Here is a 72089-nt window from a genome sequence, read left to right as displayed (position 1 = left end):
CATTAGAGTCTAGGCATTTATAACCCTTGTGATTTAGGCTATAACCCATGAAAGTGCAAGGAGAAGACCTGAATTCTAACTTGTGTTTATTATAAGGTCTTATGTTTGGATAACATTTACACCCAAAGGTTTTGAATGTGTTGTAATCAGGTTTTGTATTAAAGAGAGTCTCCAAAGGTGATTTAAAGTTCAGCAAGGGAGTGGGGAGTCTATTGTGTATATACACAGCAGTTCGAAAAGCTTCATCCCAAAACTTAAGGGGCAAAGAAGCTTGAGCAAGAAGAGCTAGGCCATTTTCAACAATGAGTCTATGCTTTCTTTCAGCAAGACCATTTTGTTGATGTGTTGTAGGACAAGGATGCCTATGGTGAATCCCATTTTCAGCAAGAAAATTAGTGAAGGATCGGAACTCACCTCCCCAATCAGTTTGAAGGGTTTTAATGGATTTACCTAATTGTAATTCAGCTTCAGCCTTAAAATGTTGAAAGGTTTTAAGGGCATCTGACTTATGTTTAAGAAGGTAGATCCATGTGAACCGAGAAAAGACATCCACAAAGTGAATGTAATATTTGTATCCATTGAAAGATTGTGTGTGTGAAGGTCCCCAAAGATCAGAGACAACCAGCTGTAGAGGTTCAGATATGACTGTTTGGGAGGCTTTAGGGAAGGGAAACTTGTGAATTTTCCCAAGACAACAAGCAGCACAAATAGAGAACTGAAAATCTTTATTCATAGCTGGTATATTACAATCTTTAAGTACAGTTTGGACAATTTTCTCCGAGGGATGGCCAAGCCTATTGTGCCACAAAGTAAAGCTATTTTGTACATTTTTATTACACTTGGAACAACTTGACACAGTAATTGAAGAGTTATTCAAAGTGGTAACAAAAGTACATTTTGATTGGGGCTGAGAAGAAATAGAACTGCTGGTTTGGAATTGTGTTTGCTGCTGAAAAACCTGAGAGTTGGGGGTGGGATGAGGGCTGGAATGTAAGGTTCCAAGTTGAGATTGATCAAAAGTATATAGGCCATTCTTGTGTGTCCCCATCAGCAATGTGGTATGACTCACTTTGTCCTTAACAAAACAGAAATCATCATGAAATTCAAAGAAAACATTATTATCTTTGGCAAATTTAGCAACACTAATAAGATTCTTTGTAATTTCAGGGACATGAAGTAAGTTATTTAGAACAAGAGAGTGAGATGCATGCTGAGGAGTAAAAAAGGATTGACCAATATGTTTTATTGACAAACCTGAACCATCTCCAACATACATTTGATCATGTCCTTCATAGTCATAGCAATTTGCAAGATTTTGAGCTTGTGGAGTACAATGGTTTGTAGCTCCCGAATCAGGATACCAACTTGAGTCACAGGAGGCACTGTTTGTGGTGAGATTAGCCTGTGTCTGCTGAGATTTCAAAGATCCAGCTCCCTGTGGGGATTGAGAACTTGAACCTGTCTGTAGGCCTGAGAAGGACTTATCAAAACGATAAAAACAGTCCATTGCAGTGTGGCCAAGACGCAAACACAATTGGCACTGAACTTTATTGTTCATATTCATACCAGATCTAACACCTTGATTGGGAAATTGATTAGCATAGAAATTACCTCTTCCACCAGAGTTATTATCTCCACGAGTAAAGTACCTGCTTCCAGATTGATTATTCTGACTTGGAGTGTTGCTGTATTGTGAGTTTCCTCTTCCAAATTGTTGCCTGAACCTTCTCCATGCCAGGTTTGCCTCCATCAAGGAATCAGGATCATTGGACACCAAATTCGCACTGAGATCAATCTCTTTTCCAGACTTTTCTATTCTGGATTCTGAGGCTAATAACAAAGCCTCGATCTCTCCGACCGTGTATTCCTCAGTTCGAGTATTAGTGGATATGACAAAGGTGTCATATTCACTTGGAAGTCCCTTGAAGATTGCTGCTACATGATCTCTATCGCTCAAGACTTCCCCTACAGATGCAAGAAGGTCCACTGTCTGCTTCACCTTCAAGAGATAGTCATTGAGACTCAAATTTCCCTTCCTTAAGCTCTGCAAACTTTGTGCGAAATTCAAGGATCTTCGAAGACACTTACAGAGTAAAGTGCTTCTCCAACGTAGACCAGATTTGTTGAGCTGAGTTGCAACCAACCATCCGAGTGAGAAGGCTTTCAGTCATAGACGAAAGTAACCAAGAAACCAAGAGCTGATCCTGCACTTCCCAATCGACAAAGGCTTGATTTACTCTGTTCATAGCTCGATCTTCGGCAGTGAGAAATTCAGCAGGGGGAGTCTCTTTGATGAACTTTAACAAGCGATTTCCTTTGATTGCAGCAAGAACCTGCTGCTTCCATAGCAGGAAATTATGATCATTAAGGCGAATGGAAATGCTGTGATTAAAATAGACTGGATCTTGATGAATCTGACCACGCGGCTGAGCAGCTTGAGAAGCATTTTGACCATTGGCGTTGTTCGAGTTTCCAGCACCACCAAGAGTAGCCATGTTAGCATTGAGCGGAGGGAACTGCTCTGATACCATGTTAAACCTTCGAGCCATACCACCATTGAAACACAGAAAGATTTAAGTGAAGAAACAAAGATGAACAAAGGTAAGAACCAGAGAGAAAGAACAGAGAAATGTAGGAGATGAAAGAAAGATCTCATTGATATCAATAATAGCATAGCTATTTATACAACAGATCAATCAAGGAAATATCTAAGACAGTTAGACAAATAACAGATTGCAACAGAAAGTAATAACCGAATTGACAGACTGTAACTAACTGATGCAACCGAATGAGCTGGCAACCAACTGTAATCTAACTGTCATTAGGATCCTCATTAGAGTCCTTAACAGATAGAATCTAGAGAGTAGCTAGAGAGGGAGATATAGGTAGGAGTCTAGAACCTAAGGACAATATAGGCTCTTTAAGAGGCTTTTATTACTTTCTTCTTTAAATTCCATGCCAGTTGAATTAGCTAGCCATGACTTAACTAGTGTCCTTTTATTTAGCTGAGATGCACAACTCTTATTACCTCAATTATTATTTCATTGTATGGTCTTTTAACTAAAAAGAAAAAAACAAAGGTAAAAGTTGACACTACATTTATATATATATAATAGACTTGGATTGGATCTAGTATGGACAGGAATTCAAAAGAAAAAACACCATCTTCTGTGGATTTGTCCTGCAGTGCAGGCAGGCAGTGAGAAAGACTGGGGAAAAAAAAAAAAACTAGCAGTAGAAAACAAAAAATTATTACCTGAAGTCACTGTTGACTGTGGGGTCGGGTCGGGTAATCGGGTCGGGTGAATGAGTAATGCAAGTGTGAAAGTGTCATGTCATGCATGTAAATATTGTAATGTAATGTGTAAGAAAAGGAAAGAGTAAGTGTAAGTGAGTAGTAGTAGTAATAACTAACAAAGTCCAGAATAAGATTGAGATATATGCAATGCAAAGTAAGTCTGGCTTTGGAATCGAATCAGACAAAGGCTGCTGAAGAATCATATTCAGTGAGTGGATGCTATTGGATGATTGGTCTATTATCGTACTATGTACTATCCTTTTGTGTTTCCCCTTCTTGGAAAACCACCTATTCTTTTTGCCCTTAACAAAAAAATAAAAATAAAAGAATCGAAAAAGTTACACTACTGTCATTCTCTCTCTCTCTCTTTCTCTTTTATATAAATAAAAATTACATCCATAGAAATTTTAAAGTATAGAATACAAATAAATCAAGTGAATAAGTCGACAATGTCATTTCCATACAAAGATTATTCCAATACAGTACCCTGAAAAAGGCCACTATAAGATACATCATCATATAAAGTCATGAAAAATATTTTGGAATTAATTAATATTCTACCATCTGTTATCCTCAAATGAGAGAATTACATTCTTCTGGATATTGAGAGCACATTAAACATTTCCACCGCTTTAAAGTATAAAAGGAATTTCAATCTCCAACTTTAAATTATAGAATTATTTTAGGAAGCAATAAGAAATAAACCAAAGTTCATAAAATAAATAAATAAAAAAAAAACAAAAAAAAAACAAAAGCAATTGTTTTTGGTGCCCACTAGTCCAGAGTCTATATATATATAGGCTAAGGCCATCCCTTTCTTTTTTGGATTCATTTCAGGTCAAAGATATTGGTAACCAAGTGAAAGGGACGACTGAAAAGTCAGGCTCTGCCTTGCTAATTGAGTTTAATTAAAAAGGCCCAAACTTTTATAAATACATCCCATTTTTAAAATAAAATTTAATTACTTAATTATCTTTTTGTAGAAACACTAATATGTCCATTTTCAAACTTTTTTTCATTTTACTTACCAGTCCACCAGCAGACCCCCACACCCTGACTTGTCTTATATGCATATATCAACATTTTCACTATCGATAGTTAGCCAAAAAAAACTCTATCGATTATGTTTTTTTTTCTCAAAGAAATTTCCATCATGTTTTGGTTAATGCTATATACGACATATTGTGGTTCTATACTACACATATTACATATTACAGAATGCATAGAAGATCTAATAACAATAACGGTAGGCTATCTAGAGATGGAAGTGTTAGAAGTTTTATTATTAAAAAATTATTTAAATAGATTATAATAATATATACTATCATGGGCGAAGCCACAATTAAAGTGGGGGCAGTCACTTCACGTTACATTTGACTCGGTTGTAAGGATTTAAACTTAAATAATTATTTTTGGGCTAGCCTGTTGTAAAAATTTTAGAAAAATTTATATGGTATACTAACTTTTGCTATTTTCTTACAAAAAGACTATCAGGCGGTATTTTTTACTGTATTTTTTCTTAAGTTTCATATTGCAGTATACTATGTTTAAGTTTTCACTGGTGTTCTACTTGTATTTTTTAGTTGTTCTACTGTTGTTTTTGAGTTGTTCTGCTTTGTGTTTTACTGGTGTTTTATAAAAACAGAGTATTTTTGAAAAGATTTTCGTGTGACAGTATTTTTGTAAAAGTTAACCCAAATTCCAGTATTTTTGTAAGTTTTCCAAAGTTCTATTACGGAATTATACATAGTCGAATCAAGTAATATGATGATAAATAAAGTATCGTTCCCATGAGTTCCATGAAGTTAGGGAGATGCAGATTAGGATCTTCAGAAGGGAGGCCACCAAACTGAACTGAAGACTGCACCATTTGAAGGATGGCAGGCTTAATCTCGAAATTATTTGCATCCACTGCCGGTGGCCTGATACATGACTGCACTCCCGTCAGAGTAGGGAGAATGTAATCTCTCAAGCTACGACCATTAGCTTGATCTTCCACGACACCTCCATTATTACCGTTATTACCCCCATTATTTCCAGCATTATTGTTCACATTGGCAGCCATGATTTCTGATGTTTCAGCAGTTGCTGAAACTCTTTCTTGCCTCTTGTTCTTTCGATTCCTCCTGCAAGTTTTCTCGATTTCAGGATCAACTAGTAATATGACTGTTTGTCCTTGACGGCGCATGCACTTAGGATTCCTGAAATAGATCAAGAAATTATTGCAAGAAAAAGGTTAGAAAAATCAGCAAGAGAAAATATACCAAAGTAGAAGTTAGTATAATTTTATGTAATATTAATCTTTAACAATTCCCCGGCAACGGCGCCAAAAACTTGTTGCTATATTTTATGAATGTTACGCAAGTATACGCAATCAAGTAGTAAATCTCACACAGGTGAGGTCGATCCCACAGGAAATTGGATTAAATACCACTAAATTATACTTATGATTCTATTCGGTAAATCGAAAGCAATTATGATTTAAAAACAGTAAAATATGAAAGAAATTCAGAAAACTTATTAACACAATTGAGAGTTGAGCAAGATGAGATAATAGGGAGGAGAATCCTGTTGTTGTTTACCCAAATCGTTAATGCTTAATTACTATCCTATTCTTGGAGTGAATGACAGATTATGAAATAACCTAGCTCCTTTCAGATCTTCTAGATTCTAAATCACATGTTATCTAATTAATTCCTTAATTAAACTAACATGAAATCAGCATTAAGTAATAATCTACTCGTCACATAAGTCATGCAAATACTTTCGTTTCACATAGAACATCGATTATCTTAATTTTAGCATTCTCAATTCTCACTTTTCAGATTTCGAATTGAGATCATAGAGCATGCACAAGGTGATCAATCTTAAACATGAAATTAAGAACAAATTAAGATAATTTCACACACAAGAATTGAGGAATGGTAATTAAGCATTAACTAGGCAAAACATTAAACAACAATCATCATCCTCCCTAAATGGGAAATTCAGTTCAGAAATAAATCCATAACCATTCCTATAGCAATATTCAACATAAATAAATTAAAGAGGAATAAAGAAAAGAACTGTTGGTGGATGAATTCTGGATCTTCACTTCAATCTCTGCGCTCTTCCTGCCGCTCTCAGCTGTATTTTAGAGTTTCTGATCGCTCTCCCAAACTTCCAATCGCAGTTTTCTATTTATAACTAAAATTTAGGGTTCGATGGACGAAAATGCCCCTGGTCCGTACGGGATCTCGCCGCGGCCATATACACTCTCACCGCGGCCAGATGAGTGGAAAAAATAGGCTGTTCTGTAAGGAGCTTTTAGCCGCGGCCATATAAAACCTCGCCGCGGCTACTGGAGCAGCCTCCAAATTTTGATTATTTTGTGATCTAGCCGCGGCCAGATGTGCAAAATAACCCATAATTCGCGTTTTCTTGGCTCAGCCCATCTTTTGTTGAATTTTTGCCCCCGAGACATCTTTTATTCCAAAGAACCTGAAAACATAGAAAACAAGCGTAATTCCGTCCTAACACAGCTAAAAACGCACATAAATTAGATCCAAAACATAGGCTAAAAATAGCCTAACAACTGTAATTAATTACCAAACAACTAAATTCTTAAATTCTATTTGGTGAAAATCATAATAAAGAAAGAAGGCTTAAATTCTATCGAAAAAGAAAACAAAAACTACTTACAAAAGTTGGTATTCGCGACGCTCCTAAAAGTGATTTTTTTAGGGACCGTCGCTAAAAAATCAAGCAATTGTTTAAAACTGTTGAGAAAATGAGTATTCCCGACGGTTTGGAACTATAACTACAAAAATAAGCGACAGTTATTGTTAAAAAAAATGGAAAATAATAATAAAAAAAAAAAACTAAACCCCTAAAACCGTCGGGTATTAAAAGCCCAACCCATATCAATATACCCTAACCCGCCTGCTCTAGCAGCTGCCTCATTCCACACACACCACCGCCACCATTAATCTCCCTCTCCCACAAACCCTAAACCTTTGAACCCACACCCACAAGAACCCACCTACTCATGCCCACGAACCCAGCAACTCACACCCACGAACCCACACCGGTGTTCGCTACCCACCATTCTCGACTTCCTCCAACCACCACCTTCGCGACTTCCTCCCACCACCACTGTCGCACCACCGTTCATCTCCACCACCATCGTACATACTCCCATTCGTCTTAAGCTGGTATATATATTATATTTATTTATGTATATGTTTAGGTAAAACATATATAAAATGTGTTTAATTCAAAGTTGTGTTATTATATAAATTTAATGTGTAAAAATTTGATATGTTTTAAGAAATATAATTAGTGTGTTTAATTTAAAGTTGGTTGTTATTGTAAAAGACTTAATGAGTAAAAAATATTTTGAAAAAAAAATTAAAAGTGAAGATTTAAGTTTAGGTAAAAAAAGTTTAATTAGCATTGTGAGGGAAAAAAATTAATTATAATAATTTAGGTAAAAAAAAATAAAGTTTAGTTAATATTAATGTAATAAGTTTAATTTTAGGGATATTAGTGGCTAAACCACCTGAACTTTACAGTTTATAACAGTTAACCACAAAAACCGAAATTTTGGTGGCATAACTACCTAAACCCTAGTTTCGTTTTGCTCTGTACACCTCCATCTAAAAATCATAGTTAACTGTCATGGTGGACTGTCCACGTGTACACACTTGTACACGTGACAAATTTTTAGGGGTCCACGTAATATTAGTTTTAAAAAATAATTATAAATATTTAAAAAAATTATTTTTTTTTGATTTTATTATTTTCTTTTATGTTTCTTTTTCTTCTTCTTTCTTCTTCTTTCTTCTTCTTCTTCTTCTTCTTCTTCTTCTTCTTCTTCTTCTTCTTCTTTCTTCTTTCCTCTTCTTTTTCTACAGAACCCTCCCATGCCAGGCCCTCTTTCTCTCTTGTCCCACCACCGAAGCCGAAGCACCAGGCCAGAGGCGATCTCTTTCTCTCTCCTGATCTTCTCCTTTTTCTTTTCTTCTTCTTCTTCTTCTTTTCTCGTCTCTTCTCTCTCTTTGTCTCTGTCTCTCTCTTTCTGTCTCTCTCTTCGTACGTGGTGGTCGCCGGAGGTTGGTCGCGAGATTGGGGAGAGGAGAAGGTCGGGGTTTTAGGTTTTAGGGCTTGGGGGTTTTGGGTTTCGGGGTTTTGGGTCTCGGGTTTTGGGTTAAGAGATTGGGGAGAGGAGGAGGTTCGTTGGTGGCTCCGACGCCGCACAAGGGGATCGGGGTGTCGTTGGCGTTAGGGTTGGCTAGGGTTTGCTAGGGTTTTTTAGTGAAGAAGAAGAAGAAGAAAAGAAAAAAGAAAGGGAAAAAGAAAGAAAAAAAAAAGAAAAAATGAAAATAAAAGATATTTTTTTTTATAATTTTTTTATTTTTATAATTTATAATTTTTTTTTTCTGATTTTTTAATTTTTTTAAATATTTATAATTATTTTTTAAAACTAATATTACGTGGACCATTAAAAATTTGCTACGTGTACAAGTGTGTACACGTGGACAGTCCACCGTGGCACTTAACTGTAGTTTTTGGACAGAGGTGTACAGAGCAAAATGAAACTGGGGTTTGTAGTTATGCCGCCAAAATTTTAATTTTTGTAGTTAACTATTACAAACCGTAAAGTTCAGGTGGTTTAGCTGCCAATATTCCTTAATTTTAATTAGTTTGATTTAATAAATTTTTAATTATGTATTATTTAATTTCTATAGGTGTTTATTTGTGGAGATACCGTTTGAAAAAATTTGAGATGCTATATTAGCATTGGTAATCTATTTAAACTTTTTTATTAAATATTTAAAAATATTAGAAAAATGTTAATTTCAATTATGTGTAGGTATTACACTACAAAAAAAGACTGCTTTTAGTGACAACCTTTTAGTCACAACAAAAAAAATTTATGACAAAATGTGACTTTTAGTCACAACAAAAAAGTTTCTTGTGGCTAAAAACACAACAAGTATTGTGACTAAAAACACATTTAGTCACAACAAAGTAATTTTTGTGACTAATACTTTTAGCCACGGACTTTTTAGTCACAATGTAGCAATAAAAATTTATAATTAGTCACAACTTTTTTACATTTAGTCACAAGTTTTGCTGTGACTAAAAGTAAGATTTTTTGTAGTGTTAGTGTGATGTTGATCGAGTAAGCTTTTAAGTTAATATTTTAAATATTTTATAAGAATCGAGTTTTTTCTGTTGATTAAAGAGTGCATAATTGTAGCTATCTTTATTGGAGAAATTGTTGGAATATATTTTACCAGGATCTTAGATCTACTCACAAGTATGTTGTTTAACCACCCTAAATATGAACTTTCTAAAACGATAAATTAAACACATATAAAGTTAAGAAAACCTTACATTGATGCAGCGGAATTAATGTCTCCTTCCACTCAGATCTCTAACCCTTGTATCCTTTTTGTAGCAGAGTATAATCAAGATCTGAGCCCGAATGTCCTTCTTCTTCAAGTTTGATCATTCACAGTCTTCCAATCTATGATTGAGTTACTGCTTGCTGTGTGTGGGCACTCACTCTTTCACTAGGGTCACGAAATTGATGAAGGGAAAAGAGAGGGATGATTTCGGCCAGGTATAGAAAGTGGGGAAGGCTCAGTTTTTCTGAAGAGAGAAATTTCTGTCAGATTACTAATGAAAGCATGCATTGTGACTGAGCCATCACTTTCTATTTATAGGCAACTACTAGGTTTAGGTTAGGAATTATTTGGCATTAAAATAATGAAAATATTAATTTGAAAAAACCCATTTAAGTGGCCGGCCATGGTGTGTTAGTGGGCCTCACTTTATTTTGCAGTTTTATCAAATTTTATCTCTATTTTCTCAAAAACGCCAATTTTCCAATTCTAACCTTTTAAATGCCAAAACTAATTATTTAATAACTAAAATAGATTATTAAATAATATTGTCATTTAATTTAATTATTAATTAGACATATAAAGTGTTGGAATTTATTTTACCAGGATCTTAGATCTACTCACAAGTATGTTTATTAACATCCTAAATAAGAACTTTCTAAAACGATAAATTAAACACATATAAAGTTTAGGAAACCTTACATTGGGTGCAGCGGAATAATATGACTCATTCCGTTCAGATATCTAGCCCTTGATTCCTTTCTGTAGCAGAGCATTATCAATATCTGAACCTGGATCTCTTTCTCTGAATCTTTGATGCTGAAACTCCTTTGCTGATGATCTTTCTTCACGATCTTCCTCACTATGATTGAGGTATCACTTGCTGTGTGTGGGCACTACTCATACACTAAGAAATTTCGAAATTCAAGAGGGAAGAGAAAGAAGAAGTGGCAGCTAAAGATAGGGAGAGAGAAGGCTCAGTTTTTTCTGATTCAGAAGTCTGAAGAAAAGTGTAATTTTCCTGAAGCCTTCACTATCTATTTATAGCATTCCACTAGGGTTAGGTTTGAATTATATGGCCTTAAAATAATGAAAAAATCAACTTAAAATACCTACATAGGTGGCCGGCCATACACTTAATGATTGGGCCTTGCTTTTTGCAATTTTGCAATTTTAACACCTTTTGTATCTGATTTTCTCAAAAATACCAATTTCCTAATTCAACCATTTAAATGCCAATTCTAACTATTTAATAACTATAAATAATTATTAAATAATATTGTCATTTATCATATTTATTAATTGAACCATACAAAGTATCATAATTAACAAATATGCCCCTATAAACTCTTTCTTTACAATTTCGCCCTTACTTAGTGAAAATTTCACAAATAGACATAGTCTAATTTGAGAATTATAATTGATTAATCAAAACCAATTACATGAGACTTACAAGCAATATTATCTCAACTAGTGGGGGGACCATGGGTCTATATAACCGAGCTTCCAATAAGTAGATCAAGAATTTAGCACTAAAATTCACTAACTTATTAATTCTTCGTTGAATCCACGCATAGAACTTAGAATTGCACTCTCAGTATATAGAATGCTCTATATGTTCCACCATATAGACACATCATTAGTTATCCATTGTTATAATCCTAATTTGATCAATGATCCTCTATATGAATGATCTACACAGTAAAGGGATTAAATTACCGTAACACCCTACTATGTATTTTATCCTTAAAACACTTGACCCTGTATAAATGATATTTCAGCTTATGTGAAATGAGATCTCCACCATTTATTTTTGTCTGGTCAAGCTCGAAGGAAATCATCCTTTGCTTACTATTCGCCAGATAGAAGCTATAGATTCCATGTTTATGCTAGCGCCCCCACTCAATTGCACTACCGTGTTCCCAAAAAGTATGTATCACCCTGACCTAAAAGTAGGCTTAACTAACAATTCAAGGAACACGAATAGCCTTTCAAGATTGAGCCTAATCATAACAGGATTAAGATCATTTGATCTAGGATCAACTAGGCGATATTGACTTGAATAGATTTTACGGTAAGTTTAATTAAATCTAAGTCAAAGTTCAATATCGGTCCCTTCCGATGCATACTCCATGCATCCAACCTGAGCTTTACTTTAACCAATGTTCTGGAAAGAACATAGTATTTCTCCAAATACAAGTAAACTCTTGTTGTAGATTATGATATCAGTAAAACCCTGTGTCTGATAAATCTAGGAAACTTTATTCACATAGTCATGTTTACTTTCCAATGTGTTGACGGCACAATAAACAAGATCAAGTATGTGAAAAGGGTTTCAGATGAATTTATACATTATGTACATATGATCATGAAATAAATCATGTGAACCATGCAACATTAAATGTTATTTCTGATCTATATTAATAAGTCAATCTGATTATATTGAAATGAGTTTTATTTAGGGCATAAAACCCAACAAACTCCCACTTGCACTAATATAAAACAAAAAGTGTGTTTCAAATAATCTCAACACCTTGATATACAAATCAAGAGTAGTAGTAGTAAACTCCTCGTAATAGGATCTGAAAGGTTGAATTAACCACAACCTTTTCTCCACTATTACTCTTCCTTTAATCACAAAATCATTGATAATGTGAAATTCCTCTCTATATGTCTACTCTCTTGGGATACTGGATTCTATACCTTTTGGCAACTACTTTTGGTTAATCAGGAAATTAACATTAGTAGTTTAAGGCAATTTGGAATGATGCCAAAAATGTATAGAACTTTCCTTAGATTGAATAAGTACCTTTCCTGCAACCTTAACATTCAGTCCCTCTCTGGTAGACCTAGAGACTTCAGATAGGTTTTTACACTTCTCCAAAATCACTATTCCACCCCTAGAGTAACCACCATCTTATCAGAAATATTTACTAGCACATAGGCAAATTTTGAAATCTGATGTGGTGTAGTCTAAGAGTTTTAAACACACTCTTATAGACTAATATATAGTTCCTCTTCTTAATCTTAGGATTTACTTGATTGTCTTCCAATGTTCTTCTCCTGGATTAATCTGATACCTACTCATTACTCCCACTCAACAGCAGGTGTCTGGTCTAAGGCATACAAAAGCATATCTAAGACCTCTCACTGTTGATATAAGAAATTCTTTCATGGCTTTATCTTTTCTGGAATAGTTAAGACTTTTCCTTAGATAAATAAAATCTATACCTAAGAAGTTGTGAAGCTTCTATAGATTGCCATTAGAAAGAAAATGCTTCAGCATCTTACTAAAGTAAGTTGCTTGCATTAGAGTAAGTAATTACCAGGTATACCACAAGCCATAGGTTTAGATAAACTCAAACCTATAATACTAGGAACAGGAAGTTTTGTTAAGTCCATTGAATAGACTTATAAACGAAAATTTCCTTTTATGTCCTTGTAATAGAAAACTTTAGGTTACTCCATGTGAATGGATTAAACCATAGTTCTATTGGCTTTCTTCTTATTTTCTTATCTTGAGAATCCATTACTTGTTTAAACTCACAATGGATTTTAATCACTAGTGTCTCCCAAGTCATAAGAAGGTGAGTTCCTAGAAACTCTCCCACTACGACAAGGTACCGTGAATTATGTCGAAGAAAACTAAATGGTATTGACCTCTTCGGTTGTTACAAGACAACAGAGGCAGTGGGATCATCATATGTTAAATAAGATGATAGAACACTTTTGGAATCAAGAATTAAATATCTCCTTTATTTGCTACTTGTTTTCAGACTTAGTCATTTTCTTAGAAAAGTAGTATTTGTTTGAACAAACACTTTCTTATCTATTGAAAATGGGATGGTCCACCCCTAATCACTTAGAATAGCTAACAAACCATGGTTAACAGTTCTAGCTTTTCTTAAGATTTTGATTAGGTCATCCATGAATCTAGTAATGATTTACATTAAGTACCCAACCATTACATCATTCTGAAATTGTATTACCATAGAAGGATTTAGGCAACGACTAGTAACTAATCATCAATATGCAACTCGAAATTTCTGGGGAGGTAAGTTTGGATATAATTCAAAAATCAATTTAATGATCTTTGAACTGCATATCTACTAACTATTTCTCCACCTCTATCAGTTCGCAAGATCTTTAACCACTTACCTTAATGGTTTTAACCATTGCTAGGAATTAATGAAATTTTTTAAATATTTCAAATTTCTTTGCTAAAAGGTATAATCTAGAGTTATCGTTTTAAGAATACAACGAAAAAATCATATCCACCCCTGAATGTACATCCATCTGCGAATGAGATGAACTACTTTCAGTGGATATAAGCATATTAACTCTTTGCAGAGATTGATCTTGTCAAATCCACTATGAAGAAGATACAAATGCCATAGATTAAAAAAGATGTGGTAGTGTCTTTTGATGATATAGGTTTGTAAAAGAATTCTTAGAATAGTGCAAGTGGATCCTGGTCACAGAATACCTAACTCATATTCCATACAGTTTGAATCCATTAATAAAAGATGGATATTAAACACTTGAGAAAGTGTAACTGTATTGTATCTGGAATTAGAAATATAAGAAAATTTCTGTTTGGATTCTAAAATTAAAGTCAAAGACTTAAATTCAACCAAATATAATGAGTAATTCTTTCTTGGACCACCACTACTAATACAAACTCTAAGTCAGATTTGCCCATACAAGTAGGAGATTTCTAAGATTGAGGATTTATATCAATTGGGAATAGAATTTTGGGATAATAATCATATGCGTCATATAAAATGACATGAAATGATTTATAGACCATTCATCCAATGATATATTTTGAAAGCTAATTCGAAATGAATAAGCTAAGAGGAATTAGGATAATTTCGTTTAAAATAAGAATCCGACGATGCTTCGATTAGCGAAAGACAAAGTAATCTTATTTATGTAATCTTCTTGTTTCATATTGTAAAAATACTAGTCTAAGGTGTCATCAATTGATGAACAGCTAGATGTTGCATATACAATATTTATCTTTCGAGATCTTACACTATTATGTATGTCTAATGGTGAAAATCCATTAGGGATTTATCTCATTAGAAAAACAAACATGTTAGACCAACAATGAAGATTCGAAATTAAACTACAACTTAATAACAGAAAATAACATAGTTCAAGATAAATTCATACACAATTCAGAAATTATAAGCATATAGCAAGTAGGAATGACAAGTGAAAATACTAAAACATACAATCCTAAATAATTTCTAAGGTTTTTCAACAAACTGATACAGTGTCCCGTTTAGGCGAGAGTCAAAGCATCATCCATTGAATAGAGTTGTCAGCTCATCTAAAATGATAACCATTCTAGCAACCTTTTATTCGATCAAGATTGGAATTCAGCGTTGTCCCGTTTAGGCGAGAGTCAAGGCAATTCTATCTTATGAGCTTCCACCATTGTTTCATAATTTGCAAGTCAAGTATGGTCGCCACCATTAGGGTGATCTATACCATACAAAACACTTACAAACTACTTATCATGCGAGGTTAAACGGTGCGAAATTGCTAATGAACGTTCCTCCATTAGGGAGGATTACTCACTAAAACAAACGCGGTGTAAAACCCACAATGGAGATCGAATATCTTAATAATAATCAAGCTCATTATTTAAAGTGAGTTGTATTTTCTTTGATTCTCTTTATTTATTCTATTTATTTTAAATATATATTTATTTAATTAAAATTTCCAATTTAGAATGAAAAATTCCAAATATAAATTTTAATTTAATATTTATAAATTTTACTTAGATGGATATGAAAATAACATGAATTATTTCCATCTTAGTAATAATTTCCAATAAATATTTAGAAAAATATTCAATTTAAGTTGTTACAAAATTAATTTAAATTAATTTACAACTCAAATTTAATTTTCTATAAATATATATTGCATTTCGAAAAATTAAAGTATATAGGAATACAATTTTCGAAAAATGCATATTAAAATAAAAAATAAATCCTGGAATTATTATAATTTAATGTTGGCGCAAAATTAATTAATAAAATTAATTTACAACAAAAAATATAATTTTCCTATTTAATTAAATATATAAGAAAAATTTCAAATATTTAAGTATGATGATGAAAATCAACTTAAATATTAATTTTCTATTTAATTAAATACACTAGAAAAATACTTCAAGCAAAAATATCATCTATCTAGATTTTCCTTTGACTAATTAATTCAATTTCTAATAATATACTTTAATTTAATTTATTTTAAATTAATCAATAAATGAAAAAATCATTGATTTAAGTTGATCCAAGAATTAATTAAAATAAATAATTAATTTACAACTTAATCTATTTTTCAAGATAAAATTCGAAATTCTAGCATTTAAGAAATGCAATTTCGAAAATTGATTAATAAAATAATAAAAAATATATATATTTTGAAAATTATTTAAATTTAGTTGAAAAAATAAATTTCAACTAAAAATAATTTTCTATTTAATTAAATGTCATGAAAAAGAAATATTTAAGTATGATGATAAAAATCAACTTAGATATTTAATTTTTAAATTAATTAAATGTATTAAATTCAAGAAATAAATAATTAAGTGTAGAGAAGGCTTAATTATTAATCTCTAGTTTAATACTAGGAAAAATATACTTAAAATAAATTGTACCAAAATTAATTAAATAATTAATTTCACAATTTATAATATTTTCCTATTTAATATTAGAAATAATAAGTAGTCTAGAAATAACTATCTAGAAAATATCTTATTTGACTAAGTATCTTTTCCACAAAATTTGAAAAAATATCTAATTTAGGTTGTATTAGAAAAAATCTAGAACCTAAATATTTTTCAAATTTAAATTTAATTAAATATCAAAAATTAAGTTGTAACCACTTAATTTGAAAATATTCCATTTTAAGTTAATATTTGAAAAGATATTAACTTAAAAAATATCTAAAGAATCTTAATAACCAATGCCTAAAATTCCTCAACTTAATTTTGAAATTTTAAATCCAAAAGATATTCAGATTTAAGTTGGTTAGTTGAAGATAACTAAATATCAACTTAAATAGAAATATTTAATGAAAAATTTAAATTAAGCTCCAGAAAGAATCTAGATGGTTATAATTCTATATTTAATTAAATACAAGAAAATACATATAGTTTAGCTTAGAATAAAAATTCTTTAAACTATAATTTTTCTTAAATTAATTTCAAAATAAATGAAATTAATTATGTTGCTAATCAATTTTAATTAGGTTAAACTAGTGTAATTAACCTAGTACAGTTGTTCAAATCAGGCAAATGGGCCTTCACAATTGGGGTGATTTGTGTGAGGGGGTGCTGGGTTCAGTATGTCGTACCCACTTCTATGGCTCCCAACTCTCACACAAGGCCCAAAAGAGAGGAATTTAACCTTAATAAGAACAACTCTTATTAATTGAATAGGCCCAAAAACTAAATGGGCCTAAATAAATTCTATCAATAACTATGATAATTTATTTTAGCAACATTAACCTATATGCATCTATAATAAAATTAAACACATAGGCTCACACAGGCACACTTTGGATGGATCCTATCATGTTGCTAGGTCGTACACAGATGAAAGAAGATTGTAAATATACCTGTTACAAATTATTAACTTGACCAAGGGAGCCATCAGATCATTAGATCTGGTAAAAAGTAACCATGGCTATTTGCAATCAAGTAATAATAGGTTTTGAAAACTTACAAACAAGCTAAAACACATACTCCTGCAACAAGGTTAGCTGGATAGTTGGATGTAGGATTTATTTAATTTTAAATAAAAAAATTTCGAAAAATAATTAATTTAAAAAAAAAAAATTCGAAAATTTTAAAAAAATTTGAATCATTCAAAATTTTTTAAAAAAATTAAATTTAAAATTAAACCTACAATTTTGAAAAATTAGGTTTCAACCAACCTAAATATCATTTCAAAATTTGCTAACTACTTTTAAAATTTAAATGTTATTTTATAAATAAAAATTAAATAAAAAATTAGAAAAGATAAATAAATATCTTTTTCAAATTTTAAATGTAATTTAAATAAATAAAATAACAAAATTTAAAAAATTAGCAAAATATCTTATATCATTTAAAAATTACATGATTATAAATATCTTATTTTTAAATTTAAAATAAGATAAGATATAATCAAATTTTAAAATAAGATAGATTTTTAAGCAAGAAGATAGATACTAATTCTATTCAAATTCAAATTACACTAATATCTTGAATTAAATTTAAAAAATATTAAATTAATTCAAAATGATAATTAGAATTGAATTAGGAATAGTAATAGTATAAGTACAAAACTATACCAAAAATCGAAAGTTAATTCCATGAAAAAGCATGAAAAATTGAAGAAAAACAAAAAAAATTGTGAACTGTACGAACAGTTTCGCGATCGTTGGGAAAATTTCGGCGATTTTTTCAAATCTTCAAAAATTCATAACTAATTCAAATAAAATCGAAATTGAGTTCTGTAAAAGCCTAACTTGCTTAATTTTTCCCATACTATCCAATAAAAATAATTCCAGAAACAAAATCGCAATTATTTTTCACGAAAATTTACAAACATCAATCACTTATCAAATAACACTCAATACAACATGATACCATCCAAAAACATACAAACAATCGTTTTAAAGTCCAAATTTCTTGCAAGTAAATCAATTACCATGGCTCTGAGGCCAGTTGTTGGAATTTATTTTACCAGAATCTTAGATCTACTCACAAGTATGTTTATTAACATCCTAAATGAGAACTTTCTAAAACGATAAATTAAACACATATAAAGTTTAGGAAACCTTACATTGGGTGCAGCGGAATAATATGACTCCTTCCGTTCAGATATCTAGCCCTTGATTCCTTTCTGTAGCAGAGCATTATCAATATCTGAACCTGGATCTCTTTCTCTGAATCTTTGATGCTGAAACTCCTTTGCTGATGATCTTTCTTCATGATCTTCCTCACTATGATTGAGGTATCACTTGCTGTGTATGGGCACTACTCATACACTAAGAAATTTCGAAATTCAAGAGGGAAGAGAAAGAAGAAGTGGCAGCTAAAGATAGAGAGAGAGAAGGCTCAGTTTTTTCTGATTCAGAAGTCTGAAGAAAAGTGTAATTTTCCTGAAGCCTTCACTATCTATTTATAGCATTCCACTAGGGTTAGGTTTGAATTATATGGCATTAAAATAATGAAAAAATCAACTTAAAATACCTACATAGGTGGCCGGCCATACACTTAATGGATTGGGCCTTGCTTTTTGTAATTTTGCAATCTTAACACCTTTTGTATCTGATTTTCTCAAAAATGCCAATTTCCTAATTCAACCATTTAAATGCCATATCTAACTATTTAATAACTATAAATAATTATTAAATAATATTGTCATTTATCATATTTATTAATTGAACCATACAAAGTATCATAATTAACAAATATGCCCCTATAAACTCTTTCTTTACAATTTCGCCCTTACTTAGTGAAAATTTCACAAATAGACATAGTCTAATTTGAGAATTATAATTGATTAATCAAAACCAATTACATGAGACTTACAAGCAATATTATCTCAACTAGTGGGGGGACCATGGGTCTATATAACCGAGCTTCCAATAAGTAGATCAAGAATTTAGCACTAAAATTCACTAACTTATTAATTCTTCATTGAATCCACGCATAGAACTTAGAATTGCACTCTCAGTATATAGAATGCTCTATATGTTCCACCATATAGACACATCATTAGTTATCCATTGTTATAATCCTAATTTGATCAATGATCCTCTATATGAATGATCTACACAGTAAAGGGATTAAATTACCGTAACACCCTACTATGTATTTTATCCTTAAAACACTTGACCCTGTATAAATGATATTTTAGCTTATGTGAAATGAGATCTCCACCATTTATTTTCGTTTGGTCAAGCTCGAAGGAAATCATCCTTTGTTTACTATTCGCCAGATAGAAGCTATAGATTCCATGTTTATGCTAGCGCTCCCACTCAATTGCACTACCGTATTCCCAAAAAGTACGTATCACCCTGACCTAAAAGTAGGCTTAACTAACAATTTAAGGAACACGAATAGCCTTTCAAGATTGAGCCTAATCATAACAGGATTAAGATCATTTGATCTAGGATCAACTAGGCGATATTGACTTGAATAGATTTTACGGTAAGTTGAATTAAATCTAAGTCAAAGTTCAATATCGGCCCCTTCCGATGCATACTCCATGCATCCAACCTGAGCTTTACTTTAACCAATGTTCTGGAAAGAACATAGTATTTCTCCAAATACAAGTAAACTCTTGTTGTAGATTATCATATCAGTAAAACCCTGTGTCTGATAAATCTAGGAAACTTTATTCACATAGTCATGTTTACTTTCCAATGTGTTGACGGCACAATAAACAGGATCAAGTATGTGAAAAGGGTTTCAGATGAATTTATACATTATGTACATATAATCATGAAATAAATCATGTGAACCATGCAACATTAAATGTTATTTCTGATCTATATTAATAAGTCAATCTGATTATATTGAAATGAGTTCTATTTAGGGCATAAAACCCAACATAAAGTCCATTAATAAATAAATAAACCTAGAAACTCTTTTCTTTACAATTTCACCCCTGCTTAGTGAAAATTCATAAAATTAGACATAGTCTAACTTTAGAAATATAATTGATCAATCACGAATCAATTAATGAGTCTTGCAAGCAGAATGTTCTCAACTAGAATGGGGACCATGGATCTATATGCTGAGCTTCCAATAAGTGAACCAAATTTACCAAGTAAATTCCTACTTATTAATTCTTCGTTGAATCCACTCTTAGAACTTAGAATTGCACTCTCAGACTTATATAGAGCATATTGTATGTTCCACGATATCAATATGCTATCTCATTTAACCATTGTTATAATCTTATTGTGATTTAAAGATCCTCTATATAGATGATCTACATCGAGATGGGATTTCTTTACCGTTCTCACCCCTCAATGTATTTTGCCCCTTAAAACACTTAGCTACCTGTAAATGGTGTTTAATGATCTAATGATTAGTCAGTTAAACAAGAGCTCATCCATTTACTTCTATTTGCTAAGCTCGAAGGGAATCATCACTTGACTTCTATACACCAGTAGAAGTTATAGATTCCATATTTATGTTCAGCACTCCCACTCAATCATACTATCATGTTCCCAAAATATACGTATCACCCTGACCCAAAAGTAGGCTTAACTAATAAATCTAAGAACATGAATAGCACTCCTGAGTTGAGCCTAAGCATATCAGGATTTAGATTCTTTTAATCTTAAGATCAACTACTGATATTGACTTGGAAAGATATGTATAACGGTAAGTTTGTAATATCTTAACTTAGTTGTAATATCGGTCCAGTCCAATGTATACTCCATACATTCGAAACTAGTATACTTTACTAATGTCCTGGAAAGAACATAACACTTACTCCAAGTGTAAGTACACATCATCGCTGATTATCACATTAGTGTAAATCCAATAACACTGATGAAACAGGGACCAAGTCTTTTGATCCATATGATCACAATCACATTCCACTGTGTTGACGATACTGTAATTGTGAATAAACATATGATCTGGATTTAACTGATTTTGTGTGTATGAATGTAATAAACATATCAAACATATTAAACCATTAGCATGTAAAATTCATGCAAACATCAATCACTTCAAATTTCTTATATTGATAACTAATCAGATTGTAAAGAGTTTTATTTAGGGCATAAAACCCAACAGAAATATATAATCACTAAAATTTTAAAATTCTTTATTAGTGGAGTTTGAATATGTTAGATATTCATCCGTAGTGAACTAGGTTCTGCGATTAATCGAACTGCGGTCGAATGGGTGGAATATGCATGTTAGATGAGTTTGAATATCTTAAAAATTCATCTGTAGTGAAGTAGGTTCTGCGAATACATGTACTGTGATCGGATGGGTGTATACTTTTGTATTGTTAATGTTATTTTGTTATTATTTTATTGTTTTATGTGTTTATTAATTATTTTTTCATGTTTAAAATTTTCGAAAACGTCCAATTACAACCGTTATGCTGTTGAAATTTTGCTAGAATTATGATAAATTTTACTAAAAATGCAATATATATATGTGTGGTAATTAATTTAACTAATTATTTACTACACATAGTCAACACAAATAATTGAATAAATTTCTTTTTTTTTTTAGAAGTTTTGAAATGGATAGAAATTGGATGAGTGCGAATAGATTATCGGCGGAGTATAGTTAAGGTGTTAACCATTTCTTGGACTATTATTAGAAGTATGCCAAAAATCCTAAATTAGTTCTTTGTCCTTGTCTTAAATATGGTAACATGGAGCATATATATAGACATTACTAAGATAAATGAGTATTTGTTTAGGAACGGAATAGAAAAGAGTTATAAGGTTTGGGTTCACCACGGGGAAAAGAATAGAATTTCGGGCGAGGGAATGTCTAAGTCTAACAAGCTTAAGGGTGTAAATTTGAACTATGAGGATGATCACATTCCAGAAATGATAGGAGATGTACAATTTGAATTAAATGTCGATCTATTGAAATTTTAAAGTTTTGTAGAGGATGCCGAGAAGCTTATTTACCTTAATTGTAATAGGTTACTAAATCATCGACACTTATTAGATTATGCAATATAAAAGCTAAACACGGGCGGAGTGATAAGAGTTTTAAGAATTTATTAGCTTTCTTAATAGAGTTATTACCAAAAGGTAATGTGCCTTCATCTTTCTATGAGGCGAAGAAGACACTTTCTTCCTTAGGCATGCAATATGGAAAAAATACATGCATATCCCAACGATTGCATCCTATACCATAAGATGTTTATGGATGCAATATCGTGTCCCACTTGTGGTGAGTCTAGGTGGCAAAAGAAAAAAAATTCTGACGAGGTAAAGGTTGGTGTCCCTGCAAAAGTATTATGGTACTTACCCCAAATACCTTGTTTGGTTCAGTTTTTTTGAAATGTCAATCATGCAAAAAATTTGAATGCCAGTAATAGAAAGTTAGATGCTAAGATGAGACATCCAGCTGACTCACCCGCTTGAAAATCAATTGATGCTAGGTGGCCTGAATTTAGCAATGAACCTAAGAATATATGTCTTGGTCTTTCTACGAATAGAATCAATCCACATACCACTCTTAGCAGTAAATATAGTTGCTGGCCAATTTTTTTTTTTTTTTGATGTATAACTTGCCGCCTTGGTTGGTAATGAAGAGAAAGCTCACTATGCTTACATTGTTGATATCAAACCCTTCACAGCCTGGTAATGACACTGATGTGTACCTAGCCCCTCTAGTTGATGATTTGAGTCAATTGTGGTATGAGGATGTTCCTACATACAATGCCTTTAGGAAAGAAGAATTCAATCTTAAGGCCATATTACTGTAGACCATTAATGATTTTTCAGCTTTCATAAATTTTTCTGAATACAGTGTGAAAAGGTACAAAGCATGTCATATTTGCGAGGAGAAAATGTGTTATATGGGACACCGAAGGTTTTTGCCAAAAGAACATGTGTTTCAGACTTAGAAAAAAACATTTAACTGTAAGCAAGAATTTAAATTGCCACCGCTTGTGACAGTCAGTAGTCCCTGTGATCCGTAAGGGGAAATACCAGGTAAGTTGTGCAATCCCACACCGCCTAGGGAAGGTCAAGTGGGATGACTCTGAGGCTGTGTAGGTATGGGACTACACAGTTACAGAGGGCTTAAATGGATTGATTGGTACTACTTATATCAACAAGGTGCATCTTGTTTTTCGGTAGCCTATCTCGAAAGAACTCCACAGTTAAGCGTGCTTGACCTGGGGCAATTTCAGGATGGGTGACCTCCTAGAAAGTTTTCCCAAGAAGCGTGCGAGTGAGGACAAAGCACGCTGGAAACACTCGTGTTGGTCTGTAGGGTCAGTCATCAGTCCATACAGCAGCTAGAGTGGCATACTTGTGTATAAGAGCCATTAGTCTGTGGGTGTAAGGACCTAATGGAGGCTTGAAGCGGGGACGTTACAAATGGTATCAAAGCCTTGACCCAGTCAGTAGTGTGGTCGACGGTGGTGTCGGACCCCGTAAGGGGGGGGTGATTGTGACAGTCAGTAGTCCCGTGATCCGTAAGGGGAAATACCGGGTATGTTGTGCAATCCCACACCGCTTGGGGAAGGTCAAGTGGGATGATTCTGAGGTTATGTAGGTATGGGACTACACTGTTGAAGAGAGCTTAAATGGATTGATTGGTACTACTTATATCAACAAGGTGCATCTTATTTTTCGGTAGCCTATCTCGAAAAAACTCCACAGTTAAGCGTGCTTGACCTGGGGCAATTTCAGGATGGGTGACCTCCTGGGAAAGAAGCGTGCGAGTGAGGACAAAGCACGCTGGAAACACTCGTGTTGGTCTGTAGGGTCAGTCATTAGTCCATAAAGCAGCCAGAGTGGCGTACTCGTGTATAAGAGCCATTAGTCTGTGGGTGTAAGGGCCCAATGGAGGCTTGAAGCGGGGACGTTACACCGCAACCTCTGCAAGGGGAACAAGTGTTAGAAAGTTGAATAAAGTTCAATTCCACCTTGGAAAGCGAAAAGCAAACCCAAAGAAAAGAAAAGATTGGCGTGAGAAAAGTGACGTTGTTACAAATGAACCTAAGCGACCATGGAAGAAGAAGTCAATATTTTTTGAGCTCGAGTATTGGAAGCATTTGTTGTTACGTCATAATCTGGATGTGATGCATATTGAGAAAAATGTGTCAGACAGCTTGCTTAATATCTTGTTCAATATTCTTGGGCAGAGCAAAGATGGAATCAAATCTCGCCTAGATTTGAAAGAGTTAGGGATTCGGCCAACATACACCGACAAGTTGTTGGTCAACAAACGTTCTTACCACCAACCTGTCATACTCTAACTAAACCAGAAAAAAATCTTTATGTGGTTCTATCTCCCAGGTAAAAATACCTGAAGGGTACTCCTCAAATGTCTTTGATTGGATATATATGAACAAATTAATTTTAAGTGGTCTGAAATCTCGCGATCATCATATATTGATTCAACACATTCTACTAGTGAGTATCCATTCTGTGTTGCCTAAGAAAGTTAGATATGCAATTACGAGGTTGTGTTTATTCTTCAAATATCTTTGTTATAAAGTGGTTGATGTGACTAAGTTAGAGAATCTCATATTAGAAATTATATAAGTTTTGTGTTGTTTAGAACAATTTTTTTGCCTTCCTTTTTCAACATAATGGTTCACCTTACAGTACATTTGGTGAGAGAGGTAAAGTTGTGTGGACCTGTGTACTTGAGATGGATGTACCAATTTGAACGATACATAAAAATCTTGAAGGGTTATGTCAGAAATAGAAGTAGGCTTGATGGTTGTATTGTTGAATCATACATCGTTGAAGAGACGATTGAATTCTGCTCAGACTACTTGTCAGAGATTGCCACTGTTGGCTCTCGCCCTACTCGGGTCGATAGGGAAATAAGTAGAGGGAGTAGGGGTATTTCTCTTTGTGGTGTAAGTCAAGTTGATCGTTAAGAAGCGCATCGGCTTGTGTAGCAAAATACTGACGTGGTCCAACCAAGGCAGGAGTTGACAGTAACTGTTGTCAAGCACTAGTCACTCGTATGACTAGGGTGACCAATCTAGATAAATGGCTTATTGTCCCATACAATAATTAGTATATGTAGATTTAAAATAAATAATTTTAGTATTTATAACTTTTCATAATATTAATTATTGTGTATATATTAACAACTTTACACATTTATTTGTGCAAGATAATATTTTACTGGTTGCTTGTACTCATCCAACCAAGTACGCAGACAGTGGCATACTTGGAATCAGGCAATGGCGATGTACCAGATGATTTGAAATTCATCATTCCCACGTAATTTCTATAATTAACATCCCAACATTAAGCTTGTTTATATTTATAAATGTATATATGCTAACTTTATTTTTTGTGTAGATCGTTCACCACATACAATCAAATGATAGGACGGCTTGATAGAACTATCAAGTGGATAACTCCTATATGTCATAAACAACCTGACAACAAATAATGTGGATATTATATCATGAAATTCATTGAAAGTTTCATGACCGTAAAAGATCCAATACGCGTATTGACACAACCGGTAAAATAATTAATAAGTATTATAATAAATATTATTCTTTATTAAATAGCATATGATAATAGTATTTACTAATTAATATATACCTTTATTTTACAGAATCGGTTCTCCACTTTATACACAAATGACGAGATAAATGCTATGTGTGATCGGTATTCTTTACATGAAAGCAGAAGTAGAGCGATAACAGTTGTCTTGTTAATCAGTGTGTAATATATTTCAGTTTATTGTTACTATATGGATTTGTGAATATATTTAGATGATTATTAGTGTTAGCTTAATTATTACTATATAGATTATTTTTAAGTATATATTTAGATGATACATAGCGTTAGTTTAATTATTGTGACAACATAGTTTTTTAAATATATTTAGATGATAGGGATATGATTTTGTCCCGTTATTGTACTTTCACGGATTGTAATCCATGATGTACGACAGCCGTCAGATGAGGGAGTTATTTGATCTGACGGCTGAGATTGATCTAGGGGTAATTAGGGTTAAAAAGTAAAAACGTACCCTGAGACCCCTCTAATGTACCACGGAATACATTCCGTGAAAGTACATCACGGGACAAAATCATATTAGTGTTAGTTTAGTTATTGTGACTATACATATTTGTAAAAAAAAAAAAATTAAAATTAATGCAGGAAAAAAAATACCTAAAAATTTGCATTTTCTCTTTATTTTTCCAATGTAACGATTGAAAAAAAATCATCGTTGAAAAGAACTATTTAAAGTAAAGACACGTAACATGTACTATAAGGTATGGTTTAAAATCGTCGCTTATATGCGATGGTTTAAAATCGTGCCTTATACTTAAAATAAGTGACAACATAAATTTAATAATTTCTTTATTTAATTTATATTTAATTTTTTTTTGTGTGTTACTTTTTTTTTTTTTGAAAGGATTGTGTGTGTTACTTAAGTGTTACCAGTATCTCATCAAAATTTCTTATGAAAGCAAGTTTTCTCAAGAATGCTCAGTCCTCTGCAAATAACATAATTCTCATCATCTAAAAAAAACTAACACACTATTCAGTTTTTTTCCACAATTTTTTCCAAAACGATCAATGACATTGAGTAGATGTTTCGTTAAAGAGAGAGAGAGAGAGAGAGAGAGAGAGAGAGAGAGAGAGAGAGAGAGAGAGAGAGAGAAGGTTTTGTACATTTTGTGTACACACACTAGTGTCTTTATGATAATCATTTACCAAATGATTTTCTACATACATTTCCACACCCTTTTGCAAAGGGAAATTTCACTTTTTGGCCTTAATAATACAAGCTATATCAAAATTTATACCCTCCCTTAATTTGTACAAATTTAGTCCATTAATTACATGAACTTCCCATTTTACCCTTTTTTTTTCAAAAAAAATAAATAAATAAAATAGCTAAAATCTGAAATTGATCTTTCTCTCTCTCTCTTCCCTCTCTCTCGTGCACCACTCTCTCTCTCTAGAAAAAACTGAAAAATTTATCAAAAAAATTCCCTCTGTCCGTCCCACTCTCTCGTCCCTCTCTTTCTTTCCTCTTGAATGGTTGTTTTCTCGGTGGGTGTTGGTGGAAAACCGAAGCACAACCCAATATCACTCAAGAATCTTACACCATTATAATGGGTAAATTGTGTTTTAAGCATTTTGTTTGACTTTATGTAGTTTAAAATTGTTATATGTGTGTTATTTGTTGGAACTGCTACTTTTTGGTCTGAAATTGTTGAGATCTGGCAGATCTGGTTTTCAGTCGAATTCTGGGTTTTCCAGTGTTATCGATAATATGTCGATGGTTTGTCGATGATTACAAAAGGAAAAGTCAGTGACGACCATTATCGACGTTATGTCGACATAATGTCGACGTTATGTCGACAATAAGCAACAAACATATTATTTACAATTTGTCGACATTTTGTCGATAGTTGTTGACAGCATGTCGACAACAAGCATTTATCTCTTTTTAGAAGTTGTCGATATTTTATCGACACCATGTCGACAAAATATCGATGAAAATGAAAAAAAGCCGTAAATAACATAACATAACATTAAAATAACATAAAATAAAAGGGAAATTTCATTAAAATAAGAAAAAAAAAACATTAAAAAAACAGAAAATAAAGTTCATAAAAAAAAAACAAACATTAAATAAAACTCACCACAAGCCATAACATAACAAATTATTTTTTTTTAAATTCTTTGGCTTGTGGGTGAGCCTTGCAATACTTGCATAATGTTCCAGGCTTCACCGGTTTACCGTTAAAGATGCCTAGTTTGCAACGACGGCATCCTTCGGGGAACCCTGGTGGTGGAGCCGGCCATACACCAGTTTTGCAAAAATGTGCTTCAAGTTGCCTGAACCTGAACTCGTTCCCACATCGTTCTCTTTCGAAAGCTCTTTGGGCGTCAAAAACTTTCTGCATTTCAGGAGTAATTATGCCAACATCAGGCTCCTGCTTCAGCTCTTCAGGAGTTAAGATGGGGAATTTGCCTTTGTTCTTTCTTGGGGCCATATTTAGAACTTAAGAATAAGAGAAATTTTTAAGAGTAAGAGAGAAGTAGAAGACAAGAGCACTTATGAATAAGAAAGGGATTTGCTTTTATAGAGCAGTAAACATGTTGGGAATGTAGGAAAATTTAATGGTCATTAAATGTGTAACTGTACAGGTAAAACGCATGAAATGGTGTATTTGTCGACTGAATGTCGATACTATGTCGACATGATGTCGACAACATGCCAATTTAGTGACACTGCTAACTTATTTGTCGATACCATGTCGACGTCATGTCGATAGCTTGTCGATAGGACACGTGTCTGACATGCAACGTGTCAGTTGGGAAGGGTTGTTTGGAACGTAGGTAAAATTTATTAACATTAAATGTGTAACCGTAAAAACACGAAACGCATGCACTGTGTGTTTGTCGATTGAATGTCGATGGTATGTCGATGTTATATCGATGGCGAGCATGCTTGGTGTGGTTGTCGACGTTATGTCGATATTATGTCGACACAATGTCGACAATTAGTGCCCTAATTTCTGCTGTTGTGATTATCGACATTATGTCGATTGATATCGATGGGATGTCGATTTTTATTTTTTTTGGGTGTTTTTTCCTTTACTCACCTTGTTTTTTTGGTTTGCAATTGCAGGAGAGAAAGTGTTCCTTGTTGTATCGTACGATGGTGTTTGGTTATGTGAGAATTATAATTGGATCTACAAAGCAAATAGCAGCTTGACATTGACAGTTACAACTGAGAATACCCTACAAGAACTGCGACAAAATTTATATGAAGAGTTGGAAGTTGATCCGGTAGCGTATGATTTAAAGTTGGAGATTTGTTCCTTGTACATGAAGGGAAAAATGGTTGCGCCAGAGGTTATTAAGAGAGAACGCCAACTGAGAACGTTCTTAGAGATGAGGGCAACAATGTCAAATACAGAGTTTATGCCATTATTCGTGACCAAGGTGAGAAAAGTTGGGAATTCGGAGCCTACGCCGCCTACTAATCCTCTCCCTCGAAGTGTGGTAGGGTCTTGCGTTCCCGAAACAGATGTTGGGATTGGTGTGAATGAGGAGGTTCCGACCAATTTAGAGGTTCCGACCAATTTAGAGGTTCCGACCAATTTAGAGGTTCCGACCAATGTAGGGCAAGAATAAGAAGCGACAGGATTTCATCAGTTTGAAGAGTTCGATACACCCTTCTACAATAACGATCCTATTGTAGATTTGAATATGGACGATGAACATGATTTGGCAGTTGATGAAGCCGTAGCGGGACCATCGTTGAGGTTAGAATGTGTACCGAGTAACCAAGGTACACAGCGAGAACGACAACCTCGTAGTGAAAATCGCACTACACCTGGAACTAGCAGTAGTCGACAAGGTAGAACTGAAGAACATGCTCGTCATGCAACCTTCTCAACGTTCTCCTCTTTTGAAGTTTGTACCAAGTTCAAAGCTCCCATGTGGACAAAGGAAGATATAATGGAAAATCATGAGCTAACTACTTGTTTACAAAGTAAGGAAGCAGGGGTGATAGAGCTTGGTAATTTTTATGAAAACAAGGAAGAACTGAGACAAGTAGTGGGTAGGTTTGCACTTAATAACAATTTCGAGTGGATGGTGAAGAAGTCATCCCCTGATGTGTTGTACGTTACATGCAAGGCTCCAGATTGTAAATGGAGATTGAGGGGGAGGAAGAAGATGAATTCTGACAACTTTGAGGTCACTGTATTTCACAATGAACACACATGTAACTTGAATGCGAGACGTTCAGATCACCGTCAAGCAGCACCATGGGTAGTTGGCCACCTTATTAAGGGGAAGTACACCCAAGATGGAACTAAGTACAAGGCTAAAGACATACAGAGGGACATGTTTGACAACTATGGTATCAGTATGAGTTATGTGAAGGCGTGGAGGTGCAGGGAGATGGGACTTACGTATGCTAGGGGTACGCCTGAGTTTTCATACATGAAGCTTCCTGGGTACTTGTACATGCTGGAACAGAAGAATCCAGGTACCATTACTGACTTGTACTTAGAGGATGAGCGGTTCAAGTACTGTTTTATATCACTCGGTGCATGTAGAAGGGGCTTTTCTTTTTGTCGTCCTGTTTTGAGTATCGATGGCACCTTCTTGAAGACGAAGTACGGCGGTATAATGTTAGTTGCTGTGGCATACGATGCGAACAACCAATTGTTGCCGGTTGCTTATGGTATCGTTGACAGTGAGAATAACGACTCCTGGACGTATTTCTTACAGAAGTTGAGGGTAGCAATTGGCGTGGTTGAGAACTTAGTGTTTGTGTCAGATAGGCATCAAAGCATTGATCATGCTGTTGAACTCGTTTTTCCCGAAGCAGTCCACTGTGCATGCTATCACCACATTGTTATGAACGTGAACGCCAAATTCAAGACTGATGCTTTTCACAACCAAATATATAATGTTGCTTACGCATGGTCGAAGACTGAATGCGATAGAGAGTTCGAGAAGCTTAGAAAGATGAATCCGGCCATTGCTGCATATGTGGAGAGTATAGGGTTTGAGAAGTGGGCTCACCCTTATTGTTTGGGCGATAGATACAACATCATGACGAGCAACGCTGCTGAAAGCTTCAATAGTGTCACAGAAGAGTTCAGGAAATATCCAATAACTACTTTGGTTGAATTTATCAGGTTCACACTCCAATCGTGGTTCGCTGATCGCCTCGAAAATGCTGACAAATGTACCACCCCTTTGGCCACGCTCTTTGAAAAAAACTTGGCAAAAATTCATGAAAATGCAAGGTACAGGCGCGTCCAACGAAATGGAGCCAATTTCTATAACGTTGGTAGGGGACCTAACGGTGAAAGAGGTGGTGATGTGAATCTAGTTGAAAGAACATGCACATGCGGCGTGTTCACGTTATTGAAACTCCCTTGCCTTCATGCATGTGCCGCGGCATTGAAAACGAACACAAGTGTGTACACGCTTTGCTCACCTTATTATTCAAAGGAAACGTGGAGGAAGATTTATGATGATACCATCAATCTTGCTGGTGACGAGGATGATTGGGTTCTCCCAGAACACATCAAGAATATGAAAGTTGGGGTACCTGTGGAAAAGAAGCCTGTAGGTCGTCCAAGAAAAAGCAACGCTGGAAGAAGACGGGAGAACTGTTTCCCGTCTGGTGATAAAAAAGGTTTCGTACCACGAAACTGCAGCCGCTGTGGCAGTTCAGGCCACAACAGAGCAACATGCAAAGCCCGCATTTGAGGCGTCCTGTACTTATTCGTTGTAATAACATGTTTTCTATTGGGAAATTTGATATACTATAATGATGCATATTTTGTCATCATTTGTTTTTATTTTCATGTGCTAACGAAATTATATATATATATATCTAAATGAGTTCATTTGCAGCCTCCTGAGTTTCTTTATTGCTCGAAAATATCTAAATGGCGCACATTCTCCGAAAATATATCTTTTTTACTTACCACAGTTCATATTAATTTATCTACCTATATAATATAGCATAATAGACATATATATGGTATATTGAATATATAAGTACTATATATAATTCTTCATTATCCAATTTACCTTCACTTGGTCTAACATAACTGTAATGTGAGTGATAGAGAGTGGTCTAATATATAATACTGAAGTATGGGGAGTGTCTTCACTAGTAACTGGTCTAACTATGAATAATTATCGCTATTTCAGGTTCGAAACTGCTTTAAAATAATGTCGAGGTTGAATATTTTTTAAATATTTTAATTATTTTTAGGTTTAATAGTTATTTTTGTTGAATAATATCGATATTTTATATTTGAAACCACGAATAATTATCATAATTTGAACGAAGAGAAAGTCTATATATACATAACTGTAATGTTAATTACACAAAATATACAATGTCCCAATAATTACACATATAATCAGCCGACATTTTGGTAAAATAAATCAACACACCACCGTTGACGAAACATAGCTATCCGGTCTGGCGTCACATCGGTCAATCCACGTTGCATCATGAGATGCTCCACATACTCAATGCAATAGACGCCACAATCACCACTAAATGCAAATATATCAAATGTAAAGTCAGTCTAACGTAAAACATATTGATATACTATAGTACTTTTTTATCGCTATGTACCTGGTTGTTGACTTCGGACTTAAGTCGTGAGTGGCTCGAGTCGAATGCATTTTTGGAAGCACCGTGATGTCCCTGTTAGTTAACGCCATGATCTGGTTGTTATGTGGAAATTCCCCGGTTGCAAGGATTAGCGAGGGCAGCAGTTCTCCCCAAGTCTTCAGGATGGGTTCCATGGCGGTCCAATGACAGACGCTGGAATCACAGTCGTAGACATTAATTTTCCACAGCTCTATGTCGACTTCAAGTGTGACCCAGTGCCTTACCTCGGGAAGGTTCAGAACGAAGTAAATAAACTTGTTACCCCTCCATCTCTCAAAGACTTGGGACTGTAATTACAGAGAACAACGAAACAATTAACAAACCATAATAATCCTCCCAAACAATTAACATTTAAAATCTTACTAAAACAATACCTTATGAACCCCTCTGCAGTAGTCCAGGATATAATCCTCCCACACAAAGTTTCTCCTCGGACCCTTGTGGCTCGTCCATGCACTGCTGATCATGCTGGTCACGAATGTGGAGAGAATGACACCCTTCTGAGGAAATGTCAGTGGATAGTCGGTGCGTCGCCTCCTCAGCATATGCATTGCTGCATCTATATGCTGCATATAAAGGGAAATGTCAGTTAGACAAAAAAATATATTAATTGCACATAAAGTTGTAAAGTGAAGTAATATTAAAAAATACTTTACTTACGTCATCTGTAAGTCATTCCTTTGGTGTGAGCATTATCCAAAAGAATCCTGGACCGTAATCACCACTTCTCAAATCCCGAAGTCGGTGGTTCGGAATGAGTCCAACACACCACTTTCGGAAAGTGGTTAACAATTTCTCATCCGGTGGCTCCAGGGGATCAAAAGTCAAAGATGGCCTATGTCTCCTCTTCATCTCCGTATAGTCACCGAACCATACAGGAGGCTTTCTCTTCCTCTTCCGACTCTTAACCACTGTAGGTTGTGCCTCTATCGACAGAATCTCACCCTGCGACTCGGTGTCATGTACATGGATAACAGGTTGTGCCTCGATCGGAGTCGCTGGAGCTCCCTCATAAGGATCGTAATCGTCGGGGAAGACCTCCTCCTCTTCTGCGGGGGTGAAGCGGTGGTGGTGGGGTAGATGGATCTGCCGGGGCCTCCGTGCTTGAAGGCCGTCGTTGGCGGACGATTCAACATGGCCAATATGTCTCTGAGCTGCTCCATAATTACGTTCTGACCACCCTTCAGCTCTACATGGCTGGTCTCGTATGCCTTCTTCAGCTCGACATGAGCAGCATACAGACCCTGAGTGTCAGCCTCAATCCTATCCAACCTCGCCACTAAATCAGTGTACTCAGCACCCCGAACGCCTGATGAAGATGGTGCACTGGGCTGAGGTTCTGAACCAGTGGCCTGAAAAAATATATATCAAAAAAATACGGTAAGCATACGATAATTCCACAATGTAACAAATATCACAAAACAAAAACAATAAAAAATAAAGACATAAAAATAAAAGTTCCAAAAATTGGTACCTGAGTGTCTGTTTCCTGAGTGTCTGGGACCTGAGTCTCTGGTACCTGACTACCTGCCTCAGCCTCTGTGTCATCCACACCATCATCAACCAGGTTCTCCACACCATCGTAAGATATGGTCCTCACAAATGCCTCCTCCTCTGTCCGTGGAAGTAGTCCCTTCACCACTTCAAGATTCTGTTTATGGTTCAAAAAATATCAAAATAGAACCATTTAGCATTTATTACAAGCATTTATGTTAAATAATTATTCTGAACATAAGTGAACGACATACCCGTCTAGAAAATAATGCGCTGACGTCTTTCTTCCCAATATCGCCCTTGCTCGTCCAGCTAAGCATCCTGGGGAACCGAATCCTGTGATTCTTGCCATACCTCTTCCCAACCTCCAAAATGGCCTCGTACGCCCAATATTGTACTGCAGGTGCGAAGCCATATGCTGTGTATTTGCACTCGTGCTGAATATCCGAACTCAGCTTCTTCTCGTAGTTGGCCTTCTGTTTCAACATGTCTTTTTGAAGCGAGTGCATGAGTCTGGCGAATGAGTGCTTCCCCTAAGGAATCCGGAAGAAGAACTCGAGGTCTTCCACATATCTAAGTATGTGAGGCGTAATCAGCGTGTTTGCCTCGCGGCCCAGAAGCACTGACTCCACAAACAAGCACAAGCCGACCTTGTACAAGTCTTCCGGGTTCTCACAGTTTGTGAACCTATCTTGGAGTGCTTCTGTCTTCACACTATCAGACCGGTTGAAATATTTGTTGATCAATCGGTCTGACCCCGAGCGCGCGACCTGCGCAGCCTTCTCCTCTTCTGTTGGCCCCGAGGAGAAGTCCAGGCCTGTAATGAGTGCAAACTCCAGCACCCCGAATCTGACCTCCTTCCGACCAACGTAAAACCGCATCCTCAACTCCTCCTGGGCATCCACCTTCATTTTGTGGAGCATAAGCTGGTGAAATAACACCGAGGAGAATGTCAAGGGTACGGCATTCAAAAAGCTCCCGAAACGGCTTTCCTTCGCCGTGTTATTCAGATTGAACTCCTCAAACCGAGCTTTGATTTTTGCAAAAATTCCAGTGCCTCTATATGTGACGCGGCCAGTAAAATGCTCGGGTGCTGAAATTATGAGTTTGGGAGCCATCTGAAAAATCAAAGACCAAAAAAATTTAAATGTCAAAAAAGTTAAGAAATGTCGACATAACATCGACATCATGTCGATATTCTGTCGACATTATCAAACATTCATAACTGGTCGACAAATCGTCGACATACAATCGACATGCTATCGACATTATCATAAGAGCAGTGACAAACGACCAACATCGACAACTTATCGACATACAGTCGACAAATCGTCGACATTATACCAATTAACTGTTGGGTTTTATGCCCTAAATAAAACTCATTTCAATATAATCAGATTTACTTATTAATATAGATCAGAAATAACATTTAATGTTGCATGGTTCACATGATTTATTTCATAATTATATGTACATAATGTATAAATTCATCTGAAACCCTTTTCACATACTTGATCCTGTTTATTGTGCCGTCAACACATTGGAAAGTAAACATGACTATGTGAATAAAGTTTCCTAGATTTATCAGACACAGGGTTTTACTGATATGATAATCTACAACAAGAGTTTACTTGTATTTGGAGAAATACTATGTTCTTTCCAGAACATTGGTTAAAGTAAAGCTCAGGTTGGATGCATGGAGTATGCATCGGAAGGGACCGATATTGAACTTTGACTTAGATTTAATTAAACTTACCGTAAAATCTATTCAAGTCAATATCGCCTAGTTGATCCTAGATCAAATGATCTTAATCCTGTTATGATTAGGCTCAATCTTGAAAGGCTATTCGTGTTCTTTGATTTGTTAGTTAAGCCTACTTTTAGGTCAGGGTGATACGTACATTTTGGGAACACGGTAGTGCAATTGAGTGGGAGCGCTATCATAAACATGGAATCTATAGCTTCTATCTGGCAAATAGTAAGAAAAGGATGATCTCCTTCGAGCTTGACCAAACGAACATAAATGGTGGAGTACTCATTTCACATAAGCTGAAATATCATTTATACGGGGTCAAGTGTTTTAAGGAATAAATACATTGTAGGGTGTAACGGTAATTTAATCCCTTTACAGTGTAGATCATTCATATAAAGGATCATTGATCAAATTAGGATTATAACAATGGATAACTAATGATGTGTCTATATGGTGGAACATATAGAGCATTCTATATACTGAGAGTGCAATTCTAAGTTCTATGCGTGGATTCAACGAAGAATTAATATGTTAGTGAATTTTAGTGCTAAATTCTTGATCTACTTATTGGAAGCTCGGTTATATAGACCCATGGTCCCCCCACTAGTTGAGATAATATTGCTTGTAAGACTCATGTAATTGGTTTTGATTAATCAATTATAATTCTCAAATTAGACTATGTCTATTTGTGAATTTTTCACTAAGTAAGGGCGAAATTGTAAAGAAAGAGTTTATAGGGGCATATTTGTTAATTATGATACTTTGTATGGTTCAATTAATAAATATGATAAATGACAATATTATTTAATAATTATTTATAGTTATTAAATAGTTAGAATTGGCATTTAAATGATTGAATTAGGAAATTGGCATTTTTGAGAAAATCAGATACAAAAGGTGTTAAAATTGTAAAATTGCAAAGCCCAAGGCCCAATCCACTAAGTGTATGGCCGGCCACCTTTATAGCTATTTTAAGTTGATTTTTTCATTATTTTAATGCCATATAATTCAAATCTAACCCTAGTGGAATGCTATAAATAGATAGTGAAGGCTTCAGGAAAATAACACTTTTCTTCAGACTTTCTGAATCAGAAAAACTGAGCCTTCTCTCTCCCTATCTTTAGCTGACCACTCTCTCTCTTCTTGTTCAATATTTCGAAATCCTTAGTGTATGAGTAGTGCCCACACACAGCAAGTGATACCTCAATCATAGTGAGGAAGATCGTGAAGAAAGATCATCAGCAAAGGAGATTCAGCATCAAGGATTCAGAGAAAGAGATCCAGGTTCAGATATTGATAATGCTCTGCTACAGAAAGGAATCAAGGGCTAGATATCTGAACGGAAGGAGTCATTATATTCCGCTGCACCCAATGTAAGGTTTCTTAAACTTTATATGTGTTTATTTCATCGTTTTAGAAAGTTCTTATTTAGGATGTTAATAAACATACTTGTGAGTAGATCTAAGATCCTGGTAAAATAATTTCCAACATTAACTACCATACGAATCAACTCTAACTTCCCTATCGACAACCTATCGACATATAGTCGACAAATTATCGACTTTCTAACAGTAAACTACCAAAAGAATCAACTACAACTTATTATCGACAACCTATCGACATATTGTTGACAAATTGTCGACGTTATAACAGTAAACTACCATATACAACTTATTATCGACAACCTATCGACATATAGTCGACAAATTGTCGACATTACATGGCAAAGCTACATAACATCAACAAGGTAAAACCATCGACAAATTGTCGACAACTTGTCGACAACAATGCTCAAACACATAAACAGAAACCTATACATATCGATATCCTATCGACATTTCATCGATAACGCTGTAAAAACACACAAACACCATTGAAACATATCCAACATATACAACATGCAATAATTGACATCTAGATTCGCATATACAATCTAAAACAATGTTATCTGAAGAACATACACAAATTCGCATTGAAATTTCTAAAATTTAAACAGAAAAAAACTTACCGTTGGATTGGATTGGATCAGTGGTTCAGTGGTTCGTGGTCGTGGTCGTGGATCGCCGTGGGCCGCCGTGGGTCTTCGTCCTCTTCGTTGTCGTCGGTCGCCTTGGGTTTCGTGGGTTCGTGGGTTCGTGAGGGGTGAGGAGGACAGAGAGAGAGAGAGAGAGAGGGAACGTCTGAGAGAGAGAGAGGAGGACTGGTTCGTGAAGAGAGAGAGAGAGAGAGAGGGAACGTCAGAAAGAGAGAGGGAACGTCTGAGAGAGGGAAAGTTTAATTTAGGGGTATTTTAGGAATCTTTTAAAATTAGAGGAATAAATTTGTACAAATTATTAAAGGGTATAAATTTTGATATAGGTTATATTATTAAGGGCAAATAATGAAATTTCCCTTTGCAAATTCTCTAAATATTATTTTTCAAAATATTATATATATATGTAAATCATTTTGCAACATTAACAAATAGTATAGGAAAATTCTACAATGAACCCTTTAAAATAAATATATTGATGTATCTCTATCTGTTTTAGCATCCGAAATAATTTTTTAATCAAATTTTTTCTCATGGTCATGTACGTTATTGTTATTTAAGACATCCTGCAAAATTTTAAAAAATTTAGAAAAGTTTTAACACGCCAAAAACTATGTTCAAACAGTGTATTGCACGCGTAACTATTTTATTTTATACGCGTGTAAAATAGATTGTTTGGACATTATTTTCTATATTGTAAATTATTCCGAATTTTTCAAAATTTTGTAGAATATCTAAAATAGCTATAACGTACATGAATATAAAAAAAAAAAAAATAGACTAAAAATTTTTTTTAGATACCGAAACAAGTAGATGGTAGATCAGTACATCCCTTATAAGGGGATGAATTGTAGAATCACCCGATAGTATATACTACATTCTCCTAGAATTATAATTAAAGAAAAGTAAACAATATCACCTCAATTGTTTTTCCAATTTGCTAAACATATACACATAACCTCTTTAAGACAGCTTTTGTTGGCGAAGTCTCTTCAGAATCATTATTAATAATTGTACTGAAAATAAAAGAAACCCCCACAATTTCTTTCTAGCATAAACAATTTTTTTTTTTGTAAGGTTTCGTAAACAGATTTAATTATGCCAAACTTATCAATGAAGAAAAATTTCAACACAGAGAAGAGAATGTAAAAGCAACATTCATATAATTTAATTCGAGAATGATTGTGTCTGTAAATTAATTATAATGGCGGACATATTTAATTCTACCTTTTAATCAATTTGTTCTTATTATTACTTCTACATATCAACTTAAAAACATGTCACTCCTATCCTATGTCTCTATCAACTTTCAAAAAAGAAAGAAAGAAAGAAACTTTAGGTATGATCAATGTTCTGTGTGTGGTCAAAATATGTGTGCTACTCTTCACATGTTTTTTTGTATTATCCTTCTCATCAAAGAAATCCCACTTGGATCACCACCTTGTTCTTCAAACACCACCAATAAGTTACCCTTTGGGTGCAGCCAAGATCGCGGAACATGATACCTATAATTGTTACACCAAGAATATATTGCATTATATTATATTCTATTGTATAACTTAGTATAAAATGTGACATAGTGAAGTATTATAATCAATGATTGAAAGACATGTATCTCACCATTTTTGAGAGGCCTCTCCACAACCAACCAAACATTTTTTTTCATGATAGGTTCCACTGTATCTACACTTGTTATTACAGCTACCAGTTGCATTATATGTAGCCCAATATCGTCCAATACTTTGTCCATTTATCCATATCTGACCTTTTCCCATGCTACTCATATCCAATGCTAGTGGATCTCTGCCTTCTGGTGAATCAAATGTTGTCTGGAAAAAGATATATACATATTTTTTTTAAAGAAAAGGTGTTTAAAGATTTCTTATACAACTTGGAAAAATGCATGATCTTGAGTAAAGATGGAGAATTTCGATTGGTGTTTCAATTGTTCTAACCTTGTACCATGTTAAGGATTTCTTTCTAGGTACAGATGATCCTTGAGCCCATTTGACTGAGGAGCTTCCTTTGAATGAGTAGAGCCTTAAAGTTTCCCCTTCTACACCAATCTGCTTAGAGAGGTCACTTGGGTATTAGTTGTTTCTTTAGTTCTTCATTTTTGTAATGCTAAATAAACAATTATGGCTTAACAATATTTCAACAGTTTATATATAAATAGGACAGAAATTGTGTACTACAAACTAAATAGTGTACTGCTGAAATTGTGTACTACAAACTAGATTTCTTATATGGTCAAGGTGTGGCAATTGGCAAACCTTATAAGACCATTTCCATTGTGACAGATCATTCCATAGTCTCCCATTTAGTAAATCCAACTTCACTGGCCCAAGAATACCAGCATCCCATGTCTCAAAATGCAGGCCCACATTCTAAAATTGGAAAATTTATGAGAATTGACTTGAGAAGACAATACCAAAAAAAAGAGAAAAAGAGATGGGAAAACTGACCGGGAGACCAACAGTAATGCTTAACAAGGAGATTTTGTTAATACCAGCTATGAGCTTCACTTGGCCAATGAAACTCAACTTTGGATTTTCAAAACCTCCATAAGCAGTACCTGCAATAGAATAAGAAACTAGAGACTAAGAAAAAGAGGAAGAAAAATGCTTGCATAACATGGTCCTTGAAAGTTATAAAAACAAGAATGTAGTCATGTACTTGTATAGTACCAGATAATTGACCATTGATAAAAACTTGCAAAGCATGGCCAGCTGACAAAACATGGAGTAGTACAGGAAGATTTCCATTCTTTAACAAGGCATCATCTGCTCTTATATTGACCCTGTCACAGCAAGAGAATATGTAATTATTACCGGCAACAGTTGATTGGTCACAATGTTTCAAGAAAATTGCTCTTCGATGCTGACAAATGAATACTTACTCGGTTGTGTACCACAAATAATCTGAGGCATCTTTAGTGACATTTAGTTGCTCAAGTAATCGAGTTGATATAAATGAACTTTTGTCATTTGTAGAGGGAACTTTTTCAGTATATGAATGCCAAGAGAATTTCTTTGCAGGTTCCATCTTTACAGTGAATTTTGGTGCAACAACCTGTACATAAAAGAAAATAATGTTGGTTGGCCAAAAACATGTCTTTATAATAAGTGTACTGGTAGTGGTTTTCTCACCATTGCAGTGTTGAAACTTGGTTCTTGACAGTCAGGAAGAATGGTGATGGACCAAGGAAGAAGGCCATATTGCCTATTCCTAAAGGTCACATTCACAAAATAGTTGGGGTCGTAGTTTGATAGGAATGCAGCACAAGTCCCGGATTGAGTATCAAAAACATGAGCCTTAAGAATATAAATTGAATTACTTGATGCTTTTTTTTAGGTTAATTAGGATTTTGCCCCCCTAAACTTTAACATGTACTAAATCATGCCCCCTGAACTTTTCTAGCCGTTAAAAAATATTCCCCGTGAACTATTGAGATTATTAGATTTAAGAACTTTTGTCTAATTTCATTCAATTTTTACTATTTCAGTGATTGTTTATGTACTAAACCATGCTCCTCAGACTTTGATATCTATCAAATCATGCTCCTCAAACTTTGACATATACTAAATCATGCCTCCTGAACTTTCATCTATGTTAGACTTTTTTTACTAAAATTGGACAAAAGTCCTTAAATTCAACAACCTTAATAGCTTATGGGACATTTTTAACCACCTTAAAAGTTCAGGATGCATGATTTGGTTGTCAAAGTTTAGGGGGAAAAAATCCTAATTAGCCATTTTTTTATGATCAATGCTTAAGCTGGGAAGCTGTGAGAGAATAGTTAGTGTACCTCTTGGTTTTTGCCAAGTGACATTCTGATGGGATTTGCAGACACCAAAGCTGGTTCACATAGCCTTATGGCCTTATGCAAAGCTGTCAAATGGCTATACTTTGGTTCCCTTGTTAGTCCTATATATGATCATGACAAAAATACTACATCCCATCATTGAATTCACAACTAAATTCATTTGTTTTAACATGAGGTACTTGGTGTGTTTTTTGAATCCTTGTCAATAATTATGTTATTAGATCCATGTGCAAGTGAAGTAGTTGAAATCTTAATCACATGTCTACTGTTTCTTTTTCAAACACTTGTTGCAAATATGGACAAGAGACCCTTATTAGGCAAGATTTTGTTACACACAAAATAAATTAATAAATACCATATTCATCAATTAAAGCATCGTAGTCATAGCTAGTGGAAATGAATGGTCCACCAGCTGTCCTTCCAAAATTGGTTCCTCCATGAAACTGAAGAATAAATATACAGTACATTATAATAAATACACAATCAATGTCTGTTCATTTTTTCATTCCCATTTAAGATGAAGAATCTAACTTACCATGTAATAATTTATGTATGCACCATTGTTCTGTATGAACCTTGTCACTGCAAATGCCAAGTCTTCTACTGGCCTATAAGGGGTTGGACCACCAAAATGCAATAGCCTGGAATGTAAGCAGTAGAAGCAAATTAATACAATGATTTTTTCAAAAAAAGAGTTTGTGTTGTGAAAATTCATGTTTTTTACCAGCCAGTCCAAGCTTCTGTCCACATTTTGGGTTTATAATTTTGGTTAGGTGAAAAGTTTTCACAATAGAATCCATTGCAAGTATTTATCTGCATGGGAAAACTACTTTTATTATTGAAATAATGCAATGCATTTAGTAAAACATGGGAAAATTTCTTTTTGTTAAAGGGTAATTACCATATAAAATTATTTTTAAAACAAAATTGTATTTTTATATATGACTAAAAAGAAAATACATGTATAAAGAAATTCTATAGTTATTATCCTCTAATAATTACCTCTTATGTAAAATTTATGCAAAAAATAATTGTGCTTTAATAAAAGTATTTAGCATAGCCTCTTTCACATTATCTATCATACATAAAACGATACTAGTAACCAAAAACAAAAATAGAGTATTTTTGTTATAATGCCCATGTTTATTTTTGGAGTTTTATAGTGAGAATTTTGTTACTATTGGATCTGGGGCATCCCCTTGCTTGCACATAACCCATGGAACATTGGTTCCAAGATTTGCAGCCATCTGAGCTGACCACTTTGCATAAGCTTTACCAGCTTCAAATTCTATCAATTCGTACTCATTTTCTATTTGTCTCAAAATTATTAAAATAAATTTATTTAGTGAGGATCAAAATTCAAAAACCCATTTTTTAATAAAGGGAGATCAAATAAACATATATTGCTACCTGAGTCAAAATTATGGGACCTCCTTGAGGATAGAAGAGGTTTTCTTCTTTCATCAAATGGACTATTTTTTCTGTGAACCTCTTCATCGCAGCCTTAAAAAAATATTAAAAAAGGAAAAAAAAAATTGGTACTTAATATTACATTACATTATATTAAAAGTGTAACAAAGAGAGGAAGATGGCCCAAGCATTACCTTAAAAGGCTCATTGTCTGTTCTAAACACCATATCTGGAACATATTTTAGCCAAATTGGAAAGCCCCTGTATCAAAAATTGTCTGGCTAAATCAAATAATGATAATTAATAAACACAACAAAATTAGTATTATATAGTTTGATTACCCGAAATTCCATTCGGCACATACATATGGTCCAATGCGAAGATGAACATAAAGACCTGCTTTTGCCACTAACTTTATGAACCCAACTAGATCATACCTTCCCTCAAAATAATACTGAAATTTATCCCAAAAAAAATAATTACAATAATAACTATAGAGATTATGAACACATTTGTTTAATTAGCAGTAATTAAGATAAGAGCTTGTTGATCAATTCACTTGTCCAGGAGAAGGCTCGTGTCCATTCCAAAAGACATAGGTTTGTATAACATCCAACCCTCCATTTTTGGCCTTCTGTAGAAGCTCAGGCCACATCTATAATAATTATAATAATAATAAAGAATGTCAATAATAAATATAGAAAAAAGTAAGAATAACTAAAAAACTAATATATACATAGATAGATACTACCTGAGGAGTGCTTCTTGGGTAATGAATGGAGCCAGAGATAAGTATTTTCCTTTTGCCATTGATGAGAATAGCTCTACTGTCATAAGACACATTGGCTTCTCCTGCTACTATTGCTAGTACTTGTTGTAAATCCCATAAGTTTAACAGATAAAAGACCACCAATATAAACATATTCTTTCTCATTGTATTTGACATTGAAGCTTCTAAACACCAGACTTAATTTATAGGAACAGAATGAAATGAATCAAAATCTTTTGCTTTTCTTGTTCATTTATTCTTTTACTTTATTCTATACACCTACATTCTTGGTTTTGTTTATCACAGAACAAATAGAGAAAGTGAAGTGCTGAGTAATGACTCAACTACTATTCTGCTGAAACTTTCAATGGCTTTTATATATTGAATCATTGTCAAGTCTCTTTTAATTTATTTATTAATTTATAAAAATAAAGATCTAGCTAAAATATGTGAGAAATGAGCTACACGCTTTTTCTTTTCAATAAAATAAATAATGAACTGAAACTGTTAGTCTCACGCACCCACCTATTGTATTATTTGTCCTACTCTTATTCAATACAAAATAAGTAGTTAAATAAAAATTGTTGAAGCCAAAAATACAACTGCAAGCTCAGGTTTTTTAGTTTGTTTTATTTTGCGTATATGAGACTTTTTTTTTAAAGTATTACATTAACTAAAAACAAAAACATGAGACTTTGAAAGTATATTTTTGTAAATAAAAATTTTAAGTGGTAAAATTATAAATAAAACATAAAAAATGGTATTTTGAAAATTTAAAAAAAAAAATGTATGCTTTGAATTGGCGGGGGGCAAAGGAGCTTGTAGTCGTTGGAAGATTTTGGCGCGAAAATCCTCTAAAAGACCTCAGCCTGTTTTGGCGGTGACCAAACATGACGGCGGCTGAAATAACCGACCTCTTCGAGAGGCTCGCTTCCCACCTCAATGGCTCCCCCTCTTCTTGCCATGAACAAGCTCTGCAACTCTCCATTTCCAATTTCAACCTCAACCCTCGTTCTAGGGTTAGGGTTTTGGATACCGCCCTGTCTCTCATGTGCTTCAAAGCTCCACAGGTTTTTCTATTATTAATTCGATAAAAATTCTGCTAGGTTTCAGTTTCTTGATCCTCGCCTTCATTTTCTTTCTCAGGTTTTTGATTCAACAGTTAAATACTTGATGGAAACCATTGTCAGCGTTCTCTCGTCATCGATTAGCTGCAAGGTTTTTCAGTTTCACAAAGACGAGGTTTTGTTAATCGGAACCTCCATTTCTCGCCGAGATTTCCCCGGTTTGATCGAAGCCTGCTCCGACGTTCTTCAAAAACTAGAGAGACATGGTATGAGACTCGATCTCAAGCATTATTTCCTTTACTTTCACTTGTACTATTCGATCGTAATGATTTTTTTAGTTTAATTTTGGTATCTTGCAGGTACTCAGTATAAAGACCTGTTATACTCTGTTCTAAGAGTTGCAATTTCATCATCTTGCTATCGATTTCCGTATCCATCAAGACCTATTCTTTCAGTTAAATCCCTTGATGTAAGGGCCACTGCAGTTTCTAAGCTTCTCAGTACTTGTCCTAAAGGTCTCTCCTTTGACAATAGTAATATTCCATTTAGGTATGTGCTACTATTATCTTCATTTCTTCCCCTGTATTCTTTATTTTTAAAGTTTAACTTAGTTCATCTGTGTCCCTCTGCAGATTGATGTCCTGGTTTGTTGACCAACTAACTTTAAAGAATGATATTTTAAAAATTTTGCACGAATCTATGGAGAGGCCTTTCCTCTTTCTGTGCAAAGAATTTCATGAGAGAATCGATTGGCGTGATATCGTAAAATGCTTAGTACTTTCTCCTGCTATGTTTATTGAAACAAGAGCTCTGTTGCACAGATGGTTTCTGTTGACGTGAGTTAATTTCTTCATCAATTATTTGACCTTGTTTGCTGTAAGGAATTTCGGTAAATAGCTTTGGATAAGATTATTCATTGCTTGTTCAGCAATATGAATATTTTCCATTGTTCGTTCTCCCACTTGTTGCTAGTTAACAGTTGAAATTGTTGAATTCTTTTTGCTCTCTTAGTTATAATTATCCAATTTGAATTTAAGTTCGGATACGTTTATAAGTTGCTAATTTTAAATTTACCTTTTGTCATTAAGCATCTCAAAATTTTTGTTTTGGAACAAGTGATATGATATGAGGTATTTGTGTGCTGATGTTATTATAGTGGACACCACTTGTTTAACGATAGTTACTATTGACAATACTTTTGTTCATTTCAACTGATTTTAGCAGAATGAACAAATATATCTTATTAATGAAGTTCTTGTTCTGCAGGGGGCTGTCTTCTGTGTTAGAGCTTCTAAATGCATTGTGCTTAGTGATGCTAGATGTAATTTCCACACCAACATGGTGGGACTTCTCAATGGTCTTAGGATCAAAGCTTCCATTTGCTAATTCTTTTTTTCCCTATCACTACCACTTTTTTAGGATCTTGGCTGGACCCATCTCTCAAGTTAGTCTTCTACATTTGGACATTGGTACAAGTGAATTGATGTCTTGCTCCAGCAAACAGTTTGTTTCTAATATGAAGACACCTGGAATGATGGCTGAAAATATAGATCATAAATCTTACTGGTAAATTCCCACTTCTTATGTCCTTGTGAAACTAGTTGGCATGAGCACCATAACAATCCTCCCTATCAACACTTACTTTAATATGTGCATAAATATCAGGGCTCTTGCAATCAACTTCCCGAATTGGTTTTACTTTGCTTCTGCTTTGCTCTTCTCTGACAAAAGCTTTCAAGACAAGGTATATTCGAAATGTATAACAGACACATCCAAAATTGGTTATGAAGAATCACATTCTTCTGCTGCAGCAAGGTACATCGCGTGGATTCTGAACCCTGTTAGTATATCTGATCAGGATTTACTAGCCAATCTTCTGGTGAAGATATCAATATCTATGGCTTTTAAGCAGATTGATTCAGGTTCATGTAAGAAGAAGACAGCTAGTGTCAGAAAGATACTGAAAAAACCCAAAAATTGTAGCAAGTATAATACTTATTCAGAACAATTTGACTGTCAACTCGTTGCACTTTGGCTTGAGGAATTCAAAAGCTTAACCGCAAAGTACTGTGACACAAAATCATCTTGTGATCTTAGTATGCGGAAAAATACATTGTTCAGGAGAATCCCATTAGGTATCTTGCTTGGTTGCCTGAATTATCTAGACGAAGAGGTGTGTGAATTGCTGCTGCATTATGCTGCCACTGATAGAATACCCCAGTCAAGGAAAATTGAGATTTCAAGTTTGAAAAATATAAAATCTAACAATGAAGAAATACTCGTGCGGGTTGATAATTACACTAAGGATGAGGCCATATCAGGTGCCAGTCTTGTCTTCAGTTTAACTGATATTGTTGAAAGTATGTCTGCTTCATTATTTGAGACCGAAGATGATGGGGTTGATTTTATTTGCCTAGTGAAAATAAGAGTGGGAAAATTCTTGACAAAGTGCATCAATAGGCTAATTCAACTTAAAATTGAAGAAGATGGAAAACAATTGGTGATGGATCTCTGTGCAAGGTTGAAGCAGTGGTTGCATCAAGGTCACAGAGTATTAGATATTAACAAATATGTTGATGAACTCATTAAAGTTTTGAGCAATAACTCTTCTCTGTAAAAGAATAAAGAAGTTTTGCCCTATGATTTCAGCTCTGCCAGTGTAATTTTTATAGTGGGTCGTAATGGTGTAACGCCAATGTTGAAAGAGATTGCGAGGTGAATGTGTAAGAGAATACCCTTCTCTGTTGTGAATATTTAATACTGTATATAACAAATATATATTTTATGCTGAGAAAATCGTTAGCTATTAACTATTGTACCCCTTTTGAGGAACATAGATCAAAAGTGGCAAGATCAATATAAACTTTATAGTCAAACTTTATTTTTATTCCATTTCTTTCTGCAAAGAAAAAGCAATTAATTGCCTTTCCCTAGAATGTTACAGCCATTGAGACTCAGCAAGTTGAGGACTTACTCTTTACTGGTAACGTATGTATATGTATGAAGCTTTCTTCTTAATTTTTTTTTCTTTTCTTTTTCTGACATACAAAATGTCTGTACAAACTCAAACATCGTCACACTATCTACAGTTTCTATTTCCAGGATTAAACATTGTATGGTTCTGAAGTTGCGTTCTGTCCATGTTGAATCAGACTGGTAAGGCACTCTGGAATCTTCTGAGCTTCAATTATTATTAATGTGCAGCTGCTATTGAATCAATCTGGAACTTTATTTTTCTTTTTATTCTTTTTCTTTAGTTTTCGTAAATACAAATGTTGCTATACGCTGGTTGGAAATTGATGTCCTCCAAACCCTTTTTATTTATTTTTACTGGCCCCCTCTTGTTCTTAGGACCAAAGAAATCCCACTAGGGTCGCCACCCCATTCTTCAAACACAACCAATAAGTTCCCGGTTGGGTTCAGCCATGACCGTGGAACGTGGTACCTGAAAATAACAGATCATCATCACATACTTTCTACAACTGAACAAACAGAGTACAACTATGTAAACCATAACTTAGACTCACCATCTTTGAGAGGCCTCTCCACAGTTGCTCCGGCACTTATTCTCATCAAAAATTCCAGCATAATTACAAGGCGCACAGTTGCCGTGTGCTGTGTATGCTGGCCAGTGGCGTCCAATGCTCCGACCATTTACCCATACTTGTCCTTTTCCCATGGTATTCATGTCCAAAGCAAATGGAGCATGACCTCCTGGTGCATTGAAAGTTGTCTGGAAATGGAGAAGCAATGAAATGAACTCTATGAAGAAATTCAAAGAGTGGTTAGGTTTTCGTGTTTGGAGTTATTCTCTCACCTTGTACCATGTCATTGGTTGTTTTTTAGCCAAGAGTGCACCTTGCCTCCATTCAACCGATGAACTCCCACTAACTGTGTGTAGATTTAATGATTCTCCTTTCAAACCAATCTGTTATCATGGACAAGTTTAGTTTTTAGCTCTCTGTGATACTTGGTCATATTCAATTTGATTGTATAGGCAGAATATGAAACAAGAAATGTTGACTGTCAACTAACCTTGTATGACCATTTCCATTTTGACATATCCCATGTTCCTGAGTTGACACCCCTCAGTGTGACCGGGCCAAGAACACCAGCATTCCATGTCTCGAAATGCAGACCAACATTCTGATGATCAAAGAAGAGAAAAGGGTCAAGTTCATCTGCTATTATAGAATAGTGTACGGAACTAATATAACCAGTCCACACCAATAGGTGAGAGAACTAACCGGCAGACCCACAGCAACACTTAGTATAGCAAGCTTGTTGATTCCAACTCTCAGATTTATTTTTTGACTGAATGTTAGTTTTGGATTGGCCAATGATCCGTAAGTACTTCCTGTTAAAGAAATGTATTTAGTAATAATTCCAATTATTGCCTGGAAATTTAAGTTGAAATCGGTGCAGTTTCATTTACCAGCTAGTTGGCCATTGACGAAAACATGCAAGGCGTGGCCTGCTGAAAAAATAGTCAGAACAGGAAGTTGCCCATTCTTGAGAAATCCTTCATTTGAACCTATTGTGATACTGTGAACAAGTAGAAAAAGAAAAATAGCAAGAGGATTACAATTCGACAAACTAAAACAAAGTTAACAATGTCAACACATAAGAATGTCATTGCCTGCCAATACTTACTCTGTCATGTACCAAAGATAGTCTGTTTTATCCCATGTGAGGCTTATTTGCTCTCGCAACCCTTCCAATGAAAATGTACCAGTACTACTGGAAGAAGCAGTTTCTTCATTGAACGATGCCCAAGAGAACCCCTTAACCACAGGTGTCATTTGTACCAGTGAGTTTGGAGCACCTACCTGTAAAAAATTACAGCCTCATGTTAAATGCATCACCGCAGATCAGATTTTGTAAAACCTAATAGTGGTTTTAAAACCCACTTTGCCCATTGCAATAGAACTTTATATGTTTAACATAATCATTAGTAGTTTTCTTACCTTTGCAGTGTTGTAAACTACAGTTTTGCAGTCAGGAAGAACGCTAATGGACCAAGCTGGGAGGTCGTACGGCAAATTGTTGAAACTCACTCTTACAGTTGATTTAGTATCATAATTTGCAAGGAATGCAGCACAAGCCCCGGATTTTCCTCTGAATACATGAGCCTAGACATACACGAAATAGTTTGATTGTGAGAAGAACCACAGTAAAAAAAACTATTAATACATGCAAAAGGTCATTGTTTTAGCTTAGCTTATAAAATTTACCTCTTGACTTTTTCCAAGTGATGTCACTGCAGGATCAGTTTCTACTAAAGCTGGCTCACATGCCTTGATGGCTTTATGCAAGTCCCTCAAATGTGCCCATTTTGGCCTTATTAATCCTACCAAAAAAGAAGAGGCAACCTTGTAAGCATTTTTTAAGATAATCTAAACTAGGAAAAACAAGTAGTTGACTTTTCTTTCTCTTATCTCCAGGATGTTAGGCAACCTTATGGAGCAAACATAAAGGTTTTCTAGAACTTCATCTGTGTTATAAGCCTATTCACTTACCATACTCATCAAGAGGAGCATCATAATCATAGCTAGTTGCAATGAAGGGACCACCAGCCGTGCGGCCAAAATTTGTTCCTCCATGATACTGGAACAAAATTACATAAATATAGATTTTAATAAATAAATACAAAGGGTGAAAATAATTACAACCTAGGTCAATAAATAATTACTAACCATATAGTAATTAATGAAGGCACCACCATTTTGAATAAACCTTGCAACACCGAAGGCCATGTCTTCGGCTGGTCTATGAGGAACTGCCCCACCAAACTCTGTGTACCTGTATAAACCAGTTACATGGTCAAGGAGGCTGTCTTATGCAAAAATGTCTTTAATCACAATAGGACAAAACATTAATGTTACACATTATGAGAAGCATTTCAAAGAAGTGAAAATGAGAAATTTAAGGTGTACATCAGGCAATGGGTGTGACTCACCAGCCAGTCCATGCTTCTGTCCATAGTTTGGGTTTATAGACTTTGTTTGGCTTGTAATTTTCACAGTAGTAACCATTGCAGGCATCGATCTGTCACACCATAAATGATACAGCTTTTTTGAGAATTTATTTTGAAACCATGTTACTTGTTATTAAACTTCATAACTAAGTTCACATTTTCTCTCTGGTTTTTACCCTCTTGGCTGCTGCTGATACCTCATTTTTCAGAATAAAAAGAGGCTTAAAAGTAATTATATCAAACAATTAAAAAAAGGGGGTCATTTTCTTGGCTTTCTATGGTTTCACAAATCACCAGTCTGTTCTATTAAAACAAAATCCGAATTCAAGCTTCAAATCAAGTAGGACCCTTAATAATCATATAACAGATATGAGGGCAAACAGGCAATAGCATGTCCCATAGCTATATGATTATATAAAATAAGAAGAAGAAAATAAGAATGTAAAATAAATAAATAAGTAAAAGAAACAACTAAGCAAACAACTTGATCTTTATAAACCCCACCAACAAAGAAGTATGACTTTAAATGAAGGGCACTTTATACAGAGGGCCAATCGTCTCTTGTACAAAAAAAACATTATGAAGTGAAGAAAATAATATTAATATAGCCAATAATAAGCAACAGAATGATAAAATCCTACAAGAAAATTTTGTGCATGTTCTGTGTCTTTTCTTATTTTCAGTTTATTTAATTTGACACGATCTCAACTCACTCATTAGTATTTTTCATACAATAAATTAAAAGTGAAGTGATACTAAACAGGCCCCCAAATTTTCTTTTTTTATTTTTCTTTTTGTTATTTCTCTACAAAATTAAAAAAAATATAGTAATTACTTAATTAATTAATACTTACAAGTGGGTCAGGGGTATCCTCTTGTTTGCACATAACCCATGGGACACCTGTGTTAAGGCCAACAGCCATTTGAGCTGCCCATTTGGTGTAAGCTTTGCCAGGAGCACCAATTTCCCATTCTGTTGGTCCATATTCATTTTCAATCTGTAAAAAAAAAATTAACTTTAAAACTCAAAGTTTATACCTTTGACTAACCCCAAAACAAATAAATATCTCAAAAAAAAAAAAAAACCCAAAACAAATAAATACTTTTAAGTAAATAATAAATGTAGTTTTCAAAGATAGTTAAGATTTTTATTTCTTCTAGAAAACAGAGTTTGGTTTTCCATAACATACCTGTGCAAGAATAATGGGACCCCCTTGAGTTTCAAACAGTCTTTCAGCTTTCATCATATTTACAATCATACTTGTGAATTTTTGCATTGCCGCCTTCATCATATTTAATTAAAAAAGATAATACACATTAATTATTTATTAATTAAGAAAAAAACAAACAAGAAAAGAATTTAATCATGAAATGAAATATTCAAGGTGGGTTTACCTTGAAAGGTCCATTGTCTGTTCTAAAAGCGATTCCAGGGACGAATTTGAGCCAAACAGGGAATCCTCTGAATTTCAAAAAACAGAGTACAAATTATTTCATATTTATATTTTTTCCCAATAAATTATTTAATTTTAATTTTAAATTTTTTTACCCAAAGTTCCATTCGGCACAAACATAGGGACCAATTCGGAGATGAACATATAGGCCAGCTTGATGCACCAGCTTAATGAACTTAACCAAATCATAATTATCTTGGAAATTAAACTGCAAATTAGAAAAAGAAAAAAAACAAAAACCATTTGAAAATTTTCATTAGTGTAAATTCAAAGCATAGAAAAAACAAATACAAAACAAGAAGAAAAAAAGGCATTAATATTTACTTTTCCTTGAGTAGGTTCATGCCCATTCCAGAAAACATAGGTTTGAATAACATCCAAACCTCCATCTTTGGCTTTCTGTATAAGATCAGGCCACATCTGCAACCCCAAAAAAACCCACAAAAAGAATAAAACTTTATTCTTAATTAATGCAAGAAAAAGGCAAAAACTCCACCCCACAAGTCAAAAAGTGATGAAGAAAAAATAATATTGGCAATAAGACCCGTGAACCACATTGGATCATTGGCATTATTTGGTACAAGAAGTACCTCAGGAGTGCTTCTGGGGTAATGAATAGAGCCAGAAATGAGAATCCTTCTCTTCCCATTAATCACTATAGCTTTGTGGTCATAACCCACAGAAGCATTTGCCGAAGAACAAAGCCATGAAAATGCCACCAACCAAATGAACAACAAGATGTTGCCCATTTGACCTCTAAGAAAACCCATCTTTTTTTCTTTCATTTTTGCCTTAAAGCTCTAGCCTTTTATCTCATTTATATATGATAATATATGAGAAAGAATAGAAATAAAAATTTAGATAGGGACCTCTGTTTTTAGGCACTCTTCCTATTTTCCCTCAAGTTTGATGCTTTTTATAACAAATAGATATCATGAAGAGGAGAGGAAATTATGGTACTTTGATTTTGGGACTTGGGAGGTTTCTCCAAAGCCAACTCTGCTTTATAAACATTTGAAGAATGGAGGGAGAGTGAGAGTTGGGGTTGGTGGCTCCCACTCTCTATCTCTGACACGTAACTTGGACTATTTTTTACTATTCAAGTATACTTTATTCTTTGGTAATCTTAGGTACTATATTATTTCTATTGAGTAAAGCATATGGTATTGGTACTACATAATACCCCCAACAGAAAAAAAAAAATTATGTCATCTTTGTTTGGTACCTTAAAAAGTCATCTTTCTACTGCAAATGTTGTACCACAAATCCCAAGTAGGTTAGTAATATCTGTATCTTTTAAAACTTTGGATTGTATAAGAAAGTTTTGGGATTTCTTTTTTTGTTTATTATTATTTTGTTCTATTTTGTACTCAACCAAATAAGTGTTGGCTTTATGCATAGCAACGAAGTGTAACTTGAAGATTTAGTTACTTGAGAGGATGTAATTTGTGTGATTTTTGGCAAGCTATGCAATGTTTTGAAGAATGGAAAAATTGTTACTTGAAAGTGTATTATTAGTGTTTATAAATTAAGTTTTGGTTGGGACCAAAAAGAAAAATACTTGATTATGAATTACCAAACATGGATTCACATTTATAAAAATATTTTTTTTTATTTGGAAATTTATTGGTATTGCTCGATTGGAGAAACGTGATCCATGAAATGAGCAAGGGCTTACATTTGCTTATCCATAAATAAAATAAAGACTTTTTTTTTTTTTTTGAGGGAATAAAGACTTTCTCTTTAAGATAAGGATCCTCATTTTCATTTCATGGATAGAATATTTTTATATAACGAAAAAACAAAAATGAGATTCTAGAATTTTGTTTTGGATATAAGATACCCACAAAAAACATTTTACAACTTTACTCTTGTTTCACTTCATTCCCACATTTTATTTCTTTTCCATTTTACCCGTTTTCATCATAAAAGATAAGAAACACAAAGTTCTAAAATTCTCTTCTTCTTCTTCTTCTTCTGTTTTTTTTGTAAGATTCTTGTCTTTTTTCTTTAGTTACATATACAATATGGAGAAATGTTAATCACTTACATATATAGGGAACTAATTAATTTGTAATTAGCTGTAGGAACTAGGAAGGAACTCATATTAGGCATAGTTTGACTTGCATATATATTGTTAGAAAATTTCATTCAGGCTGAGCCTCGTAATGCCCATCTACCCACTTCACTAATATTTAATATACCAACTATTTTTTAATATTTATATTACAATACATTGTCATCCATTAATTATAGTTGAATTTAAAAGTTTTGTCCTAATTAATTATTCATTATTAATTCACAAATAAAATGTTTTTTTTAGAAAAAATAATTGTCACGAATATTCTTTTTTTATTTAATTCAAAATTTCTTTAATAAGGCCCTAGTAACTAAATTTAAGAATTACTCTTGGTTAGTAGATTTCTTTTTCTCTATTACAATGAAGGTAACTCTGCGAATAGGTGACTCATATCATACATCTTTCCAGCTTAGTCATTGCTGTTGACTGTATGTAACTGATAGATGAGTTTTTTTCTTTTTTAACAAACTGATAGATACGTGAAAAATAGTTAATGATCTCATCTCTTGACAAGTTAGTTTTCTAACTAATAGTTTCTCTTCTTTTTTTGGAAAAAAAAATAGTAATTACCAATTTAGATTATTTTATTGAGAAGAAAAGAAAAAGATAGATTAAAAGGATTGGTGATGGTGAATGTGAAAACTTGAATAAAAATTTTTGATATAATGGGCAAGTTGCCGCGTTTTTTGTATCATACTTTGACTCCGCAGCAGACCCTTTTAATACCGAAATCCAATAATTTATTGCCACGTGGAGGTACATTTACCATTAACTCTCTAGATTGAAATTTCATTGGTACTCTTCTTCCGCGGGTAAAGATAGCAAATTTATTGTCCTCAAAGGAAAAAAAGAATATAGCAATTTAATTATTACTATTTATATACATATTTTTTTTTACAAAACTAATTTTACAAAAACTAATGCTCATTCATAAAACTATTTTTATCTTTTCTTTTTTAGTCATTTTGATAAATTAGAGGACGAAGTGTCAGCTATAGAAACTTAAATTATATTAGTCTCTATTAATAAAATTATCGATAATTACTTTAAAAAAAATTATTACATAACACTACTTACAGCAGTTAGCCTCTGTGGGTCAGGGCCGGCCTAAGCATTTTGAGAGCCTTGTGCGAAATTTTAAAATTGAGCTCTTTAAAAAAAAAAAAAAAAAAAAAAAAAAAACCATGTACATTAAAACTACAATTCTATTAGTAGCTTTTTTTTTCTTTTTTTTTTTAAATTGCTTCATAAATTTTCAATTAATTTTTTTTTATTTATGTATAAATAATAAGAAAAAAAGAAAAAAAAAAATAGGCCTCTTTTTTTAAAAAAAAAAAAAAATGGGTCTTAGAAATATGGGAGCCTTGTGCAATGGCCCAAGCTGGCCAATGCTTGGGCCGGCCCTGCTGTGGGTCGAACCCTTAATCCAAAATTCCTACCACTACACCACATATTTTGGGAAGGATGTTAATAAACTATTTTTACCTTATTAAGGTTATGATAAATATGGGAAAAATATGGGAAAAATTATTAAGGTTATGATAAATATGGCATAAAAAGTAAATACCACTAAATATGGCATTATCTAACCAATCAAACTAAAAATATGGTTTTTTTCTAAAAAAAACCATACAAAACATTAAAAAGAAATCTGCATTTAAAATTCATAAAAACTAAAAACTTAATTAAATTACTATAAAAAATATTAAAATTCCCTTCATATTTATTTTTTTAAAAAAAATAAAACAAATAAAACTATAGTGATTGCCGAAGTTGTCACTCGTCTTTGGAAAAGTCACGGAGTTTTGTCGGCTTCAGGAAAAGTCGTCGGAGTAGCCGTCGGTGCGAAAAAGTCGTCGGAGTTCTTCTGCCGGCTGAAAAAGTCGTCGAATTAGCATTGTCGTGGAAAAATCACCAAGAAAGCCGGTTTCTTGATGTTAGAAACCGGTTTCTTGGTGATTTTTCGGTAATTTTACGATGACAATGCCAAGTCCGACGACTATTCTGAGTTTGATGTCGGTGCGAAAAAGTTGCGGAGTAGTTCCTGGTGTTGGAAAAATCGCCGGAGTTATTGCGGCGTAAAAAAGTCGTCGAAGCTGGCATTGTCGCCAATGAAAATCATTAGAAAAATCACCGAAAGTGGTTTTTCGTCGAAAGCTGGTTTCTTCACCAAGAAAGTGGTTTCTTCATCACGGAACTAATTTTGTTACACAACAATAATAAAGATTATGAAAACAAAACAAAAATGATATACACGAAAATAATTGAAACCGGTTTCATCAATCAACCAAATAGAGAAAAAAATATAAAAAAATTACCAAGAAAGCTGGTTTCTTCATTAAGAAAACGAAAAAAACCGGTTTCTTGGTGATTAGCCCGATAATTTTTCCGGTGACAATGACAATTTTGACGAATTTCCTAGAGTTTCTTGTTAGTGCGAAAAAGTCACGGAGTAGGCGTCGGTGTATTAGTCGTCGAGTTGCTACCAACGCTAGAAAATTCGTCGAGCCATTGTCGTCAGAAAAATTACCGGAAAAATTACCAAAAAACCGGTTTCTTCATCGAAACCGAAACCGATTTCTTGGTAATTTTTTTAAAGCGACTATGCCAATTCTAATGACTTTTACGAAGTTCTTGTCGGTCTTGGGAAAAGTCGCCGGAGTATTTCTAGCGTCGGAAAAGTCGTCAAAATTGGCATTGTCAACGGAAAAATCACCAAGAAACCGGTTTCTTAGACTTCAAGAAACCGGTTTCTTAGACTTTAAGAAACCGGTTTCTTGGTGATTTTTCAGTGATTTTTCCGGCGAAAATGCCAATTCCGACGAATTTTCCGGCGCCGGCAGCAACTCCGACGACTTTTCCGGCACCGACCGCTACTCCGGTGACTTTTCCGGCACCGGCAGCAAACTCCGGTGACTTTTCCGACACCAATGACAAATAAAACTTCCTAAACAAATAAAAACAGTAAATATGGGATTTAGAAACCTAATTACATATATATGGCATATCAAATACCATACAAAAACCTAAAAATAAAAAAATACCATATAAATTGGCCAAACTTAAATGTGCCATATTTATCATAAGAACTTTTAAAATCCCATACTAAGTGTAATTTCCTCTAGAAATATGGGAGCCTTGTGCAATGGCCCAAGCTGGCCAATGCTTGGGCCGGCCCTGCTGTGGGTCGAACCCTTAATCCAAAATTCCTACCACTACACCACATATTTTGGGAAGGATGTTAATAAACTATTTTTACCTTATTTTGCAGGAAAGTTATAGCATATTTAGTATTGTTTTCTATTTTTTGTTTTCAAAAAATTATTTTTAGAAATGAGAATAAAAAATAGTTTTTGAAGTTTTTAAAACACAAGTTACATTTGGTTAGTATTTTTTAAAAACAATATTAACCAAAAGTGAATTGGTTTTTAAAAGTGAATTTTGTTATTTTCAAAATTCTTGTTTTTTATAACTTTGTTTTTTGAAAACTGTTTTTAAAAAACAATGCCAAAAAGCCAAATTGTTTTCAAAAATAATTTTCTATTTTTAAAAACAATAAACAGTTTTTTAGTTATGATGTCAAACATGCACATAGATACTTTCATTTTTATTATTATTATTATTTTATTTTATAGAATATTGCTATGAGCATCTTGTAGTAGCCAAACTAATTACAATTTTTGTTTTACAATTAACTAGTGAGGCTATTTATGTTTTTGATACTTGAAATTACAATTTTTGTTTTTGAAATTTTATTGTTTGATGCTATTTTTATTTTTTTTTTATTTTAAAATAAAAATGTGCTTGGTAACTTTCATTTATAAGTGAGGTTAAAAAGAAATAGTTGTTAGATAAATTAACAATTAACCCAAGATCTATTTGTATATAACATAGAACACAATAATAAGATATAATAGTTAGGTATGTGTACCTGATTGATCCATAGCAATTATCTCAGTTTGATCCACAGCAGTTACTCCAATTCGATAGTGCAATACTATCAACTAAGTCTTCCTCCCTAGATCTCTAAATCAAAAGCAGTTTATTTTATCTGATTATCAAAAGGTATACAATTGTGATGAGACAATATGTATTTATAGAGTTAGGGAGGGGACTTAGCTACAAAACCCTAGTTGGGTTGGGCCTGCTCATCAAAGGCTTCAGTCAACTAGAAAAGCCCACACTTCTGCTTCACCTAGACTTTACACACAGATGCTAAGCCCATTAACAATTGATCACCAACAACATGGGCTAACACAGCAAAAAACTATCCAATCAACCCAAGTTTTAATAAAACCAATAAAATTTAATATAAGCCCAAATAAAAGTCTAACATTCTCCCACTTGGGCTACATTGATTTTAATACATATATATTATATTAAAATATTTTTGTTTGAAAACGACTCATGGGTTGAACAACAGGAAAACATTTGTGGCCACTTTAAAAAATGATAGTTCTCTGATAGCATCTCAACATACCGGTCTAATTTTAACCTTTGATAATGAACTATGACAATCATATTGTTTTTAACTCAACAAAAGACATTCATAATCACAAATACCAAAGTATTAAATCGACATGGTCAATAAGTCTAGTAGTGTGGTAAGGAATTATGTTCAACATGTGATCAATTTAAAATAACATAATATCCTTATCAGTCCTCAATTTCACTGATACCGTGATGCTTAATAAATAAGCCAGTGAAATTAAACATACACTACTTAAAATAAGTTAGTGTCACTAAATATGCTTAAAGAATTAAGCCAACAACATATCATTGTCAATAAGCAAATAAATTTAAAAGACAATGAACACAACAACATGAACCACATGCTTTCAATTTCAATCATTCTCGAGAATATAACAAAACATAATTGAAAACATATCCAATAAATAATAAAAAATATTGAAACAAAAAATGTAGTTCATAACTTTATTCAGAAAATTATAAATAATAATTTCTAAAAACAAACAGAAAACAAAACTCCCACTAACCCAAAAGATCAAAAGATTCTAAAATGCCCATATTAACAACATGTTTATTAAACAACACGGCACTTAACCCTTTGGTTAGAGGATCAGCTAACATCGACTCGGTCTTGCAATTTTCAATGACAATGTCTCCTTTCTTGACCAAGTCTCTGACAGTGAGATACTTTATTTCCATATGTTTAGAAGCACTACTAATCTTGTTATTCTTTGAAAAGAAAACAGCAGCATTATTATCACAATAGATTAGCATAGGTGTGGAAATAGAATCAACTACTCGTATCTCCGAAAATAAAATTCTTCAGCCACAAAGCTTGCAAAGATGCCCCATAACATGCAACAAATTTAACATACATAGTAGATGATGTGATCAAAGTCTGTTTGACACTCTTCCAAGAAATAGCAGCACCTGCCAATGTGAAAATATAGCCAGAAGTTGACTTTAAATCATCTACACAACCACCAAAATCTGAATCTGAATAACCAACAACTCGAAGATTGTCAACATGCTTATACACAAGCATAAAACTCTTCGTTCTTTGCAAATATCTCAAAACTTTCTTGGCTGCAACCCAATGATCATGGCCAGGATCAGATAAATATCTCCCAAGAACATTTACTACGAAAGTTATGCCAGGTCGAGTGCAAACCTGAGCATACATCAAACTCCCTACTACACTTGCATAAGGGATGTTCTTCATTGCTCCTCTTTCCAAGTCGTTCTTAGGACATTGATGCTTAGTGAACTTGTCCCCTTTCAGAATAGGAACAGAACCAGCTTTACACAAATTCATGTTGAACCTTTTGAGCACACGATTAATGTAAGCTTCTTGAGATAAGCCAAGAACTTTTCGATTCCTGTCACGATGGATCTCAATCCCCAAAACATAGGATGCCTCTCCAAGATCTTTCATATCAAAATTGGAAGACAGAAAATTTTTGGTCTCATTTAGTAATGACAAATCACTGCTGGCAAGTAAAATGTCGTCTACATAAAGAACAAGAAAAATATAACGACTCCCACTGATCTTCATATAAATACACTGATCAAACTTGTTCTCTACGAAACCAAACGATGTCACAACCTTGTCAAACTTCAAGTACCACTGGCGAGATGCCTGTTTGAGACCATAAATGGATCGTTTTAACTTGCAAACCAAGTTGTCATTTCCATTTTCCTCGAAGCCTTCAGGTTGAGACATATAGACTTGCTCACTCAATTCTCCATTCAGAACAACAGTTTTAACAATCATTTGATGCAACTCTGAATCAGAGTGCACAACTAAATCCATAATAATTATGAATGAATCTTTAGTGGAAACAGGTGAGAAAATTTTGAGTGTAATCAATACCTTCTCTTTGAGTAAAGCCTTTAGCCACTAAACACGCTTTAAACCTTTCAATCTGTCCCTTTTTATCCCTTTTAGTTCTTAAAAAATCCATTTGTAACCTATTGGTTCAAAACCATCAGGTAATAAAACTAGCTCCCATACACCATTTTTCTTCATGGAGTCGATCTCATCATCCGTAGCTGCTAACCATTTTGAAGATTGTGGACTATTAAGTGCTTCACTAAAAGTGACTGGATCCACAAAATGATCAATATCATATTCTCCTTCCCCAAGATAAATAAAATTATCATGACACTTTGTTGACTTCTTTTGTCTCTGAGATCTTCTTAGAGGAGGTACTTCTGGAATAACTTCTCTTTGTTGATCATTGTTTTGAATAACATCTTCCACAACTGGAATTTCTTCAATAACTGGATTCTCATTAACAATAGGAGCTTCATCATTAATAGGCCCTTCATCAATAATAGGACCTTCATCATCTTCGATATCGGGAGCAATGTATTCATCAACAATGGGAGCATTACCAACTGGATTAGGATTGAGACTACTATTATCATCTCTTGAAAATGACATAGGAATAAAAATTCCTTTAGATGACTCCCCCATTTCAAGAGATGTTGAAGAAATATTTTCAGCAACATCAAATTGCAGAAATTTAGCAGTCTGCGATTCAACAATTCACATACCACGAGTAGGACAGTAAAAGCGATAGCCTTTTGAGCGCATTGGATAACCAATGAAATAACAACGATTTGTTCTCGGATCTAACTTTTTCAAATTAGGATCATAAATCTTTACTTCAGCTGGACAACCCCATACACGAAGATGATTTAGACTAGGCTTCCGCCCAGTCCACAACTCAAAAGGGGTTTTGGGAACAGATTTACTGGGAACACGATTTAAAATATAAGTTGCAGTCATAAGTGCTTCACCCCATAAAAACTCTGGAAGATTTGTTCTACTCATCATGCTTCTAACCATATCCATGAGAGTGCGATTTCTTCTTTCAGCAACGCCATTTTGCTCAGGTGAACCAGGCATAGTGTATTGAGCAACTATACCATTTTCTTGTAAGTACTCTGCAAAAAGCCCCATGTGTTGTCCAGATTCTGTATAACGACCATAATATTCTCCTCCATGATTAGAATGAACAACTTTGATGACTCTTCCTAATTGTTTCTCAACCTCATTTCGAAAAATTTTGAATTTATCAAGGGCGTCAGATTTTTCTTTAATTAAATAGGTGAATCCATAACGAGAAAAATCATTGATAAAAGTGATAAATACTTGTTTCTGCATAACGTGGTGGAATAAGGTCCACTAATGTCAGTGTGGATAATCTCTTATAAAGAGTGACTATAGATAGCAGTCTGCTTTCTTATTTTAGTCAATTTTTCACAAGTACAATCAGCACAAGTATTCCAACCAGAAACATCAACAGGAGGAAGAATTTTAGCTAGAAGGAATCGATCATTTTTTGTTTAGAAATATGACCCGATATATCGTGCCATAATAATAAGGATGTTATCTTAATATAAGATTTCTTACCCACAATATTCACAGCATTGAAAAAGGAAGCTAAGGAAGTCAATGATAATTTGAAAAGAATATCAGAGTAAAAACAGTTTCCAATTATTCGGAGTCAAACATAATGTTAACACTATAATTGGTAAAACGAAAAGAAAATCATTGTTTAACTAAACGCGGAAGCGAAACTGAATTACTTTAAAAGTAAGAATCAAGAAAGTACTGTTCAAGACAATCTGAACACTAAACTGTAATTCAAGAATAAATATGCCAACATAGATAACATCATCGCTAACATAAGTGCCACTTTAAGCTTTGACTCCTTCTCACTTATCTTCTTGAAATCCCTTAGCCTCTGGTTGTTGTTGTTTCTCTTCATATTTTCTTTATCCTTTGTTGGGCTTGAGTTGAGAAACAAAGTGAGAAGACTCATTCTTTTCATTTTGTTAGCTTGCTTGTTTCAGCTACACACTGAGAAATTAGATCACTAAAACTCCATGTTTTATTATAAGTGTTGTAGGCTGTCTTGATAAGACTGAAAGAGGCAAGAAGTGCATGAAGAGCGCGATGAATAATGAAAGAGTCAGGAAGAGGAATATTATGATCTTTCAACTTGGACTGAACATTCACCAATTTCAGAATAAAATATCTCACTCCTTTTAATTCATCATACTTAATGGTTGTCATTTCATCCATAAGATGTCCAGCTTCAGCGTTTTCACCAATGTTAAATAGTTTTTTTTCACTGCTTTGAAATATTTCATTAGCATTTGTGGTGTTTGGCAAACCACCAAAAGATGTTCAGGAATTAAACGTTTCATAGCAATGAGACTAAGATGATTTGAATTTTTCCAATGTGCATGAAGAATTTTTGGGCAACAATTCTGATATTAGAATAAGATCAGCAGATTTTTCTTCTCGAAAGCATAAGTCCAAATCTATTATGCCTAAAGTAATTTTCACATCTCGTTTTCATGTCTTAAAGTTGGAAGCATTCAGAATTCAGATGAAAACGTTATTGTTGTTCGCAGAAAGGAGACCGAAAAATCCAAAAATTAAAACTTGAATAAGCAATATGAGCAATGCATTAGAAAATATTATAGAGTCAACTGGTCATTATAAACTCCCCTTTGGGGTGAGAATATAACACACACATGATCTACCTTCATGAAGTTAACAACAAAGAAAAAATACATATCATTTAAGAATTTTATTACCTTTGGGCAAATAAAATTCTTAAAAATATGTATTAATTCAAGCAAAAAACTAATAATAAATTTATATATTTAAATTATTACCTTTGGGCAAATAATTAAAATATATACATTTAATATTAACTCACTTCATGGAATGTGAACTAATATATGTAAATACTACCTTTGGGCAAGTAATTACACATATAGTCAACTAAAAGATATAATATTTTCTTCAACATGTGAAATTTGGTGATAAAACAATCATTGAAAATTAATAATTTTCAACCAAATTTTCAAAAGAGATATATAATTGCTTTTATTATATTGATAATCAAAAAATAAAGTGTCCACCATAACACATTATTTTTGTATCAAACAACCAAGTTTTATAACTTTAGAACAACAAATAATCAAAAGATGTGAATATAAGAAAATTGGTGGAGACTACATAGTCAAAATAAATTAAATAAGAGAGTGACTATGTCATATGGAACGAGAAGAAACCCAAAAAAATTTCTATGATTTACGGATTTTGAAAAATCATCAAAAATTATTTTTAATAGTTTTTTAACTGCATAATTATCATTAAAATAATAATTATTAAACGGCGTCAAAAAATTAATTAAAAATCACCAAAAAATCAGAAATCAAATTCTAATAATGCTAGAAAAAAGAATCGTCGAAAACGGAGTCACGAAATTACCTCACTCTCTCTCACTCTCCGGCAGCCGCGAGTGGGCTTCGTCTCAACAGGTTGTCTTCAACCTCCAGCAACCTCCATGGCTGAAAAAAATGGGTTTTGTGCGACCCGGTTCAGACCCGAGCGGGTCGGGACGAAATTCCGGCCAAAAAAGTGACGAAACGGACGGGAAAAAGAGGGATTTTGATTGGTTTACAATTTCTAATACATGTACACTACTAATTTCGGGTATTAAGGATTAAATCTCTAGATTTCATGACAAAACCAATCCGAAAATTGAAGAACACAACAGAAAAAAAAAATTGTAATGCCAATCTCGGTTTGAATCCGAAATTAATCATGTAGGAACATTCTTAAACAATTGATAATGAGTTATCTATAATCAATTTTAGATTAAAAACAATAAAATCAAAACACACAAATTATAATTTCATAATATAATTATATAAACCCTAAAACTTTAAATTTAAAATTCTCATAATATACATAATGATTTCATTCATATAATATATCAATAGAACGAGAATTTAATGATAAACAAAACCCCTAAAGTTTTAAGATTTAAAAACAAAAAATTCAACATAAAATAATAACGAAATTAATATGTAATTATGGATAATTAACATATACAAATTAATTATACTAATTATAGGTTCTAAATCATATACAATAGGCAATCTGATACCACATGTTAGATAAATTAACAATTAACCCAAGATCTATTTGTATATAACATAGAATACAATAATAAGATATAATAATTAGGTATGTGTACCTGATTGATCCATAGCAATTATCTCAGTTTGATCCACAGCAGTTACTCCAATTCGATAGTGCAATACTATCAACTAAGTCTTCCTCCCTAGATCTCTAAATCAGAAGCAGTTTATTTTATCTGATTATCAAAAGGTATACAATTGTGATGAGACAATATGTATTTATAGAATTAGGGAGGGGACTTAGCTACAAAACCCTAGTTGGGCTGGACCTGCTCATCAAAGGCTTCAGTCAACTAGAAAAGCCCACACTTCTGCTTCACCTAGACTTTACACACAGATGCTAAGCCCATTAACAATTGATCACCAACAACATGGGCTAACACAGCAAAGAACTATCCAATCAACCTAAGTTTTAATAAAACCAATAAAATTTAATGTAAGCCCAAATAAAAGTCTAACAATAGTCTATTATTAAAAGAATATTAGCTATTTAAATAAATTTTGGAATTAATTATTTTTTTCAATAATTCTCATTTTGAAGTAAATACTAATTTTTTAATCAATTTTTTAATTTTAAAATTAAAAAAGTAAAAATATTTTCTAATATAATGTATTATAAAACTGTTTTTACTTTTTATTTTTTTAATTAAGAATCTAAATTTTAAAAACAAAAAAAAAAAATCATTCAATATTTTTCAAACTTTTTTTTAATTAATATTTTGATTCTGATCCCAACTTAGACCTTGAAAACCGAACCCAACTCCAACCCCGGACTTGGACCTGCCCTTGGTCCTGACCTTGGACTTGACTCCGGATCCGACTTAAATAAAATCAATAAATAAAAATGAAAATAAAATTTACAAAAAACAAAAAATAAAAGTGGTTATATAACACATTTTTGTTTTTCAAAATTAAAATTTTAAAAATAAAAATTTATTTTTATGATTAAATTTTTTTAAAATAAAGGTGTTATTAAACGCCACCTAAATATGTTTACTTTTCTAATTCAAAAAAACAAAAAATTATTTCTAACAGTTATTACATGAACTCACCCTAAGTAAATATGACAAACCATAGCTCAACTCGGATATACTTTAGTTATTATAATTATAGGAATCCTAGCTTAAATAATTTAAATTATAAAATTATTATTCATGATATATCATAATTCTAATGAAAAGTGCATAATTTGTTTTACCCGTACGTATACAATAAGGAGAGGGAGTCAAGAACAAGCAAATTAATTATATATATATATATCTATTCTATATAAAATGTGGCTATATAACAGAATTCTTAGTTTATGAGAAATTATTGAGTGACTTTTTTTAAAAAAAAAAAAATAAATAATAACAAATTATTAGATGTTGTCTCCTAAAGGGTCAGCATCCATGTAGTTAGTTAAACTTGAATATAATTAATCCACCTAAACTATTGCAATTAATAATAAATTTGTGATCATATTGTTTATTTTTTATTAAAAATTATTTTCAAAATTTTGATATTTAGAATTAGTTAAATTTTAAATTAAATTTGAATGTTTTGATAGTTTAACTAGATGAATATTTTCATTATTTGCGAAGATAAATTTGACAAATAATAATCTTTTTTAATTACTATTACAAAGTATAATAGCGATTTTTGTTTTTATTTAAATCACTATTATGCTTTCAAATTTCAAAGATTATCACTACATTGAATATTATTAATTTTAAAACCATGATATTAAAAAAAACTAAAAATTAAAATAAAATTAACATACGTGACTTGACACGTAACATCTATCTAGTATATATTATACCTAACAAAAATATATACATAGGACATGGATTAGCTATTTAGGTGACTAATTATTAATGGACCACCATTTCACAAGTCAAGTTTACACTAGAGCTTTATAATTTGACAAAGTTAATAAATTAATGAGAAATTATTCATGCATAAGTGTTTGTATTTTTTTTTATTATTATTTGAAAATTAATTAATTAATCCCACGAGCTCTATTATGTATCACTGAATTTATTTAACTTTGTGGATTGTAATTATTATTTTGAATAACTGAGTTATGAAATCCAATTCCCAAGACAATAGAAAATAATAGTAATAAGGTATGCAAATGATATATCCTCTTGATCATGTGGTAATTAATTAATTAATTTTTTCATGAAATTTTACAATATTACTTTATATATATTAATTTTTACATTATTTATTGGTTATTGCCTTTGAATGAAGAATGTCATTTCCCTTCAAAAATCTATATATATAAGAAAAGTATGATGCGGTGATATGGCAGCTTAAAATTGTTTTAATCACTTTTATCTATTCTCTCTTTAATTTTCTCATTTTTATAATTTTTATTAGATTTATAAATATTAATTTGATTAATTAATTAAGAAAATATTTTATTATCTAAATATCTTCTATTTTCTATGTTTGGTATTGTTTTCTGTTTTTTGTTTTAAAAAATTACTTTTAGAAATGAGAACAAAAAATAGTTTTTGAAGTTTTTAAACACAAGTTACGTTTAGATAGTGATTTTTAAAAATAATATTGACCAAAAGTGAATTAGTTTTTAAAACAGAGAATAACATTTTGTTATTTTCAAAATTCTTGTTTTTTGTAACTTTGTTTTCTGAAAACTGTTTTTAAAAAACAAGGCCAAACAAGCCAAATTGTTTTTAAAAATAATTTTCTGTTTTTAAAAACAAAAAACAATTTTTTAGTTATGATGCCAAACATGCACTAATTTTCTCTTTTTATTTCTCTAAGAATTAAGATAAAACAAAATAAACAAAAAATAATTAAATTGATTTTTTCTCCTCGGATAAACTCTAACTATCAATTACCTATTTCTCATTTTTTTCCAATAATAATTTTAAAAGATATTATATCTCTAACTTCTCTAAACTTTCACATCATTATAAATAATAAACAACATGCATGCATCACAAGCTTTAAAATTAATTACTTTTTTTTTTAGTTTTCTTCCCTCTTGCTTCCTTTCTTAATAGAATAGAATAGGAGATTTTTAGTTTTACTTTTTAGCTAATAATATACTAGCCACTCACAAATATTTACACTACAAAAAATATCTACTTTTAAACTTTTTTAAACAATTTTTTAAACTTTTTTTTTTCACACCTAACTTAGCATATTATTCAAAGAAAAATTGTATAAAAAGTTAATATTAACTCATGATTTATTTTTAGTAAGCCAAAATGATAACGAGTTAATGAGATACAGTAATAACAACAGGTGATGTATAATGATGAGAACAATTTTAAATAATCAAGATATACAAAAAAATGTTATATGAACTATGTCGAGCTTCCATTATAATTTCTTTTTTTTTTGGTAATTATATGTCAAGCTGACCCGTTTGTACACTCAACTTCTCATATTATTCAAAGAAAAATTATATAAAAATTAGTAATGTTAAATTTTTTTTAAACATCCACGGCGAAGCGCGAGTTGTTAATTAATTAATATATAAAGACGTATATATATTTTAGTCCAACATAATTAATCAAAGTTGTGGAAGCTTTACGGGAATTAAATATGTATATGATTCCGATTAGTACCAAATCACTCCAACCTCAATTGAAGTGGATGCCGATTTATATATGAATTATTTATGTATATATTATATAATTATTACTTTGGAAGAAAAGTAACAATATATATTAATATGACATGTATAAACATGATACATTTAAAATACTTATTTTTCATTAAATTCATCTAAAACTGTCAAACAAGACAGATTTCTTTTGTTATTTATAATTAGAGGCATCAGATATTTGAATTGGGACTAGCTATAGATCTATGTTAATTAATATTTATACGTATCACTTTATTATTGAGTTTTTTTCAAAAAAAAAAAAAAAAAAAAAAAAAAAAAAAAACCAAAAAACCAGTTTTTTAAGTATATAATTTTAGTGGTATTTAGATGTGATGCATTTGGAAATTAAAAAATGAAAATTTGATTAAATAAAGAGAAAAAACATGTTAGAATTTAAGATTGTATGATAAGATGTATGAGGCTTTATCTTAAAAAATCAATTATCAATGAGTAGAGTAGTAGTCTAGGGCTGGTCATAAAGTATCCAATCTGATCCAATCCATAAAATGCGGATATCCGCACTTGTGCGGATTGAATTGGATTAAAAAAATCTGAAATTCGCACAAGTGCGGATAATGTTGTTTGACTTCAAAAAATAACTCATCTAATCCAATCCGCATTTAACTATATATATTTTTTATATTAAAAAATATATATAATATATAATATTATATCAATTTATAATAATATTAAAAAAAAACACCTAAATTATAGGGCATTTTACATAAATGTATACATTTTTTTAAATAATTACAAAAATGTGCAAAAAAACACAATTTTAAAAATGTACATATTTGAAAACATATTTACAAAATTTCATACAAATTCTTAATTAAATTATAATAGATATATTAATGAGTCAACTTACTATATTTAGATTTGTATATCTATTTTTATGACTAATTTGTATAGTATTAATGAGTAAGCCTACTAATTATTTAAAATTGTAAATTAATAATTACAAAATATAATAAGATATTAATAATAAATAATAAAATTTGTTGTTATCATACAACTCACGTCAAAAACATAAATGTTATATTTTTAAAATTTAAAACATATATAATCATAATTTTTTTATTAGATAAGTCCAATATCATTATTAAAAATCTTAATTTCCACTAATCTACAATTTATATTTTATTTTTTCTAATTAAATAATATTTGAAATTTATAAAGTTATGTTTGTTTATTTATTTTTTAATGTAATAATTGTTTTTCAATAGATAAATTCGTTCACTAACTCATTAGAAAATAATCAACATATAGAAACAATAGAAAAATATATATATATATTTATTTTAGTATAGTATAAAGATTAGATATGTCTATTTTTATGTTTACAATTATAATGAACATATCAATAATATAAAATATTTTGTATGTATATATGTGTTTATTTTATTTTCTATTAGTTAAACATACTAATTTAATAAACAAAATAATAATATTCACATATGTTTATTATATTACTCTATGTGTGTCATGTTTATTTTTTAGTAATTTTTTATAAAATAAATAATGTATATATATAAAAAAAAAAAAACTGTTTATATTTTTCTTTTGTTTTTGTTTATTGTGTCCTGTTTATTTTTTTTTTTAATTAAATAATATTTGGAGTTTATAAAGTTATATTTGTTTATTTATTTTTTGATGTAAGAATTGTATTTAATTCGTTTACTTACTCATTAGAAAATAATGAATATATAGAAACAATTATAGAAACAATAAAAAGAAAATATATTTATTTTAGTATAGTATAAATTGGCTATGTCTATTTTTATATTTACAATTATAATAAACATACTAATAATATAAAATACTTTGTGTATATGTGTTTATTTTGTTTTCTATTTATTAAACCTACTAATTTAATAAACAAAATAATAATATTTACATATGTTTATTATATCACTATGTGTGTTATGTGTTATAAATATTAATAATTATGTGGATGTCCAAATCTTTTATTTATTACCATGAATTGTAATCAACATTTCTCTTTTCCTTAGTTTCCCTTTTTCTTAGTTTCTTAATATCTCACTCTTGTATTTGTATAAATAGGGGTTCACCCCATTGGAATAAACAACTCAGAAATTCTCATTCACTTTCTCTTTCTCTTCTTCTTCTTCTTTCTTCTCATCTACTTTATATTATTTTATATTATTTCTACTTTATATTATTTTATATTATTTTATAACACGTTATCAGCACGAGTCTCTGCCCAAGCTTCAAGCATGAGTCTCTGCCCAAGTCCCAATGTAAGTATTTTGTTAAAGTTCTTGAATTGTTTCAAAGTCACGATACACTAAATATATATTTATATATATACTTATCTGACTGAAACAATTTCAAGAAATCCTTTGTTTTCTTTTTTCTTTTTATCTATATATCTATATATTATATATGTATGTATATGTTTTTATATATTTATTATTGATTTCATATATATATATTATATTCTTATCATTCATAATATTTACAATATATGTGTGCCTATGATATGATAGAGAAAATCTATATAAATTATACATATATCCAGAAGATTATGTATCATCGATAAAATTTTGCTTATATCCTAAAGATTATGCATCATCGATAAAATATTGCATATATCCTAAAGATTATGCATCATCGATAAAATATTGCATATATCCTGAAGATTATGCATCATCGATAAAATATTGCATATATCCTGAAGATTATGCATCATCGATAAAATATTGCATATATCTTAAAGATTATGCATCATCGATAAAATATTGCATATATCCTGAAGATTATGCATCCTCGATAAAATATTGCATATATCCTGATGATTATGCGTCCTCAATAAAATCTTGCATATATCCTGAAGATTATGCAAACGTAATATTCATTATATAGTTGATGGATATATAATGAAAGAGATGAATACATATTTATATATATATTCTTGTATTCTTTGAGGACAATGAAAAGTAATCTAATATCGATATAGATTTTGACAAACATTTCCTGAAGTAAATGTTTTATATTTGTAAAAAAAAAATGATTGTATTTATGTGAATACAACTAAAGAATCATTAAAAATGATTATTATTGATGCAATTTTATAGTGGGTTTTGAATATCCAAAAAGAATATTAAGAAAATTGCATTGAAACATCAAAGTATAAGAATAACAATGAGCATGACTAATGTTATTTAAATACATGAGACATGTATTTATTGTTCATCATTCCCTGCAGAGAATGATACGAATTGAAGTCAATTACTTTTAAAGATTCCTCGTATTAGTCATGTTATTATACATTGTTATTACTTGCAATGTTGGAAATTATTGAATCTGACATATATTAAAGATTAAATTCTGCATACATCTTGGAGACTATGCAAAAATTGCATTCATATATTCTTTGAAATATCGTAAAAGAAATTGCTGAATAATTTCTTATATTTTTTATGGATGAACAAGTAATAAATTTTTAAGAAATTTATAATAATGTTCTACTTGTTCAACGTCATTCCCCGAAGTGAATGTAA

At 32.7% G+C, this 72089-nt stretch overlaps 3 protein-coding genes across 4 annotated transcripts; 1 reads left to right on the top strand and 2 right to left on the bottom strand.

Moving 5' to 3' along the window:
* Positions 1–39020: 39020 nt before the first annotated feature.
* Positions 39021–44192, bottom strand: LOC115705876 (beta-galactosidase 1). Of its 2 annotated transcripts, XM_061104894.1 has the most exons (18): positions 43860–44192; positions 43668–43763; positions 43450–43562; positions 43303–43369; positions 43113–43201; positions 42877–43015; positions 42423–42511; positions 42234–42339; positions 42054–42141; positions 41681–41799; positions 41022–41186; positions 40772–40944; positions 40560–40672; positions 40338–40447; positions 40146–40259; positions 39828–39938; positions 39493–39701; positions 39021–39377 (listed from the first exon to the last, which is right to left on the bottom strand). In XM_061104894.1, exons 1-18 carry the CDS (start codon positions 44052–44054, stop codon positions 39257–39259), a joined length of 2217 nt encoding a protein of 738 aa, XP_060960877.1. In that variant the 5' UTR covers positions 44055–44192; the 3' UTR covers positions 39021–39256. The 2 variants fall into 2 exon arrangements, with proteins under 2 accessions (XP_060960877.1, XP_060960872.1); XM_061104889.1 differs by lacking the exon at positions 42877–43015 and having other exon boundaries at positions 43109–43201; positions 43860–44188.
* Positions 44193–44658: 466 nt separating this feature from the next.
* On the top strand, positions 44659–52614 carry LOC115706126 (uncharacterized). The gene is made up of 6 exons (XM_030633661.2): positions 44659–44947; positions 45024–45210; positions 45304–45493; positions 45577–45780; positions 46211–46510; positions 46610–52614. The coding sequence occupies exons 1-6, from the start codon at positions 44768–44770 to the stop codon at positions 47559–47561; spliced, it is 2013 nt and encodes a 670-aa protein (XP_030489521.2). The 5' UTR covers positions 44659–44767; the 3' UTR covers positions 47562–52614.
* LOC115706125 (beta-galactosidase) lies at positions 47809–53370 on the bottom strand. The gene is made up of 18 exons (XM_030633660.2): positions 52966–53370; positions 52700–52795; positions 52471–52583; positions 52317–52383; positions 52112–52204; positions 51776–51919; positions 50904–50992; positions 50641–50746; positions 50464–50551; positions 50179–50294; positions 49912–50076; positions 49598–49773; positions 49380–49489; positions 49192–49301; positions 48980–49090; positions 48762–48872; positions 48472–48677; positions 47809–48389 (listed from the first exon to the last, which is right to left on the bottom strand). The coding sequence occupies exons 1-18, from the start codon at positions 53158–53160 to the stop codon at positions 48272–48274; spliced, it is 2214 nt and encodes a 737-aa protein (XP_030489520.1). The 5' UTR covers positions 53161–53370; the 3' UTR covers positions 47809–48271.
* Between the last annotated feature and the right edge of the window lie 18719 nt (positions 53371–72089).

This window comes from Cannabis sativa, chromosome 1 (assembly GCF_029168945.1).
Source record: "Cannabis sativa cultivar Pink pepper isolate KNU-18-1 chromosome 1, ASM2916894v1, whole genome shotgun sequence".
In the NCBI taxonomy this organism is placed as follows: domain Eukaryota; kingdom Viridiplantae; phylum Streptophyta; class Magnoliopsida; order Rosales; family Cannabaceae; genus Cannabis; species Cannabis sativa.
This window is presented reverse-complemented; position numbering and strand designations above follow the sequence as displayed.

Bases quoted from the DNA above. Each gene is read 5' to 3' on its own strand.
- LOC115705876 (XM_061104894.1), bottom strand. From the start codon at position 44,054: ATGTCAAATACAATGAGAAAGAATATGTTTATATTGGTGGTCTTTTAT. The intron at 40,945-41,021 runs GTGAGAAAACCA...TTTTATGTACAG, and splicing joins CAAGTTTCAACACTGCAATG to GTTGTTGCACCAAAATTCAC. The intron at 40,673-40,771 runs GTAAGTATTCAT...TTGCTGTGACAG, and splicing joins TATTTGTGGTACACAACCGA to GGTCAATATAAGAGCAGATG.
- LOC115706126 (XM_030633661.2), top strand. From the start codon at position 44,768: ATGACGGCGGCTGAAATAACCGACCTCTTCGAGAGGCTCGCTTCCCAC. The intron at 45,781-46,210 runs GTGAGTTAATTT...CTTGTTCTGCAG, and splicing joins CACAGATGGTTTCTGTTGAC to GGGGCTGTCTTCTGTGTTAG. The intron at 46,511-46,609 runs GTAAATTCCCAC...CATAAATATCAG, and splicing joins ATAGATCATAAATCTTACTG to GGCTCTTGCAATCAACTTCC.
- LOC115706125 (XM_030633660.2), bottom strand. From the start codon at position 53,160: ATGAAAGAAAAAAAGATGGGTTTTCTTAGAGGTCAAATGGGCAACATC. The intron at 49,490-49,597 runs GTAAGTATTGGC...ACTTGTTCACAG, and splicing joins TATCTTTGGTACATGACAGA to TATCACAATAGGTTCAAATG. The intron at 48,678-48,761 runs GTGAGAGAATAA...CTCCATTTCCAG, and splicing joins AACCAATGACATGGTACAAG to ACAACTTTCAATGCACCAGG.